Source organism: Schistocerca nitens, chromosome 3 (genome assembly GCF_023898315.1).
Source record: "Schistocerca nitens isolate TAMUIC-IGC-003100 chromosome 3, iqSchNite1.1, whole genome shotgun sequence".
Taxonomy (NCBI): Eukaryota; Metazoa; Arthropoda; class Insecta; order Orthoptera; family Acrididae; genus Schistocerca; species Schistocerca nitens.
In genome coordinates, this window is record NC_064616.1 from 775854905 (window position 1) to 775926993 (window position 72089).

General features: G+C 43.5%; 1 pseudogene; it reads left to right on the plus strand.

Annotated features, from left to right (window-relative positions):
* The first annotated feature begins 50465 nt into the window (after positions 1-50465).
* Positions 50466-50583, plus strand: LOC126249993 (5S ribosomal RNA; annotated as a pseudogene).
* Positions 50584-72089: the final 21506 nt, after the last annotated feature.

The following is a 72089-nucleotide window of genomic DNA, read 5'->3' on the forward strand; positions in this document are numbered from 1 at the left end:
CAAAGTAGTCACCATCATTGTGTATAACCCGTTGCCCGCGATGTGGAAGTCGTAGGACACTCTTAGCAGTGCCAGTTGTGTTGACAGTTCGATCGGCGCGGTCTATTGTCCGACGAATTTGTAGCAGTTCTGCTGCGAATGCCGTGAGGTGTTTCCTTAAGTTTAGATATCGGGTTGAACTCACGAGGACTTAAGTCAGGGGAGTGCAGTAGGTGGTATAGCACTTAGCAGCCCCATGAGTCAAACAAATCAGTAACAGCTTGCACTGTAGTGCGTGAGCATTGCCCTGGAGAAAGTGTCATCATTTCTGTCTCTATGCTGTTCATTTTTGGTACACAACCTACGACCAGCTTAGAGACATAAGTGATGACACTTTCTGCACGACCTAGCCATCATTTTGCAGGACAATGCGCAAGCACGTACAGTGCAAGCTGTTACTGATTTGTTTGACTGATGGGGCTGTTAAGTGCTATACCACGTACTGCACTCCCCTGACTTAAGCCCTCGTAAGTTCAACTCGATTTCTAAACTGAAGGAAACACTTCACGGCATCCGCTTCAGAACTGCTACACATTCGTCGGGTAATAGACCGCGCCGCTCGAACTGTCAACACAACTGGCACTGCTAAGAGTATCCTACGACTTCCACATCACTGGCAATGGGTTATACACAATGCTGTTACTACTTTGAATGCCAGTAACACTTCGAAACACGTATCTATTTTGTACGAGCTGTAAATAAATAGTTGCCACTATTAAAGTTCCAACCCTTGTAGATCAAATTCAATGTTGCGTCCAGCCGTAATTAGACGGTGGCAACAATTTTTCCAAGTCCGCATAGATCTGGGTGAGACAGATCGGAAAGTCTCGATCTTGCAAAGCGCGATTTATATCTTTTCGGCAAGCTGAAAGAACATGTGGGGAAAATAGGCCTTCATCTACATCTACATGACTACTCTGCAATTCACATTTAAGTGCTTGGCTGAGGGTTCGTCGAACCACAATCATACTATCTCCCTACCATTCCACTCCCGAACAGCGCGCGGGAAAAACGAACACCTAAACCTTTCTGTTCGAGCTCTGATTTCTCTTATTTTATTTTGATGATCACTCCTACCTATGTAGGTTGGGCTCAACAAAATATTTTCGCATTCGGAAGAGAAAGTTGGTGACTGAAATTTCGTAAATAGATCTCGCCGCGACGAAAAAAATCTTTACTGTAATGACTTCCATCCCAATTCGCGTATCATATCTGCCACACTCTCTCCCCTACTACGTGATAATACAAAACGAGCTACCCTTTTTTGCACCCTTTCGATGTCCTCCGTCAATCCCACCTGGTAAGGATCCCACACCGCGCAGCAATATTCTAACAGAGGACGAACGAGTGTAGTGTAAGCTGTCTCCTTAGTGGTCTTGTTGCATCTTCTAAGTGTCCTGCCAATAAAACGCAACCTTTGGCTCGCCTTCCCCACAATATTATCTATGTGGTCTTTCCAACTGAAGTTGTTCGTAATTTTTACACCCAGGTACTTAGTTGAATTGACAGCCTTGAGAATTGTACTATTTATCGAGTAATCGAATTCCAACGGATTTCTTTTGGAACTCATGTGGATCACCTCACACTTTTCGTTATTTAGCGTCAACTGCCACCTGCCACACCATACAGCAATCTTTTCTAAATCACTTTGCAACTGATACTGGTCTTCGGATGACCTTACTAGACGGTAAAGTACAGCATCATCTGCGAACAACCTAAGAGAACTGCTCAGATTGTCACCCAGGTCATTTATATAGATCAGGAACAGCAGAGGTCCCAGGACGCTTCCCTGGGGAACACCTGATATCACTTCAGTTTTACTCGATGATTTGCCGTCTATTACTACGAACTGCGACCTTCCTGACAGGAAATCACGAATCCAGTCGCACAACTGAGACGATACCCCATAGGCCCGCAGCTTGATTAGAAGTCGCTTTTGAGGAACGGTGTCAAAAGCTTTCGGGAAATCTAGAAATACGGAATCAACTTGAGATCCCCTGTCGATAGCGGCCATTACTTCGTGCGAATAAAGAGCTAGCTGCGTTGCACAAGAACGATGTTTTCTGAAACCATGCTGATTACGTATCAACAGATCGTTCCCTTCGAGGTGATTCATAATGTTTGAATACAGTATATGCTCCAAACCCCTACTGCAAACCGACGTCAATGATATAGGTCTGTAGTTCGATGGATTACTCCTACTACCCTTCTTAAACTCTGGTGCGACATGCGCAATTTTCCAATCTGTAGGTACAGATCTATCGGTGAGCGAGCGGTTGTATATGAGTGCTAAGTAGGGAGCTATTGTTTCAGCGTAATTTGAAAGGAACCTAATCGGTATACAATCTGGACCTGAAGACTTGCCCGTATCAAGCGATTTGAGTTGCTTCGCAACCGCTAAGGTATCTACTTCTAAGAAACTCATGCTAGCAGCTGTTCGTGTTTCAAATTCTGGAATAGTCCATTCGTCTTCCTTGGTGAAGGAATTTCGGAAAACTGCGTTCAATAACTCCGCTTTAGCGGCACAGTCGTCGGTAACAGTACCATCGGCACTGCGCAGCGAAGGTATTGACTGCGTCTTGCCGCTTGTGTACTTTGCATACGACCAGAATTTCTTCGGATTTTCTACCAAATTTCGAGACAATGTTTCGTTGTGGAACCTATTAAAGGCATCTCGCATTGAAATCCGTGCCAAATTTCGCGCGTCTGTAAATTTTAGCCAATCTTAGGGATTTCGCGTTCTTCTGAACTTCGCATGCTTTTTCCGTTGCCTCTGCAACAGAGTTCGGACTTGTTTTGTGTACCACGGGGGATCAGTTCCATCTCTTACCAATTTATGAGGTATGAATCTCTCAATTGCTGTTGCTACTATATCTTTGAATTTGAGCCACATCTCGTCTACATTTGCGTAGTCAGTTCGGGAGCAATGGAGATTGTCTCTTAGGAAGGCTTCTAGTGACACTTTATCCGCTTTTTTAAATAAAATTATTTTGCGTTTGTTTCTGGTGGATTTGGAAGAAACGGTATTGAGCCTAGCTACAACGACCTTGTGATAACTAATCCCTGTATGTCATGATGCTCTCTATCAGCTCTGGATTGTTTGTGGCTAAGAGGTCAAGTGTGTTTTCGCAACCATTTACAATTCGCGTGGTTTCGTGGACTAACTGCTCGAAATAATTTTCGGAGAAAGCATTTAGGACAATCTCGGAAGATGTTTTCTGCCTACCACCGGTTTTGAACAAGTATTTTTGCCAACATATCGAGGGAAGGTTATGTGTTACCAGACTCAAATTTTCTCTGAACTGTTCCGCAACACAAGCGGCAGTGACGAGGACGTTCACACAGCGGTTCCCATAAGAGGTGGATTTCTGTCGTCAAGGAACTCGGCGGTTGGTGGAACGTTCCAGCTGTTGTTTACAGAGATTTAGTGACTACGTTGGCAACGTCCTTGCTGCAGTGTTAACGTGAGTTTCCGTCAGAACGCGCCAAGTTAAGCGCTTTCGGCCTTGGCTAACACTCGGATGGGTGACCGTCGGGGTCTGCCGGCCGCTGTTGACAAGCAGGGCACTCAGTCTTTGGAGGCAAGTTGAGCCGCTACTTGATTGAGAAGTAGCGGATCCGGTCTCGTAAACTGCCAACGGCCGGAAGAGGGGTGCGATGTCGACATGCCCCTCCATATGCCCATCCAGTGACGCCTGTCGGCTGAGGATGATACGGTGGTAGGTCGATACCGATGGGCCTCCAGAGGTCTGTGCGGAGGAAGTTTATTTTAGTGCCTACGTTGAGAAATAGTATCATGAACTTTGAAGTCAAGTGCAACATTCAATAAAATTATTTGGACTGCCATAATAATATGTAACTTACTTTTTAAGAAATCTCCTAATGCAGAGTTAGAACACTAAAGCATACGAGCCAGATGAAATGCCTAAAATAACTGCAAGTATACAGGCTAATTTCAAGGTTACGAGGTGTCAAACGAAAATCCAATAATTTACGATATTTGTTATTAGTATTGATTGTTGTAGTACAACTCAGTCAGGTTGGTAATAAGAAGTAATAATCTCACCATATTGATTCAACCAGTAGTTTATCATTACCTCTTCCGCCCTTTTCGTGTCAGGACTTATTTTATAAATATCTGAGAAAAAAATAATAGGCTTAAAATACAATGTTCACGTAGAAAGTGTCCTCCTTTCAGAGTATGCTGATACATTAGCTCCATACTTAACAATCATATACAACCGTTCGCTCGACGGAAGATCCGTACCCTAAGACTGGAAAGTTGCACAGGTCACACCAATATTCAAGAAAGGTAGTAGGAGTAATCCACTAAATTACAGGCCCATATCGTTAACGTCGATATGCAGCAGCACTTTGGAACATTTATTGTGTTCGAACATTATGAAATACCTCGAAGCAAACGGTCTGTTGACACACAGTCAACATGGATTTAGAAAACAACATTCATGTGAAACACAACTAGCTCTTTATTCACATAAAGTGTTGAGTGCTATTGACACGGGATTTCAGATTGATTCCGGATTTCTGGATTTCCGGAAGGCTTTTGACACTGTACCACACAAGCGGCTCGTAGTGAAATTGCGTGCTTATGGAATATCATCTCAGTTATGCGACTGGACTTGTGATTTCCTGTCAGAGAGGTCACAGTTCGTAGTAATTGACGGAAAGTCATCGAGTAAAACAGAAGTGATTTCTGGCGTTCCCCAAGGTAGTGTTATAGGCCGTTTGCTGTTCCTTATCTATATAAACGATTTGGGAGACAATCTGAGCAGCCGTCTTCGGTTGTTTGCAGATGACGCTGTCGTTTATCGACTAATAAAGTCATCAGAAGATCAAACCAAACTGCAAAACGATTTATAAAAGATATCTGAATGGTGCGAAAAGTGGCAGTTGACCCTAAATAGCGAAAAGTGTGAGGTCATCCACATGAGTGCTAAAAGGAACTCGTTAAACTTGGGTTACACGATAAATCAGTCTAATCTAAAAGCCGTAAATTCAACTAAATACCTAGGTTTTACAATTACGAACAACTTAAATTGGAAGGAACACGTAAAAAATGTTGTGGGGCAGGCTAACCAAAGACTGCGTTTTATTCTCAGAACACTTAGAAAATGTAACAGACCTACTTAGGGTACTGCCTACACTACGCTTGTCCGTCCTCTTTTAGAACACTGCTGCGCGGTGTGGGATCCTTATCAGATAGGACTGACGGAGTACATCGAAAAAGTTCAAAGAAGGGCAGCACGTTTTGTATTATCACGAAATATGGGAGAGAGTGTCACAAAAATGATACAGGATTTGGGCTGGACATCATTAAAAGAAAGGCGTTTTTCTTTGCGACGGAATCTTCTCACGAAATTCCAATCACCAACTTTCTCCTCCGAATGCGAAAATATTTTGTTGACACCGACCTACGTAGTGAGGAACGATCACCACGATAAAATAAGGGAAATCAGAGCTCCTACGGAAAGATATAGGTGTTCATTCTGGCCGAGGGTGACGTGCTCGCTTGAGCTGTTGCGTCATCGCGGCGGACAGAAGGCCGCATTTTGGAGGCGCTCGCCGACTGTAAACGTGCCACTGCAAGGGAGGCCTCTTCCTCCTTCCCGCTCACTGTTTATTTATGTCAGTCCCCGGCGTTTGTTTGCGACAGCACAATGTACACAGCCTCTCGACTTGCCTTGGAAACAAGCAGCGACAAATGAATGAAACGCAGCTATTTTTATTGAAAAAGAACGTATCTTTTGCTACAGGCACAAAAAGGACTGCCGACTTTCTGTCATAAGTGATAATATATATTATAAAAACTATTCAATACGTTCTGGAATGGAAATTCCGTTACTAGAAGTTCGTTCTGAACCATGGTTGCCAGATTCCTCGGTCGTCAAACCGGGACAGAATGAAAAAATGAAAAAAAACCTCGTCTCGAATTGTAACATAAAACACTTTTATTAAGAACAAAAACGAAAAACACGAACAAAATTTATATATATGTATATATATCTGAAATGTATTTGTATCTCTTTAAGGAAAATATGTTTTTAGATACGAAATCGATAATAACAAAAATGATTCCACATATGTTACGACTTAACTACAGCACCATAGGATTCAATCTGTATTTTCATTTCTTTTCTTTGCATTTTGCATTTGACTAGATATTTTAGGGTCCTATTAGGAAATAAGTAATTATGCGTTTCATAACGATTAAAAGTATAATTTCCAAGCACAGCATAAAACTTCTAGCAGTATCGATTGAAAGTTTATTCCTCTCGTACGTCTATTATATTTCAACCAAAGAAAATATTGTTTCTACGTTACCCTTGTGGGCTGGTATGAAAAAAAGTATACTAGAGCATGCAATATTGCTCGAGAAATTCCGTTTCAAATTGGGAAACGTAAGAAATTGATATGGGATGTGGAAAAGTTGAAAAAAACTGGAGGTTGTTGAGAATTTTGGAGGGAGCATTAGGCAAAGAGGGAAAAGAAATACAACAGAAGACGAATGTGTAACTTTGAGAGCCGGCCGCGGTGGTCTCGCGGTTCTAGGCGCGCAGTCCGGAGCCGTGCGACTGCTACGGTCGCAGGTTCGAATCCTGCCTCGGGCATGGATGTGTGTGATGTCCTTAGGTTAGTTAGGTTTAAGTAGTTCTAAGTTCTAGGGGACTGATAACTGATGTGTCGGCAGCTGGGCCAACACCTTGTAGATAGAGGTGGCTTAAAAGGCACGCTAGACTAACGCAGACGGGCGTGAAGTACTGGAACAGGATACGTAATTAATGCTATGAAGAAAAGTACGTAGCTGGTATAATACTAATCTTTAATCAATCATTGTGGTACATCGCACAAAGGAGACTTTAATTACAATCACTGTAAGGCTAATGGCGCCTTGCTAGTTCGTAGCCATTAACTTAGCTGAAGGCTATTCTGTCTCTCGGCTAATGAGAGAGAAAGGCTTCGTACGTCTAGTCGCTAGCTCTGTCGTCCGTACAACTGGGCTGAGCTCGAGTCAGTCTCTCGAGACCTGCCTTGTGGTGGCGCTAGGTTTGCGATCACACAGTGGCGACACGCGGGTCCGACATGTACTACAGGACCGCGGCCGATTTAAGCTACCACCTAGCACGTGTGGTGTCTGGCTGTGACACCACAATAACCACAGCAGTTGAGTCCCATAGTGCTCAGAGCCATTTTTTTGTAACTTTGAGAGATGAAACAGTGGAAGCAGCAGAGGATCAAATAGATAAAAAGACAAGGCCTAGTCAAAATCCTTGGATGTCACAGGAGATATTGAATTTAACTAACGAAAGGAAAAAATATAAAAATGTAGCAAAGGGAATACAAACGTCTAAAAATTAGACTGATAGTAAGTGCAAAACAGCTAAGCAGGAATGGCTGGAGGACAAATGTAAGGCTATAGATGCATAACTAGCAGTAAGATAGATACCACCTACAGGAAATTTAAGGAGATCTTTGGATAAAAGTGAAGTAGCTTTATGAATATCAAGAGCTCAGATGGTTTGGGTTGTTATGGGGGAGTAGACAAGACAGCGAGGTCATCAGTCTCATCGGGTTAGGAAAGGAAGTCCGCCGTGCCCTTTCGAAGGAACCATCCCAGCATTTGCCTGGAGCGATTTAGGGAAGTCACGGAAAACCTAAATCAGGATGGCCGGACACGGGATTGAACGGTCTTCCTCCTGAATGCAGCCCAGATTGAAAACCAGTACAAAGCAAAGAAGGGAAAGCTGAAAGATGGAAGAAGTTTAAAGAGGAACTACACAAGAGAAATGAAGTTGAGGCAATATTGTAGAAAGGGAGGGAGACGTAAATGTTTAAGGTGGAAGATATGATGCTGTGAGAAGAATCTGATACAACAATGAAAAACCTAAATCGAAACAAGGTTACAGGATCTCGGGAGCGGAAGGAAGGGCTTAAGCTTCAAAGCGTGAAGGACGAACGCAGAAGGGGGGTAGACACACGAACTATATATACAGTAGTTGCAAAATGTCGTAGTTGTGTTGGAAAAGAACCAGCGTTCCAAGCGCTAATAGAAAGCACTGAATCTGAAATCGGTACATGCACGGAATGCTGGCTAAAGCCGGAAATAAGTTCAGACGAAATTTTTACAGAGGACCTAACCGTGTTCCAGAAGGATACATTAAATACAGTTGGTGGTGGAATGTTTAATGCCGATAGAAATAGCTTACCTTGTAGTGAAACTGAAGTAGATCGTTCCTGTGAGTTGGTACTGGCAGAGGGCATTCTTGACAACTGGAATAAATTAATATTTGTTCCTTTTACCGACCTACCGACTCAGATGAGACAGTTGTTGGGTAGTTCAAAGAAAACTTGAGTGTTATTTCAATTAGGTATCCCACTCAAACAATTATAGTTGGTGGAGACTTAAGTCTGCCCTAGATTTGTTGGCGAAAATACATGTTTAAAGTCAGTGATAGGCACAAAACGTCTGAAATCGTGCTGAATGCCTTCTCAGAAAATTAATTTCTGCAAGTAGTTGAGAAGCCTACTCGAAGTGTAAATGGTTGCGAAAACATATTTGACCTCTTAGCAACAAATAATCGTGACCAAATAAGGAGCAGCATGACAGATACAGGTATTAGTGACCGCTAGGTTGTTGTAGCTACACTGAATACCGTAACATTCTACCCAACCAAAAATAAACGTAAAATACATCTATTTAAAAAAGTAGATAAAAATTCGCTTTACACCTACCTAAAAGGCAGTCTCCACTCCTTCCAATTTGACTATATAAGCGTAGATCAGATCTGGTTTAAATTCAGAGAAATAGCATGGACAGCAATTGAGAGATACATACTAAATAAATTAATAAGAGATGGTACTGCTCCCCCACGGTACGCAAAACAAATTAGAACACTATTGTAGTGCCAAATATAAAAGAACGCAAAATCTCCAAGATTGGCGACGTTTTACAGAAGCACTAAGTTTAGCACGAACTATAATGCGAGGTGCTTTTAATAGTTTCCACAACAACACTCCGTCTCGCAATCTGGCAGAAAACCCAACTAGATTCTGGTGGTATTTAAAGTACACCATTGACAAGACACATTTAATGCCTTCACCGCGCAATAACAATGGTGACGTTATTTATGACAGTACCACTGAAGCAGTTACTAAACACGGTTTTCCGAAATTCCTTCTCAAAAGAAGACGAAGAAAATATTCCAGAATTCGAATCAAGAACAACTACCAACAAAAGAAGCTTAGAAGAAGATATCCTGGGTGTAGAGAAACAGCATAAAACACTTAAGAAAGGCAAGGCTTTCGCCCTAACGTTCCTTTCAGAGTATGTTGATACAACGGCTCCATACATAGTAATTACATATAACAGCTCGCTCGTAGAAAGTTCCGTACCCACAGACTGGAAAGTTGCTCAAGTGACACTAATATCCAAGAAAGGAAATATGAGTAATCCGCTGAATTACAGACCCGTATCACCAACGCCGATTTGCAATAGGTTTTTGGAGTATATACTATGCTCGAACATTATGAATGACCACGAAGAAAACGATTTATTAGCCGGACGCTGTGGCCGAGCGGTTCTAGGCGCTTCAGCCCGGAACTACGCTGTTGCTACGGTCGCAGGTTGGAATCCTGCCTCGGGCATGGATGTATGTGTTGTGCTTAGGTTGCTTAGGTTTAAGTAGTTCTAAGTCTAGGGGACTGATGACCTCAGGTGTTAAGTCCCATAGTGCTTAGAGCCATTTGAACCATCTGAAAACGATTTATTGACAAATAGCTAACACAGATTCAGAAAATATTGTTCTTGTGAAACACAATTAGCTCTTTATCATCACGAAGTAATGCGCGCTATCGACAGGTTACGTCAAATTGATTCCATATTGAAACTTCCTGGCAGATTAAAACTGTGTGCCCAATCGAGACTCGAACTCGGGACCTTTGCCTTTCGCGGGCAAGTGCTCTATCATCTGAGCTACCTAAGCACGACTCACGGCCCGTCTCACAGCTTTACTTCTGCCAGTATCTCGTCTCCTACCTTCCAAACTTTACAGAAGCTCTCCTGCGAAACTTGCAGAACTAGCACTCCTGAAAGAAAGGATACTGCGGAGACATGGCTTAGCCACAGCCTGGTGGATGTTTCCAGAATGAGATTTTCACCCTGCAGCGGAGTGTGCGCTGATAGGAAAGTAAAGCTGTGAGGATCGGCCGTGAGTCGTGCTTCGGTAGCTCAGGTGGTTGAGCACTTGCCCGCGAAAGGCAAAGGTCCCGAGTTCGAGTCTCGGTCGGGCACACAGTTTCAATTTGCCAGGAAGTTTCATATCAGCGCACACTCCGCTGCAGAGTGAAAATCTCATTCTGGAAACATCACCCAGGCTGTGGCTAAGCCATGTCTCCGCAGTATCCTTTCTTTCCGGAGTGCTAGTTCTGTAGGGTTCGCAGGAGAGCTTCTGTAAAGTTTGGAAGGTAGGAGACGAGATACTGGCAGAAGTAAAGCTGTGAGGACCGGGCGTGAGTCGTGCTTCGATAGCTCAGATGGTTCAGGAGAGCTGTAGCCCCGTGGTTAGCGTGAGTAGCTGTGGAACCAGAGGTCCTTGGTTCAAGTCTGCCCTCTAGTGAAAAATTTTTCCTCGAACTCGAACACGTGGCTTGGGCGTGGCGGCGGGATGGCCAGGCTTCGGGTGTCGACCCCTGCCCTACCCGTCGTCCTGCTCCTGCAGCGGTAGGCTAGGATAAAAAAAAAAGAAAGGAACGTACTTGCCTGTCAGGTGTACACTGCCTTTGTTCGTCCTTGAAGGAAAAAAATAAAAAATAAAAAAAATAGAAAAAAATAAAAAATAAAACGAAAAAAAAACGAAAAAAAATGTGGTAGAGCACTTGCCTGCGAAAGGCAAAGGTCCCGAGTTCGAGTCTCGGTCGGGCACACAGTTTTAATCTGCCAGGAAGTTTCATATCAGCGCACACTCCGCTGCAGAGTGAAAATCTCATTCTGATTCCATATTTTTAGATTTCACAAACAACTTCCAATTAAATTGCATGCCTATGGACTATCGTCTCAGTTATGTGACTGGGGTCGTGATTTCCTGCCACAAGGGTCACAGTTTGTAATAAGTGATGGAAAGTCATAGAGTACAACTGAACTAATATATGGCGTTCCACGAGGAAGTGTCATAGGCCCTCTGGTGGTCCTGATCTTCATAAACGATTTAGGAGACAATCTGAACAGTCCTCTTACACTATCTGCAGATGATGCTGCCATTTACCATCATGTAATGTCATCAGATGACCGAAACGAATTGCAAAATCATTTAGACAAAATATGTGCATGGTGCAAAAGTGTCAGTTGACAAAAGCAAGGAAAAGTTTGAAGTCATCTACATGAGCAGTAAAACGAGCCACCTAAATTTCAATTACACGATAAATGCCACAGATCTAAAGACTAAACCGAACTAAATACTTAGGGATTAGAGTTGTGAATAACTTAAATTGGAACGATCACAGCCGGCCGTTGTGACCGAGCGGTTCTAGGTGCCTCAGTCTGGAACCGCGCGACCGCTACGGTCGCAGGTTCGAATCCTGTCTCGGGCATGGATGTGTGTGATGTCCTTAGGTTAGTTAGGTTTAAGTAGTTGTAAGTTCTAGGGGACTGATGACCTCAGATGGTAAGTCCCATAGTGCTTACAGTCATTTGAACCATTTTGGAACGATCACGTACATAATGTTGTAAGGAACCTAGCCGAAGACTGCGATTTATTGGCAGAATACTTAGCATATGTAATAGGTAGACTATAGAGACTGATTACACTATGCTTCTCCGCCCTCTTCTCGAGTATTGCTGTGCGGTATGGGATCCGTATCAGATAGGATTGCCGGAGAGGACGTCTAGAAGTTGAAAGAAGCGCCATTCGTTTTGTGTTAGCACGAACTGCGGGAGACAGCGCCACGAATATGATACACGAATTGGGATGGCAGGCATTAAAACAGAGACGTTCCCGCTGCTGTAGGACATCCTTATGAAATTTCAGTCACAAACTTTCTCTACAGAGCCTAAAAATGTTTTGTTTGCGTCCATACGGAGAAATGAACATCATAAAAAATAAGAGAAATCATAGCTAACGTGGAAAGATTAAAGTGTTCGTTTTTCCTGCGCGCCATTCGGGAATGGAGTGGCAGGGAAGAAGCTTAAAAGTGGTTCGATGAACCCTCTGCCAGGCACTAAATTGTGAATTTAAAGTAATCATATAGATGTAGTTGTAGATGAGGTGCCTGGAATTGATGACTACTGATATCCTATTCCACTTGATGTGCAAGGTATATGAGATAAGAGAAATAACCTCAATTTCAAGAAGAATGTAGTAATTCCAATTGCAACGAAAGCTGATGTTGACAGGTGTGAATATTAACGAACTATCAATTTAGTAACTCCCTGTTGCAAAATACAAACACCAATTATTTAAAGAAGAATGGAAAATTTTGTAGAAGCCAACCTTGGGGAAGATCAGCTTTGATTCCGGAGAAATGCAGGAACACACCAGGCAATACTGACTTTAATACTTATCTTAGAGGACAGTTTAAGGAAAGGCAAACCTACGTTTATGCCTTTCGTAGATTTGGAGGTAGCTTTTGACAATGACGACTGGAATACACTTTGAAATTATGAGTGTAGCAGAGGTAAAACACAGGGAGCGAAATACAACTTGCACAGAAACAGGACAGCAGTTATGAGTCGAGGGGCATGAAAGGGAATCAGTGGCTGAAAAGGGAGTGTGACAGGGTTGTAGCCTATCTCCCAATGTTATGCAATACGAACAATGAGCAAGTAGTACAGGAAACCAAAGAAAAATTTATAGAAGAAATTACTCTTCAGGCAGAAGAAATAAAAACCTTGATGTTTGGCGATGATATTGTAATACTGTCACAGACAGTAAAGATCTTTGCAGAGAAGTTGAACGGAATGGACGAGGTCTTGAAAGTGAGGCGTTACTTTCGTTTTGCCTCAGGTTACAGTAGGAAGTAATTATGTTTTCTATATCGAGATATAAGTTTTTCTTTGATTGCTAGGAGCTTCAATACTTCGCTGGGTGAAAGGAATATTTCACTCATTTGTTTATATCTTTTCAACATTTCACAAAGACGTCACACGCCGGACCAAAGGGAACAGTTTAAGGGAATAGCAGTCATTGCCAACATTACAAGAAAAAGGGCAGGTAGGCCAGAGCAACAAGCAAAGATGAAAACAGGCACGAGGGTAGGTTACAAAGTTGGTGCGGGGGTGAGGTGAGTCTCCTCACCACCGCGTTTGAATAGGAACGTTGGTCGGATTTTGGGGCGTGGAGAGCACTGTGGGGCCAGCCATGAGACGGACCGGACGCGGGAACACAGCAGCTCACAGATTTAGTGAGATAAAAATGAGGTAATATGGCTAAAAATTCACGACAGGGTATGCTAATAGCACGCATTCAACATACCTTCATCGGTACAGGTTACGGTTTTAATTTATTTGCAATAGTTTTCTCTGATATGTGTTTGTGAAATTTTGCTTTGTGGTAGTGAGCATGCAACAGGAACCATCAGTTCATGTAGCTATTTCCCGAGTTATAAGCTTCAATTTTAGCTCAATGAGTGCAGATTGCGTATCGGATGGTAGATCGAGAAATTTCTGTCGCGAAATTTAATTATTTTTGGTACTTTCTTTGTGAGTTCAGTTCGCATTTCATTTCGGCGCCAATAGTACATCATTTTTGCCCAGAATCTTTTCTCTGATAGAGGTTATCTACCTTCAGCAGTGGCCTACCTTAAATTTCTAGTGGTGTAATTCATGCATGACGATAAGTGAGTCTTAAAGAATGAATGATGATTTTCTCGCTAAAGACGGTGTGGCCCACTTACGTATTTTTTGTGTTATTATGAAATTATGTGTCATATATTTTTTGTGTTATTATGAAATTATGTGTCATATATGAAATTATTCGTGTAGTGTTTTCGTTTTGTCATTGTCCTACCCATGAGAGGTAACGCTGATTCAGACATAAGTTTTGTAACTAAAGAAAAATTGTAATGTGTCAGCTTCTAAAGTTTTCATCAAAGTTCAAATGGTTCTGAGCACTATGGGACTTAACATCTATGGTCATCAGTCCCCTAGAACTTAGAACTATTTAAACCTAACTAACCTAAGGACATCACACAACACCCAGTCATCACGAGGCAGAGAAAATCCCTGACCCCGCAGGGAATCGAACCCGGGAACCCGGACCGAGCGAGGTGGCGCAGTGGTTAGCACACTGGACTCGCATTCGGGAGGACGACGGTTCAATCCCGTCTCCGGCCATCCTGGTTTAGGTTTTCCGTGATTTCCCTAAATCATTTCAGGCAAATGCCGGGATGGTTCCTTTGAAAGGGCACGGCCGGTTTCCTTCCCAATCCTTCCCTAACCCGAGCTTGCGCTCCGTCTCTAATGACCTCGTTGTCGACGGGACGTTAAACACTAACCACCACCACCACCACCACCGGGAACCCGGGCGCGGGAAGCGAGAACGCTACCGCACGACCACGAGCTGCGGACTTCCATCAAACTAGAAAATAAATCTATTAAATGAGAGTCAGCATTTCAGTTGAGAAATATTCCCCCAGTCACCTGACACATGAAATGGGTAGGATGTATCTTATTCAGTTCGATTTTCTAAAGTTAAATGAAAGACAGAAATAATCTGCAATGAGAATGTAGATAGGCTACCAGCTGCTATAGTGACGGCTTTGAGTTCAACCACCTCGGAACGTGTTATCTTAGAGAAACTCGCACCATTTTCCGTTGCGCACATTTCAAAAATAATTAATTTGTTTATCAGGTTATTCAAATAAGGGTCACAATACAGACACTATTTCTTATGCGCCTAGTATATTAGCAGCCAGGACGCAAAGTCGAGTACAATTCTCTGAGGTAACGCGAGGAGATGGTCACACAGAGTCAATAATATATATATTTATTATTATTCACGTTTGGGCCCTACTGGACCACGCGAAGTACAATCACGGGGCATTCAGTTATTTTCTTTTAGACTTTCTCTCTGCCCAAATTGTTTTCATTCTCTCGGAATGAGCTCTTTTCCTTTCATCAGACCATGTGGTTCCAGTTTTCTTTGGTTTTTCAGCTTGACCAACTACCCAGTCATGAATGTTTTGCCTAAATAATTTTCTGTCTTGAATTTCATCTTGTTTTATATCTGCCTCTTTCATGTCCTCTTTTATAGCAGCAATCCATTTTATTGTCTCAAATTTAGCTTTACTTCGATTTTCGTAGAATTCCACTACTTGTTTAGTTAGTCTGGTAGCATCCATTCTTTTAATATGCCCATAAAATTTTAATCTGCGTTTTTTCATATCTGAATATATGCTGGTGTATTGTTGAATTTCACTATTTGCTCTTAGCCTGTATGTTCCTTCTTCAGTATATTTTGGACCTAGAATTTTTCTGATTACTTTTCTTTCTCTTTTTTGGATTTCTTGAATGTCCTTTTTTCTGTTTAAAATTAGCGTTTCAGCCCCATAAAGGCACTCTGGTTTTATGACCGTGTTGTAATGTCTCAATTATGAGTACCTCGAGAGACATTTTCTGTTGTAGATGTCTTTTGTAAGTCTAAAAGCTGTCTCCATCTTTTGACAACGAATTTCATTTCCAATTTTTTCTAGACCAGTCTCTGAGATTGTTTCACCTAAATATTTGAATTGCGAAACTCTTTTGATTTTTCCATACTTAGTTTCCAAAAGTTTGGGTGCCAGTTTGTTGCTAGTCATATACTGTGTTTTTTCAAATGAGATTTGGAGACCTACTCTTTCTGCTGTTTCTTTAAGGATTTCTATTTGTTTCTGAGCAATTTGGATGTCCTGCGTTAGAATAACCAAGTTGTCTGCAAAGGCCAAACAGTCTATTCGAATATTTGTTCGTCCTAATTTCACTGGTTGGTCAATTTTGAACTCCAATTTTCGTTCGCGCCACTCTTGTATTACTTTTTCTAGAACGCAGTTAAATAGCAACGGAGAGAGTCCATCACCTTGCCTCACGCCTGTTTTTATTTCAAAGGATTCTGAAATTTCTCCTCTGAACTTTACTTTTGATTTTGTACCAGTTAGCGTGTCTCTGATAATTGCCGTGGTTTTAGGATCCAGGCCTTGTTCTTTCACAATTTGGAAAAGAGATTCACGATCCACTGAGTCATAAGCCTTTCTAAAATCTACAAAGGTACAAACTAGTTTTTTATTGTAAATTTTTTGATGTCTGAGAATTAGTTTGAGGACTAAAATCTGTTCTGGGCAAGATCTATTTGGCCTGAAACCTGCTTGATATTCGCCAATTTTCCATTCAAGTTGCTGTTGTGCTCGGTTCAGAAGACATTGAGAGAGGATTTTGTATGTGACTGGAAGAAGAGAAATTCCTCTGTAATTATTAACATCAGTTTTGTCTCCCTTCTTATGAAGTGGGTGAATCAAGGCGGTTTTCCATTCATCAGGAATTTTTTCAGTTTGCCAAATGTTTTGCATGATTGAAGTAATTTCTTTAACGGTTTTTGGACCAGCTGCCTTTAAAAGTTCTGCAACAATTCCATCTTCACCAGATGCTTTGTTGTTTTTCAACCTATGAATTTCTTTAATGATTTCCTCTTCATTTGGTGCAAGTGAAACTGGATTGCATTGTTGGGGAATTTTTGGTGGAAATCTTTCTGTGGGCTCGGGGCAATTTAGAAGATTCTTAAAATATTTAGAAAGTTCTTTGCAATTTTCTTGGTTGTTAAGAGCCAACTGTCCATTTTCCTTCTTGAAGCAAAGATTCTGGGGTTGGTACCCCTTTATTTTGGTTTTAAAAGTTTTATAAAAATTTCTGGTATTGTATTTCTGAAAATCTTCTTCAATTTCTAAGAGTTGACTATTCTCATATTGTCTTTTTGTTTGTCTAATTAGTTTTGAAGTGTCTTTTCTAGTTGCCATGAATGTATCATATGTGTCTTCTGTCTTGTTGCTATTCCATGCTTTAAATGCCTCTTGTCTGGCTTTAATTGCATGATCACAGTTTTCATTCCACCAAGCATGTTTCTTGTGTTTTCGTAAAGGAATTTGATCTTGAGCTGTTTTGATAATCTTGTGTTTGAGTTGTTCCCAATTTTGTGCACTTGTTTTGTCAAATTCGTCTGCTAATAATGATGGTTGGATTTTACTGGTGTCAAATTTTGGGATTAATGGTGTCCTTTTGTTGAAATTTTGGGGTTTTAGCTTTAGTTTCACACGGGTTAAGTAATGGTCTGAGTCAATATTGGCGCCTTTACGAACTTGAACATTTAAAATTTCTTTGTGACATGGATACGAGATTGCAATATGGTCAATTTGGAATTCATATATATATATATATATATATATATATATATATATATATATATATATATATATATATATATATATATATAAAGAACCAGCATACAGCCAACGAACAGTCATATAGCAAAAGGATGTGTAAAGTCAAAAGTAAAACAAGGACAGTGGAATCTCGTCGGTTTAAGCAAAACCTGAACTTAATCGCAATTGCGGACTGTAAGGAGGTTCACAAACAAATATGGCACTGTTTGTAGCACTAAATACTAAATAAAATAAATTTTTGTGGCAATTACTCAATAAGTAGTAACCCAACGACATTTTAAACTTCAATAGTGTGTCTACTCCATGTCATATTATTACGCCGCAAGCGTTGGCAGCAACGAGAAAAGGCATGACAGCTATCGACTTCTAATGGTGTGAGTTAAGCGGAACAAGGGTGTGGTGCGTTTCGTGAGTTAACAAGTTATCGTACTTTACTCACTAGCTGTATTAAAATTTACTTACATCTGCAGCAAGCCCTACACAGAAGATGTGCAAATAAATGGTATCAAAATAAATATTATCCTCTCAAACACATTCTAATCAGCTGATCACAGTAACAGTTAGAATCTTTTGGCGTTGAGTTCCAGACTGATAATTAGGAGAACAGGTCGGGAACGCGGTGTACTGCGCGTCGAGTAGAGGGGATGCTACCGCTTTGACAATGTAAACATTGTTAACAATCAAAAAGTCTATAAACTAGCATACGCGAACGTCCCGAAAGGTGTGTCAGGGAAACTGGAGTAGTAGAGCAAAGAGAGCACAGCCCCACTGTCCATTGTTGCCACATTTATTCAAGATGACGGATCCAAGATGGCGGCGATAGAATGCCAACGTCACAATGACATCATGTTGGGAAGTTCAAATTTTGGCGAGAAAATAGGTCACTTGGGCTACCTCCAGTAACAAAAAACCATGGCGGTCTGGGGGAAACATGGTGGGAAAATGACTCAGCCAGTGCTGGGATGCTGGAGAGAAGAAGGAGTGTACTTTATTTATTATGGAACAATTTATTTAGGGACGGATTTCAAGTAGTTTACTTATTAAACTGACACAAAACATACGCTCTGACGTGCTTGGGGTCCCAATTCACAGCCTACAGACCTGTAAACTATAAATCACCGAAATAATGAAGTACACTGATGTACAGACACACAGACAACTCGTAAATTGTCAAAATAATACACGTAAAAGGCCCTGCAAACACGCTTCCTAATTGTCGTCAAGTGTCAAAATCATGCATGGCACAGCCAACAGGCCTGTTCACAAAATAATGCGACAGATACGAAAAAAACTCGTAAATCACCGAAATAATGCATATATAACACTCTGCCATCACGCTCACAGCGCTTAAACAGCCACAAAGAAAGCACTGCACAAACACTCAGTGCATGTAAAAATTGCTTTCGAAAAATAGTCAACCGCGACGGTCTCAGTGAACTGTTGTTCTGCAGAACTCCAAGGCCCACATGCCGGGTTGTGGGTTCACTCCAGACCCATATCCGGGACGGGGTTGGGCATGGGTGGTTACCGTTGCTGGTGTGATACCTGTGGATACTGACGTCACAGGTCGCGCTCTATAAATCTGTTCCAGAATAACATAGGCTGCTTTCTCCCTAGCGATCTTAATGCACCATGCTAAGGCTAGCCGTGCACGTGTGCTTAGCTGCCCAGCATGACTGACACATTGCGGCGAAATTCGCGCGTGGTGACTCACCATCTTAAAGGTTCTCAATGTTATACAGAAGTCAAATGGCTATGTAAAATAAGAGCCAAGTAGACCTCTAGGAAATTGTAAAGTGCTGAAGAAATAGTTAACGATCGCTTTTGTAAGAGCTTTCGTGATGTCTCAGGTTGTCTGCATGAAAATTCTTCTCCTAAAAGAACCTGTTTACGAAAAATAGCGCAGAATAACGACGTATGCAGTCATCCTGATGGTCCTAACGTGGCACCCCATCCATCACATGTTACCCTTCCTCCTTTCAACAAACATCTTCAAAACACAAACCTTCTCACTGATATGTGGAGGCTCTTTATGAATAAATGGAGCATTCTGATTGGCTCTTAGTGAATTTACCCGCCAAATTACAGATGCTGCCGATGTGGAAGCACTGTCTGCCATATTTTTTTCTGCAGATGAGACTTTCAGCAGCAAAAAAACTATCTTGTATAGATCGCCATATTGCATTGACAATTAATCCTCGCAAAGTGGCCTACAGATTGTCAAATACGAGAAAACTCATACACAATTACACTGCTCTGCCACTGAGAACAGGAGATCGAATATCAAAGCGTGAAACCAATCTCCAACCCAGTAAAATATCACCGTGAACCGTGTCGATGTAAGAAACATACAATTCGTATCCTGCGCCATACAAAATCGCCATTTTTGCATCATTTTCATAGCTATCGGCCGCCTGGTAATAGTACATATACCACAAAGACTGAGAGCATAAGCACATGCACCGTAGGTAAACTCCTCACTGCACGAGATATTTCCTGTGAGGTCGAGGTGTCATCCACTCCCTACGCATGACCAGAGCACCCTTAGCAGACTAAAGTCTCTCAGAACTGTTCTACAAATTCGGGGTCAGCTCCCCTCGGCACAACAGCGTTACTGCTTACAGCCACGACCTGCTTGCTTGCTTGCTTTCCTACACCCATCTCCATTCTCTGGGATTACAAGGACATGTAATTTCGCATGGTTTGCGAGAATATCATACCATTTTCGCGATACTTCCCAATATCAAACACAAAGCAATATCGCTTGCATAGGAGTATCGCTCACACAACATAATTGCGAAGAAATAATTTCTGCAGAAACACGAAACTTTAGTGAGGTGTAGCGTGCTATAAACCACTGAGTAACTAGAAACTTATCCTGTCTGCGAAGACTTTTACACTAAAACTCGAAAAAAAGGGGAAACTCATATTTCCACTCGAAAATAACGATGTCTGTGGTGTAACAAATTCCAAATCATTCCTATAATTTACTAAGTCAACTAAGGTGTTACTCGTGTCTAGAGAACCAGCAAACGTGTCTTCCACCAGTCTTTCAACTGCTAGATGCACACACCACAATCGATGTTCCCTCAACTAAATACAGGTGCGAAATTTGCGGAAGCAGTCATCTGGACAATTTTCATGATTGGGAATAATGGTCCAGCGCAAACACACGTCAGTATTGAATCTTGTGAAATTTCCATGCGATCACGAAAGCTGCCCAACACATATTAAGTGTGAGTTCGCTATTCGGTAGTCAGAGGACGACACGGTTAAGTCAGCTACATTCCTCCATCCCAACAGGCCTTTCCAGTCATATGGCTCCCAGTGTGAATGGGAAAGGTGAATGATTCCCGCCACAGGCCACCGGCACTGCACGCCAAGTACGCAAAGGCAGAATCATCATCCTAGGAAATCGGTCACATGTATATTTGATCTCTATACTTACAACTGAATGTTATGATTGCAGTATTAGTTGAAGTCTTGCAACTTCTGCCATTTCTGCAGCCTTACGCTTGTGATCCAATTTAAGTTGGAACTGAGTAGAGGTCAGAGAAAGCTATATTTACCACCTTCTGCAACCCATGTAGAAACAGGCTAAGCTGAGTTAGTGCAATAGGACTGTGTTTTGACCATTTGATGGAAACAGGAACATGCTGTCGTAGGTCCACCAACTGTGCACATTGTGTAAGATCAGCACCAAACGAAGCCCGCGCCTGGAACACGAAGTAGTATAAAAGGCAGTACGGGAACTGGGAGAAGTACAAGGATTTTGCTACTGCATTGTGATGCATCCGCAAACTACATGCAAGCACTGCTGTCCAAAGCAGATCTGCGTCCCTCAGGGCCTAATCAGGTCTATCACCCCAACATACTATCTTCATTGTTCTGTACCATCCAACAGAGAAAAATTACGAACTATAAAAGCTCCACTAACGTCATCTGATAGAGAACTTGATAAGATTTTTACCGAATCTCTCTCCTTCAATATACCGAAAATAAATACCGTCAGCATGCTGGCATTGAGCACATGTGACGATCCTATTAAATATACAGCTATTGATCCATTGCATGGACCAGTGTAAAGGGGCATTGCCTGTACTGTAGGAGGATACTAATATATACTATACTATACTATAAATTGATCAGACCCTCCTTGTAACCCTGTGTCGATGTATGAAACATCGTTTTTTTCTGCTGTAACACGCTTTGCACACTGCCATACATTTTGTTTTTTTCTGCCATGGCTTCGAGGTCTGTGTGTGAGTTAACGAGCATTGCGCTCTGATTTAAGTATATGGCCGTAAGAGTCATCCTACAGGAATTGTGAAACGAACTCTGTTGTCCAGGACTATGTGCCACAAAGGGCGCAGATTCACTACAAGATGGGGAAACTCACAGGCGTCTATTGTCTATTGAGCCCTAAGTTCAAATGGTTGAAACGGTTCCGAGCACTATGGGACTTAACATCTGAGTTCATCAGTCCCCTAGAACTTAAAACTACTTAAACCTAACTAACCTAAGGGCATCACACACATCCATGCCCGAGGCAGGATTCGAACCTGCGACCGTAGCAGTCACGCGGCTCCGGACTAAAGCGCCTAGAACCCCACGGCTACCGCGGCCGGCAAGGCCTGAGTGCTATAGTCTGCGAGTGAGAGAGGTGCTGCAGGGTGGGTTGGTTAATGACAGTGTGAGGGGTCGTTCAGTCTCTAATTTTATCCTAAGACTACTAGAATGCTCTGTGATTCCCATCCACACAAAGATAGATAGTAAATTAAGCACTATGGTCGAGGTGCTAGAAATATGTTCAGTGCTCTCTGATATACTTTGATGATAGGTATGTTCGAGAATTAACAATGAATGGACGTACTGCACAGTCATCCCTCTACATTCGCAATGATACTAGCAAAGTAGAGAAGGGACTGTTTAGCTATGATACTGAAATTGGGAAACATGTTGTCACATCATTGATCGCTGTTGAAATTACTGTAAAATGGCTAAAATTGTTCGCACTATCAACTGTGATGCTTATTATTTCAGTACATCGACGGTGTCTTTTCCACCCCATCCATGGTATGGTACGCTGTTAGTTACTCCATAATGATTGACTGACATCGCTTGTTTGAATTGGAGAAATAGTTTTGGTGGAGGGGCAACACCTTCTGAGGATGGCTAGCACCAAAACAGTGATCACGTACATGACTGCAATACGAGGAATCAGTCGAAACAGTTTGCAGAGCCATCAGCTATTCCGTCACTGTGGCAGATGAGTTTAAATGTAGAGGTCATCAATCACTTTCAGACAGCAGTTTGGAAACTCTCCACAACGCCGCCTAACTGTTCCAGTTTCCTTATGTTGCAGCTGAATTTAATTTAAAATTATCCAGTGTGCGTGGCATGTTATGGTAGCAGCAGTAACAACATGACTTATACTGTGTGACATCTAGTTTTCTGTGAGAAACAGTGGATCAGAACGTGTTAATGTCAGTTTGGAACCTGACATAGACCTCGAAGTCGTGGTGAAAAAACCAAATGTATGGCAGTGAACAAAGCATGTTACGGCAGAAAAAAACAATGTTTCATACAGCTACACAGGGTCACGGGGAGGGTCTCTTCGACTTATAGTATAGTGTGTGGGATATCTACATCTACATCTACATTAATACTCCGCAAGTCACCCAACGGTGTGTGGCGGAGGGCACTTTACGTGCCACTGTCATTACCTCCCTTTTCTGTTCCAGTCGCGTATGGTTCGCGGGAAGAACGGTTGTCTGAAATCATCTGTTGGGCTTATGCATGGGAACAATTACGTAAGTGCGCCAATCGTCCGTGAAGTTGCCTAGTTCCCATAAATGACTGGAGATGTCGAGCAGTATGTGTAAGGATTCGTCCGGCAAATTGGCCAGCATTTTATAGTGGATGTCGTCATATCCAGCAGAAACATTACTGGTACTTTTTAAGACGTTCCGCTGTTCTGAGAATTTGAATGGAGTCAGTAAGCATTGCGTCATTTCCAGGGGCTAAGGAGAAGCAGCATCCGAGGTTGGCAGTGATTCAGGGATGACCAATTGGGCCGCGTCGATTTGTGCGAAGTCATCCAGCCAGCCATGTAAACTTGTACTCAAAGGCCTGTTTCGTAATTTGCGTGTGGTGGACTAAACCGATGACAACGGAGTTTCTCTGGTGAATGTCTCACAAAATGATTTCAAAAACTGAGTTTTTTTTCTCTGCTTCAAAAACGGTTTGGTAGCGGCGGTCACTTCTTTGTATTTGATAAAATTCGCCCACGTGCGTTCTCGTTTATACATGCTGTAAGCTAACTTTCGTTTAGCAATTTGTCTTGAGCAGTCCTGATTCCACCATGGAACAGAAAGTCCTTTTGGCCTCCAGATTGGTTTGACTTGGCACTTAGAAAATACGGCCACCTCACTTATTAGGGAAATGAACAGACTGTAACGCTCTTCTGCGGGCCCTTGCAATAAATATGCATGAAGGTGTTCCTCGATAAATGTTTTATACGCCTCCCAGTTTGCTTTGCGTGTGTTCCATTTTGATGATGGCGTGTATGGACCTGAATCACTCTCATTTATCGTAGTTATCCGAATAGCAAAATGATCAGACCTCAGCGGGTAGGGGCAGACCTCCCACTTCAATTCTTGGGAGGTATTCGAAGAACACAGGGTGAGGTCTGCTGCGTCTTTCAGGCGGCGGGATGAAAGTTAGACAACCGTTGTTCACAATAAATAAATTGAATTCATCTATAATGTCTAAAATAGCTGCTCGGTATCGATCGTTCATCTCGCGTCCCGAGGACGTATGGTGCGTATTGAAGTCTCCATAAAATAGGAAAGGGGGATCGAGCTGATAAACCAATGTATGCCACTCACCAATTTCGATTTTTGTTCTTGGAGGGTAATACAGTGGCACCATGGAGAGGTCTAAAGTCCTGAAGCGAGTGAGCACCGCAACAGCCCGAGAGCCTCTTGTGCGTGTGTGGTCCACGTGTCTAGCAGAAGCAGGAACTGAGGAACAGACAAACAGTGCAACTCCGCCTTTTTTGTTGTGTCTTTTCCGAAAAATGTGGAAGCCTGACCGAGAACAATGAATGAATGAAGGTCCTGAGGTAGCAGCAATGTGCATGTCTTGTGAAAATAACTCTCTTTGCAGGGTTTCTCTGTTGGAAATGACTGATCTGGCGTTCCACTGTGGAACTTTAATCTACATTTTGCTGAGTCAGAGTTTCCAGTAATATCTGGCGTATCGCTATGGAATTGACCAGCCCTTGTGGTGCCGTTTGGATTTCGTGAATGACCTGCGTCATAAGATTTAGAATTTTGTCCTGCAGTGTGAGTGGCACCGGAACGGACGGTCTGCCTGTTTTTTTCTCCCGAGTGAAACTTCCGTTTTCAGCGACATAGAGGCGTGGTATGGCGGTGGGTATGGATTGCTGCGGATCGGTCCCACTGACAGGGCGTTCGAGTGCAGAGGTTGAGTCAGCGTCCACCGGGATGTGGGCGCCGAGCGGGCGGCCGGGCAGCGCTGTTTTGTGAGTATATCTGTGAGGCAGAGATGGGAAGGCGCGTTCATCACACAGCGATGGAGGGAAATGCACTACTTCGACATACGGCCTATGTGAGATAGAAGACTCGGTTTCCACAAAAGTGACGCCTTGCCTAGTAGCGACCTCCTTAAAGTACCTCTGGCGCGCGTACTCTGGTCACTTCCGGTTTACCCCCTCGTATGCTTGGTACCAGTGTACACACCGCGGTTGAGTGGACGGGCAGTCGACCCGCGCCTGATTTCCAACAGATTTGGCGCTTATTATGGCAGAGCGGCACTAGCTGCTTACGTGATTAAATCTGAGACAGTTAAGACATTGTCGCACAGAAGGGACGTATACTCCACGGAGCAACGCATCCAATAAATTGAAACAAAGTCTGGCAGTACTTGCGAAGAAAACTGAACCACAAATGATGCGGTAGTGGTAATTCCGTCCTTCATCACCTTTTTTGACATGCGTCTGACGTATAAGACGGTATAGTGTGAAATTATAGCATGCAGGAGTTCTCCCCATTTAAGCTGGTGTCAACTTTTCTGATTACACCCTGGCGAATGATAACGTGACTTGGTATGTAGGCCTCCAGTTGGTGAGCTGGAAATACCAGCGACTCTACCAGTTAGTTAGCTGCTCTGGGAGAGTTAAGTTCAATTTTAATTCTGTTTTGTTGTAGTGATAACATATTCGTAATGTCTTGCTGCTCCGTAAATTCGTTGTGTACACAAGCTTTAAAATTGCCATTGGATGCACCCTACCAACGTTTCCTGCATGTCCTTCCACATATACACTGAAGCGCCAAAGAAACTGGTATAGACATGCGTATTCAAATATGATACAGAGATGTGTAAACAGGCAGAATACGATACCGCGGTTGGCAAAGCCTATTTAAGGCAAGTATCTGGCGCAGTTGTTAGATTGGTTACTGTTGCTACAATGGAAGGTTATCAAGAGTTAAGTGAGTTTGAACGTGGTGCTATATTTGGCGCACAAGCGATGGGACACAGCATCTCCGAGATAGCGATGAAGTGGGAACTTTCCGGTACCACCATTTCACGAGTGTACTGTGAATATCAGGAATCCGGTAAAACATCAGATCTCCGACATCGCTGCGGCCGGAAAAAGATCCTGCAAGAACGGGACCAACGACGACTGAAGTTAATCTTTCAACGTGGCAGAAGTACAACCTGTAACACCATAGCTCTAATGCTGTACTGATTTATTTTGCTTTTGTTTCATTTAATGTTACATTGCTGAGCTTCTGTAAATGTGTTTGATTGAATAGATGACACAAAATTGTATACTCTTTCCTTTGTTAAAACTTTGATGTCATGATTTGATTCTATGCAAAGTAGTGTATCTGTTATTTAAATTCTTTGTCCCATTTGGAGGGAACAAAACTTACTATATATAATTGTAATTTCTGTGTGAATAATTTTTCTAGAAATGTTAATATGTGCAAATGTTCTGTGTTATTCAATGCGTTTGTTTGCTGTTATGTAAACTGCTGATCCTCACTTAGGAATCTTAGTAATTTTGTGTATAAGAGGTAGTGTGGTTCCCCTCGGGAACGGAACTGTGTAGCGCGCGCAAATTGTGGTTGGCCTAGGTAGGAAAGCTGGAACAAGAGTCAGTCGGGGACGAGCCACCAGTCGGGGACGAGCTACGAATCGGGGACGAGCCACGAGTCGGGGACAAGCTACGAGTCGGGGACGAGCTACTAAACTGTGCACTGCCATGTAAAAGATGCATATTGTGCTGGTTCCGAGAGAGGCTTTTCTGCTACTTTCCAATGCCTCGGCTGGATGGATAAATAGCTGGAACGATTCTGGATTTGGTATTCATCATCGCCACCAAGAAGGGCCAGAGTCCAGCAATTCTGTCTGCGAATCCACCTACCAACATGCAGTTGCCACCACGTTGCGCAATCACTGTAACGTAATACTATAATGATGTACAGTGAAGGATCAGCTTAATGGATGTGCTAATGTGCTCAAATATAAGGTAATTTATATCTGAATTTATGTACCTACCTTGATTTTTCTCCTCATCACAACACCTCTCAGGTTCCTCTCCGTTTGAACTAAAGTGATTACCGAGTGTCCTTACTGAAAGTACATTAAAACCCAGTTTCCTAATTAATGCCTCTTGAACATAGTAAAGAGAAAGTTAAAGTTAGTGTGCCAAGAGAGTGAGTTAAAGTTAATGATGCTTCCTGAATATAATTTTCCTAGTAAAACTGCTTATTAATGTGTTGTTGTCAACTTCAAATTAAAAGTTCTTAAGACTGAGGCTTATAAAGTTTTGCTTAGCAAATGATCACATTACTGCCTGTTGTAAATCGTAGAAAGTGAGTCAGTATCTTACATATATGTTAATTTTGTGTCTCACGGTAGTAAAAGTGGAAAACTGCAGTTGTGAAAAGTTAAACTCATGGTTCAAATGGCTCTGAGCACTATGGGACTCAACTGCTGAGGTCATTAGTCCCCTAGAACTTAGAACTAGTTAAACCTAACTAACCTAAGGACATCACAAACATCCATGCCCGAGGCAGGATTCGAACCTGCGACCGTAGCGGTCTTGCGGTTCCAGACTGCAGCGCCTTTAACCGCACGGCCACTTCGGCCGGCTAGTTAAACTCATGTTTGCTAAGCATTTGTCTCTCTTGTGTATTGGAAGTGCATATTAATAATATAACAGGATCCACAGTTTGTCTATTGTGTTAATGCTGGGTAACAAGTAATGGGAAGACTACTAATTATGAAAACTATAATTTCTTTATTCAAATGATAGTGAGAAGCAACCTGTTAGTGGATTCCAATTAACTTTCATTTTAAATAGTAAAGTATTTAACCGAGAGAGACTTAACCTATATCTAATTAATGATTCTGCAGTGAATAGTAATAATAACATTATAAACACCATTCAGTTTTTATAAGCCCTGAAAGTGATAGTGTTTTTCTGTACCTGTTATAATTTTGCAAATAGTTTGTACTGCTCTAACTGTTAGTTTCAATCTTACCGTAAACATATGTATGTGTCAGAGTTCGCTGCACTCGCGTGTGACAAAGTATAGGTTGTGTTTATCCATTAAAGTTACTAATAACTATTTTCTTGAACGAGAATGTTAATCATTCTCTTGCCTAGTTAGGCTGGCGACCGTTTTCTTTCAGTTAAACAGTGCAGATAGGCAAAATTTTGTTTGTTACTGTTCAAATATTTACGTAATTCTGACGTTCACTTGCGATAAGCCACCTCCGTTAGGTACAGCACGGTCAACATAACAAAATTCCTCTCAGAGGGTAGCACTGCTCTGTTGCTTTATACCATTATTACTCTAACAAAACAATTCTGTTTGCAAACTGCCTCCAGTCACCGAGGTTATGGTATAGCAGTAGCAGGGAGGAGTGTTATAAACTGAAACGTCCCCTTAGAAAAATTATACAAGACTGTGCTTAAACTGACACACAATATTTTTAGCGCAACGCAATCTGACTTTCAAAAACCCCTACAAAAGAATGGCCCAGACTAACATTAACCTATACCTTTCACAAATCACTTACCTCACCAAAAATCTTCGTTACTCGAACTACTGCAATACAGCGAGCGCCACTACTGCCAGCTAAATAAAAGATTCAAACTACGGAAGGCACTAACTACTGATGGGCATAGTTAGCAAATGAAAGATTTTAATAGAGAACAAACAATGTATTTACCTTAATAGTCATAATTGACATCCAGTCTTACAAATTTCAAAACTCCGCCATCTCTCTCCCCACATCCACCACTACTGGCGGCTCACCTCCAACTGCCCAACGCTACGCACTGTTCACATCCAGCTGCCCAACACTACAATGGCAGACAACAATGCAAAACCAGCCACAGACTGCACACAGCACAGCCAGTGATTTTCATACAGAGCGCTACGTGGCGTTACCAATAAGAAAACCTAAACAGCCTACTTACAAAACCCCTCCGCAAATTGCTGCGGATTTCAGTGCTGGGCCATCAGTAAGTGTGAGCGTGTGAACCAGTCAGCGAAACATAATCGATATGGGCTTTCGGAGCCGGAAGGCCCACTCGTGTAGCCTTGACGACTGCACGACACAAAACCGACATTGGACTCTTGATGACTGGAAACGTGTTGCCAGGTCGGACGAGTCTCGTTTCAAATTGTATCGAGCGGATGGACGTGTACGGGAATTGAGACAACCTCTTGAATCCCTGGTCCCTGCATGTCAGCAGGGGACTGTTCGAGCTGGTGGAGGCTCTGTAATGGTGTGGGGCGGGCGCAGCTGCAGTGAAATGTGACACCTGATATGTCTAGATACGACTCTGACAGGTGACCCGTACGTATGCATCCTATCTCATCACCTGCATCCATTCATTCCATTGTGCGTTCTGACAGACGTGGGCAATTCCAGCAGGACAGTGCGACACCCCACACGTCCAGAGCGGCTACAGATTGGCTCCAAGAACTGAGTTAAACACTTCCGCTGGCCACCAGACTCACCAGACATGAACATTATTGAGCGTGCTGTTCAGAAGGGATCTCCACCCCCTCGTACTCTTACGGATTTCTGGACAGCCCTGCAGGATTCATGGTGTCAATTCCCTCCAGCACTACTTCAGATATTGGTCGAGTCCACGCCACGTCGTGTTGCGGCACTTCTGCGTGCTCTCGGAGGCCCTATACGATATTAGGCAGGTGTACCAGTTTCCTTAGCTCTTCAGTGTACGTAGAAATGGACAATGTGATTGTCTCGATAACGGTTATTTTTATTCATTGAACAAGCTGACCGACCAGAGGGAACAGCATTGTTTGTATCCCGAGTTGGTGCACCGCTAGAAGAGCTTGGCAAGTGCAGATTCGAGGATGGGTCTACAGCTGCGGGGTTCTCTAACGGCAAAACTTCATATAAGCACTGCTACAACAAGCTAGTTAGCCCGCATCTCGTGGTCGTGCGGTAGCGTTCTCGCTTCCCACGCCCGGGTTCCCGGGTTCGATTCCCGGCGGGGTCAGGGATTTTCTCTGCCTCGTGATGGCTGGGTGTTGTGTGCTGTCCTTAGGTTAGTTAGGTTTAAGTAGTTCTAAGTTCTAGGGGACTGATGACCATAGATGTTAAGTCCCATAGTGCTCAGAGCCATTTTTGAACAAGCTAGTTACTTCCTTTGTTTGGTTATTGTACAGCTCCACGGCGAGTGCTGCTCGTTTGTAGCTCTTCTGTTCTTCTTCACGCTCCACTGTTCGCTTCTGTACAGCACCCGAATCGCCGGTACCGGATGAGGTGATGGTGTCATTGCTGGTATCTGAAAACTTCTATGGCCTCCGCGACCGCTAAGGGTAGTGGCTGCTTGTCTGCCGTCGAATGACGCAGGGCCGCTGGCAAAGTGGCCGGGTAGCCGCCTTTCCCGCAGGGCCTGCTGCACACGTTTTAAATAACTTTACGCGGCTGCTGTGCTAAGTATTGCACCCTATTAGCGTGTCTCAAGAAGAAGCGACTACAAGAAAGTGAACGGCCCGGAGTTGAGGCGCAGAATCGCGTGGGGAAGCGCCTCAAAGTAAACATCTGCCTTCCAAACGCAGAGAGCGGACTTCCACAGCTAGCAACCTCACGCCATGATACAGGCACACAGAGCTCACGCATGAGCTAGCTGTCATTGTTCGTTCATTATCTGAAATAAGCTGAGACTTTTTGCTATAGTTCATTTCGTGTTGCTAATAAACAAAGTGACCATCAGCTTGCATAGTAGCTGTGGGTGCAGCCTCTGCAGCCTCCCATAGACGCATATTAATAATGATAAAGAAATCATTATGAAGGAAGCTGAGACTTTGTTGATAAGTTTACTGTGTTGTAAACAAACGGAAAAAAGTAGTCAGTTGACTTTGTTGTGGTGCATTATTCGGCAGCTTCTCGCGTAACATGTGAAAAGTATGCACTGAGTACAATGATATTAAGAAAGCTGAAATTTGATTAAGTGATAGTTAACTTTAACAGTTTAATGCAAAGTAGTTCATGAGTTTTTCGCGTTTGGAAAGTACTTAGCTGACAACTGAAATATCGGTGCATTGCTACGCATGCGGCACGTCGGCGAACAGCACAACGGCGGCCGTGTAGGAAACCCGCTTGCCAATTACCTGCGTTCGCCTTTCTCTCTCTCTCTCTCTCTCTCTCCCTTTCTCTCCCTTCTTCCCTCCCTCTCCCAGTCTCAATCTCCCTATAGATGAAGAGCAACAAAGTACTGTAGTAGTGTTCGATGAGATTTCAGGATTGCATCCGGATCATGTTGACTTCTTGCCACGATATTTCGGCTGACAATCGTCCAGCTATCTTCAGGTGAGTGTCAGTCACTGGAGACTGCAAGTTCCCGGAGTCTACTTTATAACAAAAAATTGGCGCGAAAACGCATGCGCATTGGCCTCCGTCACAGGAGCGTCTTCTATCGAAATCCGCGCCCTCTTGAGCTACTGTTCTATCTGTGGCGCGCAGGAGCATACGCAAAGGTGGAAACTACATGTCCGTCCTCTGTCGGAATGCGCCAGACGTGTCATTATGAATAAACTGTCTTCTCTCAGAGGAAATTAGAGAGATCACCGGGTCTCAAGCCTTGTCCAGTTGAAAACCGCCATCACGATTTATAAGATTTTGCGCTAGGCGTATCTCCACAGATTCTTTAATTACTAAATCCCAGAAAGTTATCGCAGGGGCCAAGATTTTCGTGGCAGAAGTATCCATATCGTGTCCTGTGGTAATACAGTGCTCAGCTACGGCTGACTTACTCGGCTGCGAAAGGCGAGTGTGGCGTTCGTGTTCAACGCACCTTTCATGTATTGTGCGTGTCGTCTGACCAATGTAAGCTTTGCCACACTGGCAAGGAATTTTATAGATCCCGGCCTTCCGCAGACCCAGATAGTCCTTTACTGAACCGATAAGAGCACTGATCTTCGCCGGTGGTCGGAAGATTACTTTAACTTGATGTTTCCTTAGAATCCTGCCTATTTTAGATGAAAGGTTGCCGACGTATGGAAGGAACGCCCTGGACTTGAATAGCTCTTTATCTTCTTGATTTTGTGGGTGGTCAAGTTTCTTCCTTCTTAGCGCTGTTCTAATCTGGTGTGGAGAGTCACCATTACCTCTGAACACCGACTCTAAATGTTCCAGCTCCTTTGTAAGCCTGTCTCCATCAGAAACGACATGCGCCCGGTGCACCAACGTTCTAAGGACGCTGGTAGTTTGTGAAGGATGATGGCAACTTGACGCTTGCAGGTAAAGGTCTGTATGTGTTGGCTTACGGTAGACAGAATGCCCTAATGACCCATCCACTCTTTTAGTAACCGTCCAAAAAGGGCAAGCATAATTTAATCATTGCAAACACTTGGTTCAAGAATTATAAAAAAAAACACTTGATTTAAGAAGTGTGAAAGACGGTTGTATACGTGGAAGAGGCCTAGACACACTGTAAGTTTTCAGACTGATTACATAATGGCAGGACAGAGATTCTGAATTCATATTTTAAACTGTAAGAAACTGTAAAAGGGGAAGATATCGACTTAGACCATAATTTATTGGTTATGAACTTCATGTTAAAGCTTGAGAAGTTGCCAAAAGCGGCTGGAACCTAGGTGAGTTAAAATAACCAGATATTATTGAGTGTTTTGGAGAGAGCACTGCAAGTGTTTGGCTGAAAGAGGGGATGGGAATGCTGTAGAAGATGAATGGGTATCTTCGAGAGATGAAATAGAGGAGGCTACAAAGGATCAAATAGGTAAAAGGAAATAACCTATTAGAAATCCTTTGATAACACAGTAGAGCTCGGATTTAATTGACGAAAGTAGAAAATAGAAAATTGTATCAAATGAAGCAGGCGAAAAGAAATAGAAACATAAAAAAGTAGAATGACAGGAACTGCAAATTGGTAAAACAAGAATGCTGTAGTAACGTGAATGACTAGAGGAAAACGAAATGCTGTCCCTAGCAAAATTAAAGAGACCTTTGGAAAAAAGTGAAGCCTCTGTATGAATATCAATAGCTTAGATAGCCAGCCAGTACTACAGCCGTCACAGGTCGAATTAGGTAACGTTGATGAAGCACGTCACGAGTTTTGTGACGTCATATTCCGTTATTTCGCGTTGAAGCACAAAAAAGTTCTGTCATATTGCGGTAAGGTGTCACGTAAAGTAGAACCAATAATAAACAAGAACTCTCTCTACGTCATAAACAGAACTTGCGAGACGTCATATTGTATTTGTCGAGTCCTATGATATTTATAAGCACCAGCGCACTGAACGTCTCGAGAACGCATCGTTATTGCTACGATTTTTTGTAATAAAAAAACGGGAAACGTCATATTGGGGATTAAATAAGTTTCGCATTTAGATGTTCTCGCTGTTTTTGTGTTATAACTCGCGTTTTGTGAAAGGATGCAGTTTCAAGGCAGCGGCCCATTCAAGGTACATGGTAGGATTTGTTGTCATTAAATGTCAATAACATACCCGCCCTAAAGTCTTCGGAAGACTGTAACATAAAACTTCAGCGTAGCATAGTTGGTAAGGGGCGTCACATTACGAAACAGTGGGAAGCGGCTTCGTGTCCCGCTGTATCAAGATTTTTTTTCCACTTTCGTGGTTTTTAAAAGTTTGTGACACCCTCTTATTAAACAAACAGAAATAATTTCTATAATTTTTTATGTTATGTAAATATAAGTACGCTCTCTGTCAGGAGTGAATTTGTTCGATTTTGTGAACTTTTATAAGCTGATGTCCTTACTGACAAGACATTTATCTGTCCATTTGTCTTATTACATTTTCACAGATATTGAAGTTTTGAGTTATGTATACTATAGACAGAACAACATAACTAGCACATGGAAAAGAGGCGATATGTGCGTTTGAATAGAGCAAACGCAGGAATTTTATACGCAACCATTTTCGAAAAAAAAAAAAAAAAAGAAACCTGTGAGATGTGCGAGCCAAATAAATCCGACAACTGCCGCTGGAGAGCGCTGAGAACGCAAAATCACGTCAGTCAGCTAGTCTCATGAGTCGACGCCGCGGTGTCTCGTGACGTTGGATTTCCTTTCTACGTCACGTCAACCTTAGCTGCCTAGTCCCGTGTGACAATGGCATAAGCAAAAAAGGGAAAACTGAAAGGTGAAAGGAATATGGCGGAGGGCTATACAAAAATAATGAAATTTGAGACAACATTATGGAAGAGAAAAGAAGTAAATGACTGTTAAGTGGGACATGTACTGCTGCGAGAAGGTGACAAGTCATGTGATACATCCTAATATCGTGTCGGACCTCCTCCTGTCCGGCGTAGTGCGACAACTCGAAGCGACATGGGCTCGACTCGTCGTTGGAAGTCCCCGGCAGAAATACTCAGCCATGCTGCCTCAATAGCCGTCCATAATTGTGAAGGTGGTTTCGGTGCCGAATTTTGTAAACAAACTGACCTCTCGCTTATGTTCCATAAAGGCTCGTTGGGATTCATGTCGGGCGATCTGGATGGCCAAATGATTCTCTCGAATTGTTCAGAACGTTCTTCAAACCAATCGCATACAGTTCTGGCTCGGTGATATGGCGCATCGTAGTGTGGGAACATGCATCTACATCTACATCTACATGGTTACTCTGCAATTCACATTTTAGTGCCTGGCAGAGGGTTCATCGAACCATTTTCATACTATTTCTCTACCATTCCACTCTCGAATGGCGCGTGGGAAAAAGGAACACCTAAATCTTACCGTTAGAGCTCTGATTTCTCTTATTTTATTATGATGATCATTTCTCCCTTAGTAGGTGGGTGTCAACAAAATATTTTCGCATTCGGAAGAGAAAGTTGGTGATTGAAATTTCGTAAATAAATCTCGCTGCAAAGAAAACCGCCTTTGTTTCAGTGACCGCCACCCCAACTCGTGTGTCATATCAGTGACACTCTCACCCCTATTGCGCAATAACACGAAACGAGCTGCCCTTCTTTGCACTTTTTCGATGTCCTCCGTCAATCCTACCTGGTAAGGATCCCATACCGCGCAGCAGTATTCCAGCAGAGGGCGGACAAGTGTAATGTAAGCTGTCTCTTTAGTGGGTTTGTCGCATCTTCTAAGTGTTCTGCCAACAAAGCGCAGTATTTGTTTCGCCTTCCCCACAATATTATCTATGTGGTCTTTCCAATTTAAGTTGCTCGTACTTGTAATTCCTAGGTATTTACTCGAATTCACAGCCCTTAGATTTGTGCGATTTATCGTATACCCAAAATTTATAGGATTTCTTTCAGTATCCATGTGGATGCCCACGCACTTTTCTTTGTTTAGTGCTAATTGCCACTTTTTGCACTATACAGAAATTCTCTGTAGATCATTTTGTAATTGGAATTGATCGTCTGATGGGCCGGCCGAAGTGGCCGTGCGGTTAAAGGCGCTGCAGTCTGGAACCGCAAGACCGCTACGGTCGCAGGTTCGAATCCTGCCTCGGGCATGGATGTTTGTGATGTCCTTAGGTTAGTTAGGTTTAACTAGTTCTAAGTTCTAGGGGACTAATGACCTCAGCAGTTGAGTCCCATAGTGCTCAGAGCCATTTTGATCGTCTGATGATTTTACTAGGCGGTAAATTACAGCGTCATCTGCCAACAATCTAAGGGGGCTTCTCAGATTATCAGATTATCACCTAGATCATTTATATAAAACGAACAGCAGAGGGCCTATAACACAACCTTGCGGAACGCCAGATATCACTTCTGCTCTACTCGATGATTTACCGTCTATCACTACGAATTGTGACCTCTCTGAGAGGAAATCACGAATCCAATCACATAACTGAGACGATACTCCATATGCACGCAATTTGATTAATAGTTGCTTGTGAGGAACGGTATCAAAAGCCTTCTGGAAATCTAGTAATATGGAATCGGGCTGAGATCCCTTGTCGACAGCACTCATTACTTTACGGGAATAAAGAGCTAGCTGTGTTGCACAAGAACGATATTTTCTGAATCCGTGTTGGTTATGTATCAATAAGTCATTTTCTTCAAAGTGATTCATAATGTTCGCGTACAGTATATGCTCCAAAATCCTACAGCAAATTGAGGTCAGTGATATGGATCTGTAATTCAATGAGTTACTCCTATTTCCTTTCTTGAATATTGGTGTGACCTGTGCTACTTTCCAGTCTTTAGGAACAGACCTTTCGTCAAGTGAGCGGTTGTATATGATTGCTAAGAAAGGGGCTATTTGGTCTGCATACTCTGAAAGGAACCTGATTGGTATACCATCTGTACCGGAAGACTTGCCTTTCTTACGTGATTTGAGTTGTTTCGCAACACCTAAGATGTCTACTTTTATGTCATTCATGCTAACAGCTGTTCTGGTTTCGAATTCTGGAATATTTACTTCGTCTTCTTCATGAAGGAATTACGGAAAACTGTATTTAGTAACTCCGCTTTAGTGACACCATCATCGGTAACATTTCCATCAATATCGCGCAGTGACGGTATTGACTGTTTTTTTGCCACTGCTGTACTTTACATACGACCAGTATCTCTTTGGGTTTTCTACCATATTTTGAGACAATATTTCATTGTGGAAACTATTAAAAGCATCTCGCATTGACGTCCGCACTAAATTTCGAGCCTCCGTGAAACTTAGCCAGTCTTGCGGATTTCGCGTTCTTCTGAATTTGACATGCTTTTTTCGTTGCTTCTACAACAGTGTTCTGACGTGTTTTGTGTACCATGGTGGATCAGTCCCGTCTCTTATTAACTTATGCGGTATCAATCTGTCTAATGCTGTCGATACTGTATCCTTGAATTTGAGCCATATCTGGTCTACACTTACATAATTAGCTTGGAAGGAATGAAGACACTTAGGAAGGCAACAAGCGAAATTTTGTTTGCTGTTTTAAATATATATATATTGCGTTTATTTTAGTGGTTTTGGTTGATATGGTTTTGAGCCTCGCTACAATGACCTTGTGTTCACTAATCCCTGTATCCGTCATGACACACTCTATTCTATCAGGATTATTTGTGGCTAAGAGGTCAAGTGTGTTTTCGCAACCATTTACAATTCGTGTGGGCTCATGTACTAACTGTTCAAAGTGATTCTCAGAGAAAGCATTTAGTACAATTTCGGAAGTTGTTTTCTGTCTACTACCGGCTTTGAACATGTATTTTCGCCAACAAATCGAGGGTAGATCGAAGTCTCCAATAATTATAACTGTATGAGTGGGGTTCTCATTTGTAATGAGATTCAAGTTTTCTTTGAAGCGTTCATCTATTCTATCATCTGTGTCGGGGGGTCGGTAGAAGGAGCCAATTATTATGAAGTCTATGAATGGCGGTAAATGGTCTCCAAGTAGCCGAACATAACCATTTCCAGTCAATGATCGGTTCAGTTGGACCAGAGGACCCAGTCTATTCCACACAGCCCACACTATTACGGAGCCACCACCAGCTTTCACAGTGTCTTGTTGACTACTTTGGTCCATGTCTTCGTGGTGTCTGCGCCACATTCGAACCCCACCATCAGCTCATACCAACTGAAATCGAAACTCATCTGACCAGTCCACGGTTTTCCAGTTGTCTACGTGGTCACGAGCCCAGGAGAGGCGCTGCAAGTGATGTGCTGTTTGCAAAGACACTCGCATCGCTCGTCTGCAGCCACAGCCCATTAACGCCAAACTTCGCCGCACTGTCCTAACGGATAAGTTCGTCGTTTGTCCCGCATTGATTTCTGTAGTAATTTCACGCGGAGTTGCTTGTCTATTAGCACTGACAACCCTATGCAAACGCCGCTGCTCTCAATCATTCCACTGTATTGTCCATGGTGAGAGGTAATGCTTGAAATTTAGTACGCTCAAAAACGGTTCAAATGGCTCTGAGCACTATGGGACTTAACATCTGAGGTCATCAGTCCCCTAGAACTTAGAACTACTTAAACCTAACTAACCTAAGGACATCACACACATCCATGCCCGAGGCAGGATTCGAACCTGTGACCGTAGCGGTCGCGCGGTTCCAGACTGAAGCGCCTAGAACCGCTCGGCCACAGCGGCCAGCTTAGTATTCTCGGCACACGCTTGACACTGAGGGTCTCGGAACACTGAAATGGAATGTCCGGTGCGTCTAGTTTCAACTACCATTGCGAGTTCAGAACTTGTTAATTCCCATCGTGCGTTCACAATACCTCGGAAACCTTTTCACATGAATCACCTGAGTACAACACATTGCCCTGCCAATGTACTGTCGTTTTATGTACCTTGTGTACGCGATACTACCGCCATCTGTATATGTGTATATAGCTATCCCATTACTTAAGTGCCGCGCGGGATAGCCGCGCATTCTGAGGCGTCTTGTCCCCTCGTCGGAAGTTCGAGTCCTCCCTCGGGCATGGGCGTGTATGTTGTCTTTAGCGTAAGCTAGTTTAAGTTAGATTAGGTAGTGCGTAAGCTTAGGGACCGATGACCGATGACCTCAGCAGTTTGGTCCCACAAGACCTTACCACAAATGTCCAAATTTTTCAATGACTTTTGTCGCCTCATTGTATGTCGAAACGAGGAACCTGGAGTCTCGGCATTCCGTCATAAGCATTGAGTTCCTTGGGAGAGCCAGTCATGACAAAGCAATTCCACTTCGTGTTGACGTCACTTGAGACAGACGAAACACCTGTAATAATTCCATTTCCGACGATGGCAGGTATAACCAGTTATGTATACTAGTATTACCGAGATATCAGTTAATTAAGTTATATTTCCAAAGTACTGACACTTATTATTTTCAGAGTAATGCAAGAATTAGTAGAAGTCGACCTCGGGAAAGATCAGTTTGTGTTTCGCAGTAATGTAGAAACACGCGAGGCAATACTGACCCTACAATTTATTTTAGGCTGAAGAAAAGCAAACCTATGTACACAACATTTGTAGGATTAGAGACAACTTTGTCAATGTCAGATAGCAGGGATAAGATGTAAGGAAATGAAAGTTATCTATAACTTGTCCAAAAAGTGGACTGCTGTTATAAGAGTCGAAGGACATGAGAGGAAAGGAGTAGTTGAGAAGGAACAGCCGGCCGCGGTGGTCTTGCGGTTCTAGGCGCTCAGTCCGGAACCGCGCGACTGCTACGGTCGCAGGTTCGAATTCTGCCTCGGGCATGGATGTGTGTGATATCCTTAGGTTAGTTAGGTTTAAGTAGTTCTAAGTTCTAGGGGACTGATGACCACAGATGTTAAGTCCCATAGTGCTCAGAGCCATTTGAACCATTTTTTGAGAAGGAACTGAGACAGGGCTGTAACCAATTCCCGATTTTATTCAGTCTGTATATTGAGCAAGCTGCAAATAACCATCGAGAAATTCTGAAAGGAATTTAAGTTCAGAGAGAAGAAATAAAGATAATGAAATAAGCATTAACGTATTTTCAACACTATGCGAGTGTACGAAGTAAGTCATGGAAACGTTTATAGCAAGGAAGACGCCAAAATTGGAATTGTGGGAGAAATATCCTGACTCCAATTGACTCCTCTACTTCATACAGGTAAAGGTATTACTAATTAAAGTACATTCAGATTTCAAAAAGGTCGATTCGTGAAAAGCTGTTTTTTAATTAAATGATGCTCGCTGGACGAGTTGCGGGAGTCCCTCAGTATGATTCACCATTGATGAATATTGATTGACTGTAAATATGGTTCATTCATGAGACAGAATAACTCCGAGCTCTGTAGGGTCACAAAGACCTACGCAGCCGAAACTTCAGCCACGTCACGTTGGCAGCAAGATGTGTTTCTCGACGCTGCTACAAGTTTTGTGAATAAAGGCACAGATATGTAGCAGACAAAGAACTGTTTGTTATAGGGAGAACAGAAATTATTGCGGAACATAGACAAGTGATTTATCAGTGCTGTAACATCTAATTAATACTAACTTTTTCGACTACTCGCTTTCAGTACTGATCATTAGCTTCGTGTGGAGTTTGTGGCAGACGAAAAAGCTGCCTTGTCAGATAAAGTCTACATAAAATTTAGGCGAGCAGTCTACGAGGGCGTACTGAAAAGTAATGCCTCAGAATTTTTTGTTCTGTTATCAGTATCGGATGAGGCATGACACGCCGTGCATATTATTCGTTCGACTTTTCTGCTTCGATGACCCAAGTTGCAACCCTCTGCCGCAAGATGGATCCCAATTGTGGCGTGTAACACAGCGATGTGTAACGTAACTGTAACGGTGCGCGAGGGATAATCATACTGTTTTCGAATATCTAACCGCAGAAAACGTGCTTCCAATAGAAATCCAATCAAGACTAAAAGCTATGTACGGTGGTCAGCAATGTGCAGCGTATGGTTGTTCACCATTTTCACCCCGAAAACAAGAGAGCATCAATGGAGTTCCACCAGAAAGGATCACGGTCGTCAAAAAAGTTCAAGACCATGTCATCAGCAGGCAAAGTCATGCTCACAGTTTTCTGGTATGTTCAACATGTGGTTCGTTTGGAATTCGTGTGTAGAGGCACCACCATAAACTCCGCACGGCACTGCGAGATCCTCATAAGCCTGAAAGCACGAATTCGAACAGTTTGCCCACCCACAGAGCACCTTCTATGCCAGAACACACACGAGGGCTGCGACATCTGCAACAATCAGACGCCTTGAGTTTGCTGTCGTCGATCATCCTCCATACACTACCAACTTGGCTCCAACCGATTTTCGTCTATTTCCAAAACTTACAGAACACCTTCGAGGACTTCACTTTGACAGTGATGAAGAGGTGCAGGCAGAGGTGAGTTTGAGGCACTATCACCAATGTCAAATACTCTACAGACATGGTATCATCAAACTGGTCTCTCGTTGGCAGAAATGTGTTCGTAGCCAGAGCGACTGTGTTGAAAAGTAAATATGTAGACATGAAGAATATAGATGTAGAATGTTAGTAACTTTTTAATTTAAAAAGCCTTCAGAGTTTCCACGTAAAAAAATCGAGGGTATTACTTTTCAGCACGGCCTAGTAAACTACCGAAATTCATGTGAACATTTACTATTCTCTATAAAACTTATATTTCGTGATGCATATTAGGAGCTTAACATAACCGATATACTTTCTGGCTAATCGGCTGCACACATTTTTATGAAAGAAGTTACCCAGTTCATTCGTATGAGAGAAGAATTTGTTTTGCGCTTTGTTAAGGCTGCCAAGAAATAACTCTAATACATAGCACTGATTTGGTAACGACGTTTTGTATGTTGCGTATACACTGAAGAGCCAAAGAAACTGGTACACGTGCCTAATATTGTATAAGCAACCCGCTAGCACACAGAAGTGTCACAACACGACGTGGCATGGAATCGACTAATGACTGAAGTAGTGTGTAACCTCCCCCTCACTTATCGACCTTAATGACAGTGAAAAATTAAACCGCGTGTACCTAATAGAAATTTGGGAAAAGCAATCGTCACCGAAGTTAATTTGTCGGTAAAGAGGGAGGAAAGGGTTACATCTAAATGAAACGAAAAATGCAAATGAAACTGGTGGAAATTAATTTTGAAAAGGGGTAAAGTTAATAAAGAAAGTAAATGTGCGGCCGTTACGTTAACAATTAACTAGCGGTAATTAGATATTTGAGATTTGGGGGAAATTACGGTCGCCAGTCCTAAGGACAATTACTATAGTAACTGAAAAAGAAAGGTTATTACACATATAATTAGCACTAGAAGCGTGGCAACTGAAGGTTGACACGTGTAGTGTGAAAAACTGAAAGTTTGTCAGAAGTAATAAATTTCGCTACACTCTGACTTAATTTAGCAAAAGAATTAATAAAACCGGAAAATCGAAAGTTAATTTAGTGACTGAAGTTAATAGTGAGCTTTCTTTCTGAAGCACATTGAAATTGAGTAAAATACGGTTAGTCTTGGACTACCTCAACAATCATTTCAAAAGCTACTTGAATCTACGCAATTTAGAAATAAGAGATTTAACTTTGAACTTGAATTAAATGATTCTGAACAATTAACAATAGTAAAATTTAGTACGTACCAAGCTGAGCTGTAGTCACAGGTAAGCTAAAATATGGTAACAAAACTCGCACTCATAATCTGTACTTGTGTAATCTAAATATTGTAGCCAGCTATGAATACTTTAACTGAACTTTGAAATTAAAGCAGTGAAATACAATAATATTGCTTTAATGCTGGCGTTTGAATTTCAACGACACTCGGGTTCATTTCGGAAAAGGAAGGGACCCTGCTTGGTAATGCAATTGGGACAATGAGCAACAAAGGTTCATGCTAAGTTGCTGTAAGTTTGTGAATGGAACAGTTTTAAAAGTTTGAAAAGCTGCGATCTGCCATACAGTTCTAAAACTTTATGTGCTTCCAGTCTTCCTTGTTGGTTGATTGAAGGTTTGAAGCCGTCGATCGAGGAGGTGGCGACAGTCACTCATTGTCGGCCGTCGCTGTTGCAGAAGCTGGATGTTTGCGCGCCTTCTTTTCGACACGGTCACCAGACGAAACGGGCTCTTGATGTGCGCCAGCTAATGCTTCCCGTCCGCGACACTGTGTCAGAAACTATTATAGCAAGTCGAGCGCAATTACATGCTGCCAAACCCCGAAAGCGCGGCAACTCGAGGGAGCGTCACACAACACCTGCTCCACTCGCTACTCCAGCCAGACTCACTCTGCCTGCGCTCCACGCGGCAGAGTTCACACTACCAAAGATCCTAAACACTTTCGTTCTTCACACGACCTATCGATGTATTCGTTCGATAGCATAGTTTTCCCTAGGCAAGACCCAGCGTAAAATGCAAATAATATTTACAAAAAAAAAAAAAACAATTATACATCGACATAAATGCATAGTAAAACAATTACAATATATAAAGACACAGAAATGTCATATCTTGAGGTAACAAAACAAGGAAAAAATTATAGTACAAAAGATGGAAATAGGAGGATATGCATTTCCGGCGTTACAAGTGCTGCAGGGAATTCACACCATGAGTCCTGCAGTGCTGGCCATAAATCCGTACGAGTGCGACGGCGTGGAGATCTCTTCTGAACAGTACGTCGAAAGGCATCCCACATGTGCTCAATAATGTTCATATCTGAGGAGTTTCGTGGCCAGCGAAAGTGTTTAAACTCCGAAGAGTGTTCCTGGAGCCACTCTGTAGCAGTTCTGGACGTGTAGCGTGTTGCACTGCCCTACTGGAATTGTCCAAGTCCGTCGAAATGCTGAATGGACATATTGGTTGCAGGTGATCAGTCAGGATGCTTAAGTACGTGTCACCTGTCAGCTTCATATCTAGACGTATCGGGGTTCCCATATCACTCCAGCTGCACACACCCCACACCATTACAGAGCCTCCACAAGCTTGAACAGTCCCCTGACGACATGCAGGGTCCTTGGATTCATGAGGTTGTCTCTACTATAACCGTACACGTTCATCCGATCGATACACTGTCAAACGAGACTCGTCCGACCAGGCAACATGTTTCCATTCATCAAGAGTCCAATATTGGGCCCAGGCGAGGCGTAAAGCTTTGTGTCGTGCAGTCATCAAGGATACACGGGTGGGCCTTCGGCTCCGAAAGCCCATATCGATGACGTTTCGTAAAATGAAACTTCCCGGCAGATTAAAACTGTGTGCCCGACGGAGACTCGAACTCGGGACCTTTGCCTTTCCATGGAAACATCCCCCAGGTTGTGGCTGTGGCTAAGCCATGTCTCCGCTATATCCTTTCTTTCAGGAGTGCTAGTTCTGCAAGGTTCGCAGGAGAGCTTCTGTAAAGTTTGGAAGGTAGGAGACGAGGTACTGGCAGAAGTAAAGCTGTGAGTACCGGGCGTGAGCCGTGCTTCGGTAGCTCAGACGGTAGAGCACTTGCCCGCGAAAGGCAAAGGTCCCGAGTTCGAGTCTCCGTCGGGCACACAGTTTTAATCTGCCAGGAAGTTTCATATCAGCGCACACTCCGCTGCAGAGTGAAAATCGCATTCTGGTTTCGTAAAATGTTTCGTACGCTGACACTTGCTGATGGCCCAGCATTGAAATCTGGAGCAATTTCCGAATGGTTTGTACTTTTGTCACGTTAAACGATTCTATTTAGTCGTCGTTGGTCCCGTTGCAGGATCATTTTCCGTACCCCGCACTGTCGGAGATTTGGTGCTTTAATGGATTCCTGATAATCACGGTACACTCGTGAAATGGTCGTACGGAAAATGCCCACTTCGTCACTACTTCGGAGATGCTGTGTCCCATCGCTCGTGCACCGACTATAACACCACCTTCCATTGTAGCAGCAGTAACCGATCTCACAACTGTGCCAGACACTTGTTGTCTTATATAGGCGTTGCCGACCACAGCGCTATATTCTGCCTGTTTACATACACTCCTGGAAATGGAAAAAAGAACACATTGACACCGGTGTGTCAGACCCACCATACTTGCTCCGGACACTGCGAGAGGGCTGTACAAGCAATGATCACACGCACGGCACAGCGGACACACCAGGAACCGCGGTGTTGGCCGTCGAATGGCGCTAGCTGCGCAGCATTTGTGCACCGCCGCCGTCAGTGTCAGCCAGTTTGCCGTGGCATACGGAGCTCCATCGCAGTCTTTAACACTGGTAGCATGCCGCGACAGCGTGGACGTGAACCGTATGTGCAGTTGACGGACTTTGAGCGAGGGCGTATAGTGGGCATGCGGGAGGCCGGGTGGACGTACCGCCGAATTGCTCAACACGTGGGGCGTGAGGTCTCCACAGTACATCGATGTTGTCGCCAGTGGTCGGCGGAAGGTGCACGTGCCCGTCGACCTGGGACCGGACCGCAGCGACGCACGGATGCACGCCAAGACCGTAGGATCCTACGCAGTGCCGTAGGGGACCGCACCGCCACTTCCCAGCAAATTAGGGACACTGTTGCTCCTGGGGTATCGGCGAGGACCATTCGCAACCGTCTCCATGAAGCTGGGCTACGGTCCCGCACACCGTTAGGCCGTCTTCCGCTCACGCCCCAACATCGTGCAGCCCGCCTCCAGTGGTGTCGCGACAGGCGTGAATGGAGGGACGAATGGAGACGTGTCGTCTTCAGCGATGAGAGTCGCTTCTGCCTTGGTGCCAATGATGGTCGTATGCGTGTTTGGCGCCGTGCAGGTGAGCGCCACAATCAGGACTGCATACGACCGAGGCACACAGGGCCAACACCCGCCATCATGGTGTGGGGAGCGATCTCCTACACTGGCCGTACACCACTGGTGATCGTCGAGGGGACACTGAATAGTGCACGGTACATCCAAACCGTCATCGAACCCATCGTTCTACCATTCCTAGACCGGCAAGGGAACTTGCTGTTCCAACAGGACAATGCACGTCCGCATGTATCCCGTGCCACCCAACGTGCTCTAGAAGGTGTAAGTCAACTACCCTGGCCAGCAAGATCTCCGGATCTGTCCCCCATTGAGCATGTTTGGGACTGGATGAAGCGTCGCCTCACGCGGTCTGCACGTCCAGCACGAACGCTGGTCCAACTGAGGCGCCAGGTGGAAATGGCATGGCAAGCCGTTCCACAGGACTACATCCAGCATCTCTACGATCGTCTCCATGGGAGAATAGCAGCCTGCATTGCTGCGAAAGGTGGATATACACTGTACTAGTGCCGACATTGTGCATGCTCTGTTGCCTGTGTCTATGTGCCTGTGGTTCTGTCAGTGTGATCATGTGATGTATCTGACCCCAGGAATGTGTCAATAAAGTTTCCCCTTCCTGGGACAATGAATTCACGGTGTTCTTATTTCAATTTCCAGGAGTGTATTTGAGCACACTAACACATCCATTAAGCTGATCCTTCACTGTACATCATTGTAGCATTCCGATGCAATGAATTGTGCAATGTGGTGGCAACTGCATGTTAGTAGGTGGAATTGCAGGTAGAATTGCTGGACTCTGTCAGTTCTCGGTGGCGATGATAGATACAAATTCCAGAATAGTTCCAGCTATTTATCCATCCATCCGAGGCATTGGAAAGTAGCAGAAAAAATCCACACTCGGAACCAGCACAATATGCAACATTTACATGACAGTGCACAGTTTGGTAGCTCGTCCCCGACTCGTAGCTCGTCCCCGACTCTTAGCTCGTCCCCGACTGACTCTTGTTCCACCTTTTCTACCTAGGCCAACCACAATTTGCGCGCGCTACACAGTTCCGTACCCGAGGGGAACCACAAGACGTTTTACATACAAAATGACTAAGAATCCTAAGTGAAGGTCAGCAGTTTACATAACAGCAAACACATTAAATAAAACAGAACATTTTCACATATTGACATCGCTACAAAAAAATTATTCACATCGAAATTACAATTATATACAGTAAGTTTTGTTCCCTCCAAATGGGACAAAGAATTTAAATGACAGATACACTACACTGCATAGGATTAAATCAAGACATCGAAGTTCTTACAAAGAAAGGAGTATACTATTTTATGTTACCTATTCAATCACACACATCTACAGAAGATCAACGATGTAGCATAAAACAAAACAAAAGTAAAATAAATCAGTACAGCATTAGAATTATGGTGTTACAAGTGGAGTAATATTCTACAATTTTTAATACTTTATGAACCGGTTTTCTGCAGTTAAGCCATCATCACGTACAAAAATAAATACCGTACGTGTGGCTGTAAATTTGTAGGATCAAAGATTTTAAACTAGTGCATTACAGGGTATTTCAGTTCGTTCACAAAGATGACAGTTCTTAAATTTCGGTTTCGTACTAAAAAGGAAAGAAATTATTTCACTGAAAATGTTGTGTAAAATCACTGAATTTAGACAAAATATGTGACACATTACGTAATAGACTGTATAACAAACTAAAAAAATTGTTTTTAAGGAGAAAATAAACTGTACAGTAAACTTTGGTGACATGCTTCAAGGGAGTGACTGCCAAAATAATATTTACTGTAACAGGTCCAATATTAGAAGTTGGTAAGATATAGGAGTGAGACTAAGTAGGTAAGGGAAACAGCTGTGATTGCACAAAGTAAATATTTTTAACGGGGCAAATGAAACTGTACTAAATGATACAAAGCGAAAAATTGGGCATGTGAGTAGGAGGGGTAATTTACAACAGGGTCTGGATAGGATTGTACGTAGTGCAGTAGTGGAAATTAGTGTAAAGGCGTGGATATTTGTAGGGAAATTACATCGGTGGCTGGAATAGTTATGTAGACTGAATATGCAATAGTACGAGTGGCGTTTGGTTCAAATGGCGCTAAGCACTATGGGACTTAACATCTGAGGTCATCAGTCCCCTAGACTTAGAACTACTTAAGCCTAACAAACCTAAAGACATCACACTCATCCATGCCCGAGGCAGGATTCGAACCTGCGACCGTAGCAGCAGCGCGGTTCCGGACTAAAGTGCCTAGAACCACTCGGCCACAGCGGCCGGCGAGGGGCGTTTGAAAAGTCCGTGCAAAAATAAAAACTACTTACGTGTTTGGGGTAATTTTTTTTTATTTTTCGACATAGTGTCCTTTTAGACTTATACATTTCGTCCAACGCTGTTCTAATTCGTTGATCATTTCCGAATAATAGGAATTGTTCAAGTCTGCAAAACAGCTATTAGTTGCTGCAATCACCTCCTCGTTTGAATAAAATCTTTGCCCCGCCAGCCATTTCTCCAAATTGGGGAACAAATAGTAGTCCGAGGGAGCCAAGTCTGGAAAATAGGGGGGATGTGAAACGAGTTGGAATCCTATTTCCATTAATTTTGCGACCACAACTGCTGAGGTTTGTGCTGGTGCATTGTCGTGATGTGAAAGGACTTTTTTGCGGTCCAATCCCCGGCGTTTTTCTCGCAGCTCGGTTTTCAAACGGTCCAATAACGATGAATAATATGCACCTGTAATAGTTTTATCCTTTTCCAGATAGTCGATGAGGATCATCCCTTGTGAATCCCAAAAGACAGTCGCCATAACCTTTCCTGCCGAAGGAATGGTCTTCGCCTTTTATGGTGCAGATTCTCCCTTGGTAACCCATTGTTTGGATTGTTGTTTGGTCTCAGGAGTGTAGTAATGTGTCCATGTTTCATCCACAGTGACGGAACGACGCTTAAAGTCCTGCGGATTCTTCCTGAACAGCTGCAAACCATCCTTGCAACACTTCGCACGACTCCGTTTTTGGTCATGCGTGAGCAATCGCGGAACCCATCTTGTGGATAGCTTTCTCATGTCCAAATGTTTATGCAAAATATTATGTACACCTTCATTCGAGATGCCCACAGCACCAGCAATCTCACGCACCTTAACTCTTCTGTCGTACATCACCATATCATGGATTTTATTAATGATTTCTGGAGTCGTAACCTCCACAGGTTGTCCAGAACGTTCAGCATCACTTGTGCCAATATGGTCACTCCGAAAATTTTGAAACCACTTAAAAAATGTTGTAATCGAAGGTGCAGAGTCACCGCAATGTTTATCAAGCTTGACCTTTCATAAAGTAATGTTTAATCACCACACGAAATTATTTTTCGCCCATTTTTTGACAATCACTCGACTTGCTTGATTCACACGAATGCCAAACATAAATAAATAGACCAATATGGCTGAAACTTGGTGTACGTTATTTCCAAAATGCTACTAACTAAACATGACCTCGATACACGCCGGTGGTGTCATCTCTCGGACTTTGCACGGAATTTTCAAACGTCCCACGTATAAGATCAAGTTTACCGACAACTGCCGTCAGATGGTTTCGCATTTGATGTCGATAGTACAGAATATAGCAAGACATCAACAATTCCGGTGGTAGAGGGTGGAGCTCGGTATAAATACAGTCGGCTCTGTGCGGTATTACTATGGGGGTACGTGCCATTACTGCAGGTAGGAAACAAACACAATGAGTGACAGTGTGTGTTGTGTACATAAATCATGATTGTGACAATGCTATGCGGGAAACATTTGTCAAGTGTCGAAAAATCAAAAATCGGTGCGTACAAGAAAATGGAACTCTATAATTGTCAAATCGCCAAGAACGCTCACGTGGAGTCATCGATAATTTCGTTATACCGGGTGCATGATATGGACAGAACAAAAACTATGGTCAAAGCAAACAATTATCTTAGACACCGAAACGGTTACTTTTGAGCAACCAATGGCCATAGACCGTTACTCTTCTGAACTTGTTGCTGATTTGCAGTTGCCAGTAACTACCAGACGTGAACGACAAGTTTTGTCTCGTAACTAACACATTGCATCCAAGAAACGACTGCAGAAACCAGCTCTAACACCAAAACACTAACAGGCTAGATTGGGCTTTGCTGTGAGACATATATCATTGACTGCAAATTGGGATAAAGCTATATTTAGTGATGAGAAGAAATTTAATTTTGTGCGCTAGACGGATTTCAGCGTTATTGGCATGATCTGGAAACAGAGCTGCGGGTAAGAATGAGCAGAAGTTTTGGTAGTTGAAGAGTTATTTGGACAGCCTTCTGCGCTATAGGTAGACCACGCATTGCTTGGTTGAACACTAGAATAAACTCTAACATGTACACTGAGATGCTGGAAACGTAATTTATTAAGAGTGTATGAGGACCCAGGTGTCCGCCCCCGGTAGCTGAATGGTCAGCGTGACGGATTGTCAATTCTCTGGGCCCGCGTTCGATTCCCGGCTGGGTTGGGGAATTTTCTCCGCCCAGGGACTGGATGTTGTGCTATCCTCATCATCGTCCTATCATCCTCATCGACTGCAGTTGGCCGAAGTGGCGTTAAATTGAAATACCGGCACACGGCCGGCCGCGATGGTCTAGCGGTTCTAGGCGCTCAGTCCGGAACCGCGGGACTGCTACGGTCGCAGGTTCGAATCCTGCCTCGGGCATGGATGTGTGTGATGTCCTTAGGTTAGTTAGGTTTAATTAGTTCTAAGTTCTAGGCGACTGATGACCTCAGAAGTTAAGTCGCATAGTGCTCAGAGCCATTTTGAACCGGAACACGGCGAACGGTCTGCCCGACAGGCGGCCCGAGCCATACGATTAAATAAATAAGTAAGGACCTAGGGAACGAAAGTCTAACGTTTCAACAAGATAATCCATGAGTGCGTGTTTCTGATACAACCGAAAAGTGGTTTGAAGATAAAGATCGCCATGTTTTACCCTGCACGTAGCCCGGATTTGAACCCCGTGGAAGACCTTTGGCGAATACTTGCAAGCCGTGTTTATCAAAATAGAAGGCAATTTGAGGCCGTGTATGAGCTTAAAAGAGCGATACAAGAAGAGTGGGTAACAATTTCACTGCAAGAGTTATAAACCCTAACAAAAATAATGTCGAAGAGAATTTTTGAGGTAATTAGGAACAACGGAGGTTGGAAAAATTACTAACAATGCAGTAACACAACAGGACATTGAGTGCTTTTATATTAATTTACATCGAGGAAATGCAAACACCTTATTTTGTTATTCTTGTTATGAAAGGGGGGCAATGGCCTTGCCACAGTGGATACACCGATTCCCATCAGATCACCGAAGTTAAGCGCTGACGGACGTGCCCGGCACTTGGATGGGTGACCAACCGGGCCGCCATGTGCTGTTGCCATTTTTCGGGGTGCACTCAGCTTCATGATACCAATTGAGGAGCTACTCGACCGAACAGTAGCGGCTCCGGTCAAAGAAAACCATCATAACACCCAGGAGAGCGGTGTGCTGACCCCACGCCCCTCCTAGCCACATCCTCAGCTGAGCATGACACGGTGGTCGGATGGTCCCCATGAGCCACTTGTGGCCTGAAGACGGAGTGCTTGTTATGAAAGGGACTATGTAATTCCGTCATGACTGTTTGTGTCTTATACGTTTGTACTACTTTCATAATAAATTCGATACATGTATGCTACAGACTATTACTTTCGTATGAACCCTACCTTTATACTGACTTGCACTACTGTATCTGCAGTTAAAAGTGGCGAGTAGGAGAACAGTGTGTGATCATTCAGTACTAAGCTTGGGGAAATTGACATACATCAGTCAATGTAATCTTTTCTAACGTTCGCAAAGACAGATAGTGATGGACTGGCACAATCCAGCACCGCTGTTTTGACAGTTTGATGACGTTCATCAGAAACGAAAACAATATCCACTTTGTCGACTGTTGTATAAATCTTGAACGTCTGAATAGCTACACGAGCGTGCTGTCTCATAGCTGCAACAGCAGAGAATTGATTGACGGACCATAAGTGCACATCTACCTGAGTGACGTCATTGCTTAATTTGCTCCAGTCGGCAGATGTGTGTGGGAACTCTTATTCGGACGGCGGGACAGCGGTTTACGAAGCTGTTATCTTGCTATTATTTCATCAAACTCCATACAGGTTATGGTGTAAAAGTTGTCTTTGTAGATTCTTTCTAATGGCACGGAAAAAGTATAAGTTTGCATTAGAAAATGGGTACAATAATCCAGCAGTTATAAATGTTAAAAATGATTTGCTTCTGTCAGTAAACTCATCACAATGCCCGCTATAATTTAGCTAGAACCATACCACGATATGTTTCTTCGTTCTAGACATACTTTTGGTGGCTTATCTTAGCTGTCTCACCATGTAGGGTCTAAAGCAATTATCGTTGGCTCTAAGCACCCAGAGAGGTGGTAACTTGAAATGTATTATTCATTGATAAATGACAAAACTCTTGCGATAAAGCAACAAACATTGTCATACAGATAAACTTTCAAAAGAGAAGCTTCCACGTTTCCTACCGTCAAGAGGACTATGGTGTTCTATAAACTGTTCCCAGTGAAATCTGCACATAGGAAACGTAGAGGAAAGGTCCACTAATCCTTCCGTCTGAACCCCGCAACTTTTCCGGCAGGTATAAGAAGCGAGAGCTCTTACGCAGTGATCTACTTTATAGTATATATGTGGTGTCCGTTCTTCCGTAGTTGTCCGAAAGAAGAGACACCACATATATATAATTCAGGCGAGGAAGTCCAGTGATCTCTTCAGTACGGATGTACATCAGGCTCGAACTATTACGGGAATCGGCGAGATGCCGTGAGTAATGAAGATAATGGACAAGAGGCACTACATCAGAAGTGTGAGGATAAGTTGAGAATTTGGGGCTGGCGGGAGGCGTGCTAGAGTAGTTCGTGCAGTTGCGATGAGCTCTGTGTCCGAATGGCGCAGTGGTGCCGGCACGGTGGCTCAGCGTGCTTGGTCAGAGGGCTGGCTGCTCTCTCTAATAAAAAAGAAAAAAAAATTGAGTGAGAGGATGTACGATGAACCGAAACGGATGTCATGTGGCGTCCGCCCCGACCAAATGCAACGAACAAAATGAAGGAAGGGAAAAAAGTGGTCAGAGCATCTGTCTGCTAAGCAAGACCCTTGGGTTCGAATCCTGGTCCGGCACAATTTTTCCCATTGACTTAAATCAATGTCCACTCGCAGCGAATGACTCTAATTCCTTTGTGAATTAATACATTGCTGGCCACTGTGGCCGAGCGGTTCTAGGCGCTTCAGTCTGGAACCGCGCGACCGCTACGGTCGCAGGCTCGAATCCTGCCTCGGGCATGGACGTGTATGATGTCCTTAGGTTAGTTAGGTTTAAGTAGTTCTAAGTTCTAGGGGACTGATGACCTCAGGTGTTGAGTCACATAGTGCTCAGAGACATTTGAACCATTTTAATTCATACATTATAGTAACTACTGATGAAGAGGACTGTAAATGCTCCAACAGGATCTGTAACGTCAGAGTTTTTACAATTTCACAGTAATTTATTTTCTGTCGGACAGAATCACAGAATGTTTTCCTACGACTGAATCTTCAGAAACTACAGTGGAAAACATAAAGACGAAATTACAAAACGGAATTTAAATATTGTATCTCTTCTATTTGACCAATAAAATATGATCCATGCCCATGGATCATAACGTGGTACACGTAATGTACATACAATGTGTTGTCATACTAACTTGCTGACATAAGCAATACGTAATTTGTCTTCGCACTCCTAGCGCTAAATGAGCGCGTCCTCTTCCTTCAAAACGTAAAAAACAAATTCTTTACACTTATAATTCTGCATAACACTGTCATTGTTGACAAATGGAAGACATATGAGCATTATAAAATTGTATAACGGTCAGTCAAATGAAAACGAGACAGATGGGTAAAAGTGAGTAAACTTTTTTTTTATTTCAAAAGCAGTCGCCATAACAATTAATACATTTGTTCCAGTGTGAGACAAGACGGTCGATGTTTGCAGTTGCCTACGTAACCATGACTGTACACTGGCGTGCACCTCTTCATTCGAAGCAAATCGAGACGACGAATGTCTTTCTTCAGGACTCATAAGGTGGAGGGAGGGGGGGGGGGGGGGCACATGTTGCCAAAGTTGTTTCGACTACTCTGCAAAAGTTTCGCTGGGAAACTCTTAAGCAAACTCCATATAGTCCCGATGTTTCTCCATTCGATTTCCATATGTTTGGAGTGCTGAAGAAAGACATTTGTCACCGTCGATCTGCTTCGAACGAAGATGTGCAGGCTTGGGTACAATCATGGTTCGATAGGCAACCGCAAACATTTTTCCACGAATGCTTTATCTGTCTTGTTTCACAGTGGAATAAATGTTTCAATGGTTATGGCGATTACCTACGAAATAAAAAACACTACTTTCTTTTTTTCATCTGCCTCGTTTTCATTTGACGACTGTTTATAAAATAAGTCCGCTGTTCAAATGGTTCTGAGCACTATAGGACTTAACTTCTGAGGTCATCAGTCACCTAGAACTTAGAACTACTTAAACCTAACTAACCTAAGGACATCACGCATATCCATGCACGAGGCAGGATTCGAACCTGCGACCGTAGCGGTCGCGCGGTTCCAGACTGTAGCGCCTAGAACAGCTCGGCCACCCCGGCCGGCAAAGTACGCTGTACTTTAAAAAGGCAGAGCATGGATCATAAAATAACTTACGTAATAACAAAGGAACAAAATTTTTAAGATGACATTGCATAACGATTGTTCCTATTAGGACAAACTATGCATCGTAACAGTAGCAAAAGCAGGAGTTAAACGTTGAAACAGCCGTAACCAACGCAAGATACGTATGTAAGAGAGCAGCCCACAGTGCGTTATGTCGCCAGTTGGTGACGCTCTTCTTCCGGCAGCAGAATGTTTATTATACGGTCATTTGTGTCGACGCGGTTCGCACAGGGGGCGCAGCCCCTCACTACAAGCATATGGAGTATTTCCGGTGTACGATGGCTCTCGGTGTGCAGACAGGTCGTGAACTTAAGCCGTGCGCACACGGGTCGATTGGCACTTGCCGTGGGCGCGGTTTTCCTTCAGTCAGCTTACCACTTCCTATATGATGAACAGTTCTAGCAATGAGGGGGATGCTGTGATGTTTAGTACCGGCAGAAGAGAAGAAAGACACAGCGAATGTTACTGGTTTATCCTTAGATAGAACGGAATTTTCATCATTGTTTGTTGGTGCTAGAAAATTGCAAGAGAGTAATTACAATTTTTTAGTATTATACAGAACGTCAAAGGAATCTTACATCGCCCTAGTGAAAATTGTAGCTCCAGCTATTCAACACATGAATACAAACTTGAGGGAACACGTGAGTGCAGAGGAACGAAGTGAAATTAAGGTAATACTTTTAATCTGCATTTGTAACACACATATAAAACAATGAAAAACATCGTGTTAATGTGTATAGATATTATAAATGTATTAAATATTAGATATAGATATTAAAGATGGGGAGTAATGCCTTTCTTTTATAATACCTTAACTAAAAATCACACATCCTCATGAGGTCCGGGACAAGTCTGACTAGAAAACTGTGTATACTGGCCTCTCTCATATCTTTTTTAGTGGAGGTGTTTGAAATCTTCTCCGTTTTTTATGTAAAATATTCAGCACAGGCTTTGTCTGCGTCGCTTTGAAAGTTTCAACATTTTCTCTTCCTGACTCATGTTCTCGTACCCATGGGGTCTCGTGATAGTGTCAACCCGTCCACATTAACTACCAAAGATAGTCCTGGCATCACGGCCGGGGATAAGTCAGGGAGCTTTGTGTAGGGGTGGATTTGTGTGATGTTGGTGAAGAGGGTGGTTGCTGCTAGTCAACTGTTATAATTTCAAGTTGGACGAAATATTTTCTGAGAAGAGGGTTATTTTTTTGAAATTTTTCTATTTCCGAAACATATGGTGTTGGTGAGGGATGCGGATTGTAGGTAAATTACCAGTGGGGGCCAGCTACTTTTACGGAATGAAAAGCAAACTTCATTGCTTCCATCAGGTAATAGGTTTCTTCTTTGTTGCTTCACTAACACTCGGTTTGTGCTCGATATTGCCGCGCGGGATTAGCCGAGCGGTATAGGGCGCTGCAGTTATGGACTGTGCGGCTGGTCCCGGCAGAGGTTCGAGTCCTTCCTCGGGCATGGGTGTGTGGGTTTGTCCGTAGGATAATTTAGGTTACGTAGTGTGTAAGCTTAGGGACTGATGACCTTAGCAGTTAAGTCCCATAAGATTTCACATTCATTTGAACATTTTTGTGCTTTAGATTCTTAACGAACGTACTCCGCAGGTTCCTCCATTTTTCCTTGTATTCAGGCACGGTAAGTTTACAAATAAATATTTTTTCTCACCATGTTTTGAAGGTAATAATACCTTCGGTTATCTATATGCTTATTTCACGTATTTGGCTACAGTGTGTACTGGGAGAAAATTATTGAACCTTATGAAATAAAATCTTCATAACTTCTGAACTGTTTGCGTTAGGACGTTCAAACCACATAATTGGCCGCGGGGCGTGACGGGAATTAGCGTGCACGTGCGCACACGCCACATTGTTGTCGGCCACTTCCATTTGGATGGGTTCGTCAAGAAGCAAAACTGGCGCATATCGCGACCGAGAAGTCTCTTCACCCACAACGGGTGATGTGTGGTGTGCATTGTCGAGTCATGGAATAATATGTGCGATATTCCATGGAGACAGATGACTACCGAACGGTACGTGAATGTTATGGAAGATGATTTCATCCCCTTATCCAAACTTACCCTGATTTTGACAAGATGTGGTTCATGTAAGACAGAGCTCGACCCCATCGAAGCAGGAGAGTGTTTGATGACCTGGAGGAGCACTTTGGGGACAGCGTTCTGGCTCTGTGGTACCCAGAGGCCACTGGCATGGGCCTCGATTAACTGTCATATTCTCCGGATCTGAACACATGCGACTCCTTTTTTTGGGGCTATGTTAAAGACAAGGTATACACAATAACCCCAAAAATCACTGCTGAGCTGAGAACAGCCAATCAGGAGGTCAACGACAGCATCGATGTTCCGACACTTCAGCGGGTCATGCAGAATTTCGCTTTTCGTCTGCGCCACATGATTCCCAATGATGGCAGGAATGTCGAACTTGTCGTAACCTAAATCCGAAGATCTGTAGTGACGTTTAAATGTTGAATAAAGTGTGTCAACGCCGCAGTTTGTAACTAATTTACTTTTTTTCATATAGTTCAATAATTGCCACCCTGTACATTCGTTTCACAATGACTCTACTTTTGTTGGGGAGAGATTACCGTTGGCCAAATAGTATCTGAAACGACACAGTTCATATGGCATATGGAATGAGTTGAAAGACGCCTACATAGCATGCCCCACTCAAGATCACCGGAAACGGATTGCTGAACGCTTTCAGTTCCTATAGAACCTTCCAAACCTTACGGAGGCAACCTATAGGAAACATGTTCGCATACAAAAAATTCCTAATACTGTTCGACTAATTTTAATTTTGAATCATACTACTTTGTAGTACTACTGCGGTGCTGTATTTCCGATGATATTTTAACTATGACTGAAACTGGGTACGTTGGCAGAAACAGTGATGGGCGTATTTTCAGAGCCTCGGCAATTGGAAGCTTGTTATCTAATTCATTACTTAACATACCACCGCCGTCTAAGTTTCCCTAAGATGACTATAATCATTGGGTTTTTTCTAATTTCTTTGTGGGAGATGAAGCCTTTCGGTTATATCGATATTTGCTAAGACCTTATTCAAAACGGACTCTTGACAATATAAAACTAATTTTCAATTATCACGTAAGCCGGGGTAGAAAATCAACTGAACACACGTTTGATACGATGACAGATAAATTCCAAGCAGTTGGTACTGTGATATGTTGCCAGATTGAGAATACGATTACTGACTTCTTAAAACGTGTTTACGTACTTTATAACTACGTTAGAAAGAAAGAAGGATGTCATTACACAGTGGAACAAGTGGACCAAAATGTCAACATCACTGGTTCTGAAAACCCCATTGGATTTACGTTACTACCTCGATCCAAAATAAACAACCATTCTTTCGGTAATGATATTAGAGATGTTTTAGCAAATTATTCCCTGACTCCAATTGCATCACTGCCTTGGAAGTGCAGTTGTTATATTTAAAGGACACGTATGGGTTTGAGTACTTGTTCATCGTGCTCGACTGTATATTTTTTGTCGGAATCATTTTTATTTGTATACGAATTGTTTGTATCTATGGAATAAGTGTATAGCGAAAAAAAACTGTACAAAAATACCCGACAAGTTTACTTCTTTGACACCTTAATTCGCGCTTTATCCGTAAAATACCTCCTTGAATATTCGTGAAGGATGTAATCGTATATCTCAAAATGTTTCTCCACTTCTCCCACAAATTTGATGGTCAACAACTAGAAGAAGAATTTCATTTGCTTTGTTACTGACCTTATTATTCTGCGATACTAAAACAATCTGGGCAGAACCTTGACGGTAATTGTTGAATCGCTACTATTCACCGTGGAATCTGACTTTGTTGGCACGTCCATTGTGAAACCGTAGCCTGTTGATTCTGAGGAATACGATCTAAAATTTGTTTATTTGTTTTATGATATTGTATGTTATGTACTGATTTATTTAATTATTAGTAGTCCATTTCCGTTATTGCACGTAGATCACATGGGCTCTAAAGTGTTCTGTGCACTCGAAAAACAAAAAAAATTATGGGGAAATACAAGGTTTAATTACTTCCTTGACGTGCGATCCGCTCGTCACTCTCGAAATTTCCCGTGCACTGCATGCTCCAAGAGACGAGCGTCTCTCGCAGCAACTTCGAGACGATCACGAGATGACTGCAAGTCGACCCGTTGGCGGCCATTATCCACTTACGTGGGCAGTCGAACAGGTCGTTTCCACTAACACCGAGCGAAAATTTTATAGATTCCTGTATTGGTGCAAATTACACTGGGCGAGAAATACACCTCTTCATGCACGAAACAAGGCTTTTAACTGCTAGACAAGAAGCAAGTTTAGACTACGTCTTACGAAAAGGCAATAAAATAAGTCGACCAAAAAGTAATTTCTATACCTCAACGTGAAATAAGTCACATTTTTAGGTGGAAAGGAAGTAGGTGGTAGCCTGGAAGTTAGGCAGCACGCGTTACTGTGTATATGTCATGTTATCTGATGTTCCGACTAATGTCGGGATCTTAAACCAATAAGCTTAGAAAACTGAAATCGTACTGCATGTGAACCTCTTTTTCACGCGCGATTGGTTGTAGTTGTGTCCGTAACGTTGGGATATGTGGTAACACATATTGTGATTCTGAACGTCTGGCTGTACGCCAATTTTCATTCCATTATCGTAAGACAGTTTCCTATTTATCGTTGAATAACATATTCAAAAGTAGGACCTTTAGAGACCATTAGTTCCCTCAAAAATCAATTTAGAGCCTGTATTTTGTGTCAGCTCAACGCACTTTAGTTGCCCTTAGAGAAATCATTACAAGCACCATTTAATAGCGTGCAATTCTGCCCGTGGACTTGATAACAGCTTGGATTTGGTTAAAAAATGAGTCCACAAGGTTGTGGAGGTACGTTTATTCCTCTTTATGCCACTCGCTCAGGATTTGATCGCGCAATTCCACCAAATTTCAGGGATACTGTTGACTTTTACCCCTGTTCCAACATGTCCCACAGATTTTCTATGGGGTTCATGTCAGGTGATTTTGGAGGCCCGTAAAGATGCAATAGGGTGGGGAAGTATTAAAAAAAACAGTCATATATTCTTCCATCTCGACGAAATTTGCTGTCGTCGCCTTTATGTGCCTGTGTGAGCAATGGCATCTTGAAAGGTGACCCCCGAATGTTCATTGCATGCAGTTCGCGTCGCAATTTCCTCTTGCTAACAGGTTGGGATGGACCTATCATTCACTGCCTGCAGCAATTCCTGTCGGATTTGGAACGATTTTGATTCACAAGCCATGAAACCCGTCTCGGATCCCTCTCGGTCACGATCCTTTTCCGATCATAATTCGTGACCACGTGTGCTACAGCACTGCTTGCAGAGAAGTTGTACAGTTTACCGCGAACACCAAAAAATCCAGCAACTTCACACACCATATGGGCATGGGCACGGCAAAATACAGTTGACCCTTTCTGCCACTCTGTCAAGTATTTACATTTACCCATATTTACGTACAATGTCCGCTTGATGTCCCCTGATCGCTACTGCCTTATTGTTAGCTTTCGCCCGTCGATATGTGGGCAAAGACATACACTAATATCAAACATTGTGAAATTCCTAGAGGGAAACAAGTCTCTCTCAAGGAGTCAGGAAAATCCACTCGTAAAAAGACTATTCTCTTTTCATACGCGACGTCTCGCAAACGATAGATGCAGGCGATCCAGTAGACTTGCGGAAATCGTGCGTTACTGTACCACACCGGTTCCTACTAACCAAGACACGATCGTTGAAAGTATCTCCGTAGATATGCGGTGGACTTTATAAATATTTGACTAACATAACCCAGTACGCAGTACTCTATCTTAGTCGGCGAATGCTCCACAGAAGCGGAAGTAACATCGATTATTCCTCAAGCGAGCGTAATGGGACCTTAAATCTTCTCATTGTACATAACGATTTATCGGATAAAATCAGCAATGCTCTAACACTGTTCGCTGACGATGTTGTCGTGTGCAGGGAAGTATCGTCGTTGGACGATCATAAGGAACTGCAGTAAGGTTTTGACAATTCTTCTACTGCTTAAATATGGATAAATGCAAGACAATGCCTATAATAAAGAGAAAGAACACGCCAGTATCTGATTACAAGGTCAGTGGTGAACATCTGGAGCACGTCCCATGCTCTAAATATTTAGGGGTAATACTAAGAAACGATATAATGATCACGTAAAATCAGTACTAGGAAAGGCGACCGAGTGAGGTGGCACACTGGTTAGCACACTGGACTCGCATTAGAGAAGATGGCGGTTCAAACCCGCGTCCAGCCATCCTCATTTACGTTTTGCATGATTTCCCTAAATCGCTTCAGGCAAATGCCGGAATGCTTCCTTTGAAAGGACACAGCTGCTTTGAAAGAGCACGGCCGATATGCTTCCCTAATCCGCGCTTCTGCTTCGTCTCTAATGACCTCGTTTTCGACGGGACGGTGAACACTAATCTCCTGCGCCCAAGAAAGGCGGATGGAAAACTTAGATTTGTTGGAAAGGTTCTGCGAAATTGCAGTCAATTTGTAACGGAAATCGGTTTCTAGACGCTACTGCACCCAATTCTAGAATACACTTAATATTTTCTTTGTTGCGGTGACATACAAATTTTATACTATTGTGACCCCGCCATTGGCTATCACGAGAACAGTTGACGCATCGTAAGGGTGGGCTGTAAGTAACGTAGTCTGAGAAAGAATGTTTTGGAGCCCATTCTGATGCGGCTTCTGTTGTTCTGATGATAGCCAGTGATGGTCAATACCAATTACCAGTATACAATTTTTATAAGACTGCTTCAAAGAAAATACTAAAAATCTCATTTTTTCCAGCTTTAGAGTATTTTCAGTGTTTGGTGTCCTCATCATGTAGGCATGACAACAGACATAGGACTAATTTATGGACGAGCTGCTAGGATCGTAACAGGGCGGTTACAATGCATTCGAAAATACTAGGGGAAGATAAATGGGAATCCTTGGAAGAAATGCCACATAGTCCTGCAGGGTAAATTTTAAAAACTAGTATTTAATAAGAATGTGATGAGACCATCACGCTGCCGGCCGCGGTGGCCGTGCGGTTCTAGACGCTGCAGTCCGGAACCGCGGGACTGCTACGGCCGCAGGTTCGAATCCTGCCTCGGGCATGGTGTGTGTGATGTCCTTAGGTTAGTTAGGTTTAAGTAGTTCTAAGTTCTAGGGGACTGATGACCACAGCAGTTAAGTCCCGTAGTGCTCAGAGCCATTTGAACCATTTGAGACCATCACGCTCCCGTATATCTCTTGTACGGATCACGACAATAAGATAAGATGGATTACGGTACATACGGAGGCAAAGTAGATAGCCAATTTTCTCTCGCACAGTAGGCGAATGGAACAGTAAATAAAATCGGTAATACAGGTACAATGTCCCCTCGCTATGTGCTCTACATCTACATCTATCTACATGGATACTCTGCAGATCACATTTAAGTGCCTGGCAGAGAGTTCATCGAACCACCTTCACAATTCTCTATTATTCCAATCTCGTATAGCGCGCGGAAAGAATGAACCCTGAATCTTTCCGTAAGAGTTCTGATTTCCCTTATTTTATCGTGGTGATTGTTCCTCCCTATGTAGGTCGGTGTCAACAAAATATTTTTGCATTCGGAGGAGAATGCTACACTAGTGGCCATTAAAATTGCTACACCACGAAGATGACGAGCTACAGACGCGAGATTTAACCGACAGGAAGAAGTTGCTGTGATATGCAAATTATTAGCTTTTCAGAGCATTCACCCAAAGTTGGCGCCGGTGGCGACACCTACAACATGCGGACATGAGGAAAGTTTCCAACCGATTTCTCATACACAAACAGCAGTCGACCAGCGTTGCCTGGTGAAACGTTGTTCTGACGCCTGGTGTGAGGATGAGAAATGCGTACCATCACGTTTCTGACTTTGATAAAGGTCGGATTGTAGCCTATCGCGATTGTGGTTTATCGTATAGCGACATTGCTCCTCGCGTTGGTCGAGATCCAGTGACTGATAACAGAATATGGAATAGGTGATTTCAGGAGGGTAATTCGGAACGCCGTGCTGGATCCCGACGGCCTCGTATCACTAGCAGTCGAGATGACAGACATCTTATCCGCGTGGCTGTAACGGATCGTGCAGCCACGTCTCGATCCCCGAGTCAACAGATGGGGACGTTTGCAAGACAACAACCATCTGCACGAACAGTTCGACGACGTTTGCAGCAGCATGGACTATCAGCTCGGAGACCATGGCTGCGGTTACCCTTGACGCTGCATCACAGACAGGAGCGCCTGCGATGGTGTACTCAACGACGAACCTGGGTGCACGAATGGCAAAACGTCATTTTTTCGGATGAATCCAGATTCTGTTTACAGCATCATGATGGTCGCATACGTGTTTGGCGACATCGCGGTGAACGCACATTGGAAGCGTTTATTCGTCATCGCCATACTGGCTTATCACCCGGCGTGATGGTATGGGATGCCACTGGTCACACGTCTCGGTCACCTCTTGTTCACACTGACGGCACTTTGAACAGTGTTATGACCCGTGGCTCTACCCTTCATTCGATCCGTGCGAAACCCTACATTTCAGCAGGATAATGCACGACTGCATGTTGCCTTTCTGGATATAGAAAATGTTCAACTGCTGCCCTGGCCAGCACATTCTCCAGATATATCACCAATTGAAAAGTCTGGTTAATGGTGGCCGAGTAACTGGCTCGTCACAATACGCGAGTCACTACTCTTGATGAACTGTGGTATCGTGTTGAAGTTGCATGGGCAGCTGTATGTCTACACGCCATCCAAGCTCTGTTTGACTCAATGCCCAGGCGTATCAATGCCGTTATTACGGCCAGAGGTGGTTGTTCTCGGTACTGATTTCTCATGATCTATGCACCCAAATTGCGTGAAAATGTAATCACATGTCAGTTCTAGTATAATATATTTGTCCAATGAATACCCGTTTATCATCTGCATTTCTTCTTGGTGTAGCAATTTTAATGGCGAGTAGTGTATGTAATGATTTGCGGAGTGTGTATGTAGATAATAGATGCAGATGTACCGGACAGGGGCAACACTCTCGCTACCAGTATATAGAAGCGTGCTACTAGTGTTTCTCCATCCACTTTTACATCTGCATACTGTCTACCTCCGTAGATAAGTGGTCAGTGCAGCAAGTTAACATGCTGGGAATCCGGCTTCGATTCCCGGCCAGGTAGGAGATTTTCTTTGCTCGGAGACTGGTTGTAGTGTTGTCCTCATCATTTCATCGTCATCGACGGGGAAGTCGCCAAAGTGGCGTGAAATGAAGGTGACCAATGCGGCCGAACAACCCCAAATGGGATTTCCCTGAAAATATTTCCATAGGGTCGTTTCATCTACAAACATTCTCCATAAGCCTCGGCACTGTGGCTTTCTAAATTTTCTCAATATAGTTTTGTGAAAAGGATGTCATCATCCCTTTAGGGATTCCTTTCTCGGTTTACGGAGCATTTCCATAATACTCGAGTGTTAGGTGACCCTACCGGTAACCAATCTAGCAGCACGCTCCTGCGTTGTTGCGTTTTCGTTTAATCCGATGTGATGGAGATCCCACACAATCATGTAGTACTCAATAATGGGCCACACTAATTTTCTATGCGCTGGCTCCTTTATGCCAAAGCCGACAATTCACCTTACCTTCTATCGACCTTAGGTGCACGTTCCATTTCATATCGCTTTGCGACATTAATCTTAAATATTTAAACGTCTTGACTCAAGTAGTGCACGACTAACTGTACTCGAACATTACAGGATTGTTTCTCCTACTCCCCTACATTAACTTACATTTTTCTACATTCAGAGCGAGCTGCCTTTCCTCACGCCACGTAGGAACTCTAAGTCATACTGTATCCTGCTACAGTCACACAACGACGACACTTTCCCGAATACTAAACCTTCATCAGCAGTCGCAGAATACTGCTCACCCTATCTGTCAGATCATTTACGTATGTAGAGAAGAAGAACAGTCCTATCAAACTTCTCTGGGGCGCTTCTCACACTGCACCGACAAGTCGTTGTTCGTAGATCGTGGAAGTAAAAAGCCAGACTGTAACAATACCCATAAGCGGCGGGACAATACCTCAAGACGATATACAAGGTGAGCCCTTGTTATAAAAATTTATTACAGAATAACCGTTTGACATAATAATTTACATTTGATGCCGTTACATAGGTTAGCGTTACTAGATTTTTAAAGACCACTTACGTTAGTAAACCTCAACGTGTGCTCCCTTGGTAGCTCGGAGAATGTCGAGTATTCCAGTTCCCACCAGGTGTTTCGTAACATGTGTTCTGTCACAGTACCCACAGCAGCTTGTACCCTAGCCTTCAGTTCGTCGACGTCAGCAACTGGTGTGACGAAGACTCTATTCTTGATATAGCCCCGATAGTTTACAATGAGGTTACAAAGTGAAGTGCGTGGGTAGGAACGGGTACCACAAGGGTGCTGCTTCGGTTAGAAAGCTATCACAGAAACTGCGTGGGTACAAGCCATTTGATAGCTGTGTTACTGTAAACTGAAACACTCAACAAAGCAGTAAGCACACTTACAAATCTGGTAGGCCTAACAATTAACTAAAAGAGGTTGTTGAACTCTAAAGAAAATTGTATGAATCAATCCTCGGAAAAGAAGTCATCTATTCCATAGGACTGGACGACGTATTTTTACTCTTTAGTGAAGTCTACGCACATGTTATAGACTACAAATGAGCAGCATAGTTTCATTTCGCAGACAGTGTGATACCACCTGTGACGTCGAAGCATGTCTCAAAGACCGAATCAACCCTTCAGCTTCCTCATAAATCCTTAGCATTGCAAAGGACATATGTTTCAGTTCAGTACGAAGGTCAGAGACATAGCGACAAGTGGAGAGACGATAATACTTATTTGTTATATTTATTCTGCTACACAGATGCTATTGATTACAGACTAAATTCGAAATTTTGCCAACTGACGTCATTGTTTCTCAGTGAACGAATGTAAGATGTTTTTATGGGTAACTCTGTAATGTGTTGCACTTTGGGATATGTTTGGAGAACCGTGTTTACTCGAATGTGTTGCAAAGAATGGTTCAAATGGCTCTGAGCACTATGGGACTTAACATCTGAGGTCATCAATCCCCTAGAACTTACAACTACTTAAACCTAACTAACCTAAGGACATCACACACATCCATGCCCGAGGCAGGATTCGAACCTGCGACCGTAGCGGTCGCGCGGTTCCAGATTGAAGCGCCTAGAACCGCTCGGCCACGCCGGCTGGCACTGTGTGTTGCAGCTACAACTAAATTCGGAATAGGCTGTGTGGCGATCTAGAGGTGATTTTTGCCGAGTAGGACTCGGATTAGCAACTTACGTCGATTTAGAGATGAACTAAGATGTTTCTAAGATCAGTGTATGCCATAACGTGCTTTCTTCGACGTGGAAACTGTTTGGGGTGAGAATTTTTCTACTTCAGTACGATAATGTCTTGACCACAAAGCAAAATCCATTGCGTCGTGGATCAATGGAAATCAGGTAGACTTTTTCTGTATTATCTGCTCAATTTCGCTATCTAAACCTCAGCGAACGTCTTCGGGTTTATTTAATTCGTCGATCGCCTGCCAGATCAATTCATCCAAAGACGTGGCAGTAACTACCACAATGCGTCACGAAGAATGGAAACAGCTTTCAGTTTCGGTGTATTACGTTTGGTATAAATCCTTCTGCAAAACGTTAAACGCTTTGATTAGTATGAAAAGGAGTTCCTACACGCTGTTAAGTAGGTGGATGGGGTCTTCGGAATAAAGAATAGTGGGTCTCCGGGGACAGTTGGCCACATAGTGCAGGATAGCAGGCGGTGTCAGAATACCTTGACCCCATTCCTTTATCACTTACAAATCTGTTCGGCGTTAACGACTGACTATATTCGGATTCCAGTCAATAGTGATCTCTCAACTCGAGGGAAGTGAGAAAGGGAGCAATCTCGTTTTTTCCCGTCGTATTACTAACTGGCAGAATTCTCGGGTGTCCGCCCTGATCACGTGAGTTCTCCATGATATTTCAACAACCAGACTTGTATCCATTATCAAACGGTTCCTGTTGACTACTGGCCTTATGAGATTGTGTGATTAAGGGTGCATTCTCCTGATTCAGCTTCCAAAATTTGAGTTTTCGTTTTTATGATTCTTTTTGAAGCTGCAAGTGTATACAATATCATATCATAACCCCAAGAAGGAAAAAATTTACGCGTCATTTTTTTCGGGTGCGCAGGGTCTCCATGTGGTAAGCCGGAGAGCAGATGCGAATGCCGCCACACTCGGCACTCTCGGTGAAATACACTACTGGCCATTAAAATTGCTACACCACGAAGATGACGTGCTACAGACGCGAAATTTAACCGACAGGAAGAAGAAGCTGTGATATGCAACTGATTAGCTTTTCAGAGCATGCACCCAAGGTTGGCGCCGGTGGCAACACCTTCAACGTGCTGACATGAGGAAAGTTTCCAACCAATTTCTCATACACAAACAGCAGTTGACTGACGTTGCCTGGTGAAACGTTGTTGTGATGCCTCGTGTAAGGAGGAGAAATGCGTACCATCACGTTTCCGATTTTGATAAAGGTCAGATTGTAGCCTATTGCGATTGCGGTTTACCGTATCGCGACATTGCTGCTCGCGTTAGTCGAGACCCAATGACTGTCAGCAGAAGATGGATTCGGTGGGTTCTGGAGAGTAATATGGAACGTCGTGCTGGATCCCAACGGCCTCGTATCACTAGCAGTCGAGATGACAGGGATCTTATCCGCATGGCTGTAACGGGTCATGCAGCCACGTCTCGATCCCTGAGTCAGGAGATGGGGACGTTTGCAAGACAACAACCACCTGCACAAACAGTTCGACGACGTTTGCAGCAGCATGGACTATCAGCTCGGAGACCATGGCTGCAGTTACCATTGACGCTGCATCACTGACAGGAGCGCCTGCGATGGTGTACTCAACGACGAACCTGGGTGCACGAATGGCAAAATGTCATTTTTTCGGATGAATCCAGGTTCTGCTTATAGCATGATGATGGTCGCATCCGTGTTTGGCGACATCGCCACGAACGCACATTGGTAGCGTGTATTCGTCATCGCCATACTGGCGTATCACCCTGCGTGATGGTATGGGATGCCATTGGTCACCTCTTGTTCGCATTGACGGCACTTTGAATAGTGGACGTTACATTTCAGATGTGTTACGACCCGTGGCTCTACCCTTCATTCGATCCCTGCGAAACCCTACATTTCAGCAGGATAATGCACGACTGCATGTTGCACGTCGTGTACGGGCCTTTCTGGATACAGAAAATGTTCGACTGCTGTCCAGGCCAGCTCATTCTCCAGATCTCTCACCAATTGAAAACGTCTGGTCAATGGTGGCCGAGCAACTGGCTCGTCGCAATACTCTAGTCACTACTCTTGATGAACTGTGGTATCGTGTTGAAGGTGCATGGGCAGCTGTACCTGTACACGCCATCCAAGCTCTGTTTGACTCAGTGTCCAGGGATATCAAGGTAGTTATTACGGGCGGAGGTGGTTGTTCTGGGTACTGATTTCTCAGGATATATGCACCCAAATTGCGTGAAAATGTAATGACATGTCAGTTGTAGTATAATATATCTGTCCAATGAATACCCGTTTATCATCTGCATTTCTTCTTGGTGTAGCAGTTTTAATGGCCAGTAGTGTATTTGATGGTGCACACGAATGCCAGTCAGTATGTGCCAACTGGCAGTTTGCTCTAAAACACATCGATTGCGGCTCGAGATCCGCTGAAATTTCGTGCTTTATGGCAGGTTCGATTGTAGTAAAGGTTTTAAAGCAATTTTTAAAATGAAGCAAATCGTTGCATTCGAGGCTGGATACCACGCAGAATTACTTGTCATCGATCGCGATTTTTAATCTCGTAGAAATCATACCACTATCTTTAAACGCTTATTTCTCGACAGAGTGTACTTCAAGCTGACGGGATAGATGCGGGCACGCTAATACAGATATCTTTCTGAAAATTGGCTGAATTACTCTTAGGATAAGTCCGCAAGGAATAATAGGGTAATTTATTTGTATTTTAATTTATTTATTAGGTATTTGCATAAAGTGACCAAACAAACATGACAGAACTACGTTTTTACCTCAAACGTCTGACATTCTATTAGGTTTTCAGATTTCAAAAAACTGTGCTACTGCTCCGTGCGCAATATCCTACAGATTAAGAAAATTGTTTACTTTCTGATTTCAGAAAAGATTTGCAGACTGCAGGACTTTCGTCATGGACACGCCTCATGTTGGACAGAGCAACTTTAACTCATCGGATGGGGGGGGGGGGCTTAGAGATGACTGAATTTCTTACAAAAATCACGAAAATTTGTCCAGGAATCAATAAATAGCATGCAAAAAGATTTATCGTACTTGGTTCATTAGTTTAAAAAGAATCATAAAAATCACTTATTTTATTGGCTGACTGAGGAGAACGGACGCTTAAAGAGGTCATCGAAATTAGGACCCAAGATTGTTTAATTAACGGCCCTAACTGAGTCAGGCGTGGAATGCACTGAACCGAGAAAAAAAGTTCGTGTACAGTGAGGTCCAAACCCGATGGCGAGAGCACGGAGGCTGGAGGTCGCAGTTCGCAGCCGGGCGTTGCCATCCCCACCACTGCCAGCACCTACCGCGGCGTCTGCACGGCTATTGACAGGAGCAGAGTAATGGACGGGGTAACGGCCAACGCATACAGTGTGAACGTTAATGAAACCGGCAGACTGCAGGGACCGACTCCTGGCTGGAAATGGAGGAAAACAGGTCGTATGAACATGTGTCCGGAAATAGACGGCGTGCGTGCAAAGACAATAAATCGTCCCGGAACACAATAAAGAACTGCATCGCATCCACATCACAATAGATGTTCAAATTGGCCTTCACTGGACTACGGGTGACAGGGATAGTAGCGGTTGTCATGCAAGATACACATAATCGTACTTTGGTTTAAACCATGTTGGCGGGGCACTTGCCTGGAGCTTGTACTAGGGTTCGTCTCAATATCCTGTAGGACCCGGTCCTCCAGATGTGGTGTACGCACAGTCCGCCACCTCCCCGCACGTTTGTCTGTCTGAAAGGACCCATGATCACACAAACGCCCAAAAAGGGCTTGAAACGTTGTGTGTTGTGGTTGGTGTCGTGAGGATACTTGTTTTAGTATAGTCGTACTGCCTCTCGACCGTTTCCATTTGCTTGGCCGTACACAAACACCGTCTCGGCTTGTTTCCGCCATGAATATCGGACCATTCTTCAGCTTCCAGTACGCTGCGTCAATCACACAGCTAGCAACACACAAGGAACACACGGCACGCAGACGAACTGTCGTTCGTCAGCGCCATCTATCGTGGGAAAGATGCATTTCCGGACACATACTCACAGGATCTTTTTTTATCAATTTCCAGTCAGGAATCCATCCCTGCAGTCTGTCGGTTTTATTTATGTTCGCTCTGTATAGCACCCTGAGTTTGTAGGGCAGCAGTCATGATGAACCACTTGAAGATAGCAACGAATCTGTTTCACGAAGTATCGTGGAGAACTTACGATGTGACCTAGACAGCCACCCGAGAATTCTACAAGTAGAAAGGAAGATTAGAGTCTAACGATCGCATCAACGAGGAAGTCATTAGGCAGTGTATAAAAATGGGTTAGAAAATTAGTTGTTTACTTTAGAAAGGAACCATCTCTGAATTTGCCTCAGGCGAATTATGGCAACCAAGGAAAACTTAACTCTGGGTAGCCACATGGGGAACTAAGCCCTGAGCCTTATGAATATGAATCAATTGTACTACTATGAGCCACCTAACTGGGTCACTGAAGGCAAAGGAAATAAAGCAGTCGCCAATAGCAGAAGCCGGCTGCGTGGAGTTCACCTACCCTCAGTGTGGTCATGAATACATATGAGGATGGTTTTCCTCCAACAGAACGCGGCGCAAGATTAACGGCTGAAACAGCTGTTACACTACTTATAGAGCAGATGCCACCGGACGATATTGAGCACCTAATTGCCTTCAATGAGTGAGGTTTCCCGATGGTGTGGTAAAGGGAGGAGATACCTACTGTCTCTAAGACCTACAAGGACCTGCGTTCTACACATAACCTGCACCCCATTAGTCAAAGGACAATTTCCTATGGTGTGATGATTCTGAAAAATGCTCCCAAACGAGCTATTTCTGGAACGGACATGCCATGACGCACGAACTACTGCGCCTTGTGATGGAGGTGGAGTAGAGAAACGAGAGTTGAACTTTAGAATCAGCGTGGCGCTGTGACCTCCTGTTGAAGCTCCTTTTGGGGTGCCAGTCCCTCCTAACATCCAGAGACAGAATCATCAGTGAACGTACGCAGGATGGTTTCTCATCTTGCTGCCATATCATACACATAGTAAACTGCGAACGTACCACAGGCGCTGTACAATGCGCACAATTTATCCATTGCGGGATGCAGGGGCGACGGAGAGGGGGGGGGGGGGGGAGGGGGGTCGGATGGAAGTACCGGGTGACTATAATTAAACTTTCCCTATTTAACAGCGTATAATACGGAAACTAATTACCGTAAGAGGACCAAACTCGGTAGCATTAATTTCAAGGACTTGGGGAAGAGAAATAATGCAGAATCAATTCAATTTAAACACTTTTAATATGCTCCACAGTACATCATACTATTACAAACCGGCACCATTACTGCTAGGAACTCGATATGGCGCTCATAAGTGTCCAGAAGAGTCTGAAAGCACTGCATTCTGCACAGCAGAACGAAGAATGTCCTTAGGTATGCTGGCTACCTCTCTTGATATGCTGCGCTTCAGATCAGCACATGTGTGAATGTTCCGCTGGCTAAAACTGTCCTCCATGTAGTCCCAAAACCAGAAATCACAGGGAGTGAGATCAAGTGATCGTGCCGGCCAAGCAATTGGAAACTATCGGCTGATAATTCTATCGTTTCCAAATGTGTTTCGGAGAAGCAGCTGAACTACAAGAGCGATGTGCGGTGGTGCCCCATCTTGCATGAAAACTGTTGAGTTCAATGAGTCTCTCTCCTGAAGGGCGGGTATGGCATGCTGGCGAAGCATATCACAGTACTGCTGGCCAGTCACACTGCACGTCTTTGGTTCTTGACCGCCAACCTATTCAAAAAAGAATGGGCCGATGATGAACGTAGCCGTGAAGTCACACCATACGGTGACGCGTTCACCATACAGAGGAACTTCATGCACAGTGGCCGGAGGTGAAGGTCCCTACACTCGGCAATTCTGCGTGTTCACCTCACTCGTCAGAGAAAAATGAGCTTCGTCTGTGCGTAGAATGGTCCAGGGTCAGCCCTCGTCAACGAAGAGCGATGTCAACACGCCGTTGTGCGTCCTGTGGTGCAAGCTGCTGTACGATATGGATCTTGTACGGATACCATTTGAGAATGCTTCGAAAGACTTTCCGTACGGTGGACCACGGGATGTTCAAATGTCGTGATACAGCACGTGCACTGCCTGACGATCGGGCATTGCGCGCAGCGTTGTCTGCCATAGGCAACAGCGATTTCATCAACCACCCGTGGTGCAACCGGTCGTCGGCATCTTCCCGTAGCAACGCCCAGCTCTCCAGTTGATTCGAACTTGTTCATCATGCTCCGCACAGCGGGTGGAGAAAGAGGACCCTTCGTAAACATTTCAGCCGGCGATATTCTCGAAGTGCAGCTGCAGCATTACTGTTGTTTTGGTAATAGAGCTTCACCGATAGTGCCCTGCTCCTTTTGTCCAAGCTCATGTTGACACGTGAACAGGTGCACTGCGACTGGTCAGGTGTGTGAGACTGTGAATCACGATGACTGACCACGGCACCTGGTGGCCATAGTTGAAGCTGGACGATGGCGCTGTGACGCATGGAAATCATGCACCCCATACTCTGGACATTAATACTACCGAGTTTGCTACTCGTACGGTAATTACTTTCCGTGATATAACGTGTTAAC